We start from the raw sequence: 61,590 nt of genomic DNA, 5'->3' as shown, positions 1-61,590 counted from the left end.
TATATCTTGAGATATTTCATTTGATAGAGAATAAATAGTAGTACAGCTCTTAAATGGATGTCTTAGTTTAAAATGAATTATTCAAATCTGTATCTTCTTTAAGATTTCCTGGTGTAGGGGCGCCTGGGTGGCACAGTCGGTTAAGCGTCTGACTTCAGCCAGGTCACGATCTCGCGGTCCGTGAGTTCGAGCCCCGCGTCGGGCTCTGGGCTGATGGCTCAGAGCCTGGAGCCTGTTTCCGATTCTGTGTCTCCCTCTCTCTCTGCCCCTCGCCCGTTCATCCTGTCTCTCTCTGTCCCAAAAATAAATAAATGTTGAAAAAAAAAAAAAGATTTCCTGGTGTAACTGATTTTTTAATTTTTTATTTTATGTTTAATGTTTATTTTTGAGGGGGGCAGACACCAAGAGAGAGCACGCACAAGCAGAGGAGGGGCAGAGAGAGAGGATCTGAAGCGGGCTCCACACTGATAGCAGAGAGTCCAATGAGGGGCTTGAACCTGCAAACTGCAAGGTCATGTCCTGAGCCGAAGTCAGATGCTTAACTAAGCCAACCCAGGCCCTCCACACCTGATTTTTTGATTAGTGAACCAAATCCTGATGATGTAAGCGGGCTTTTGTCAAAGTCTACTCCTTAATTCTCCATTGCAATGCCTCATCCCATCTCATAGATACGTACACACAGTCATACCCTCACTCAGAGTAAATTACTGGTCTAGACTCACATGCTGACTGTTTCCACATTTGGGAGTAACTGTTCTTCCTACTGCACTATGAACTTCCTCCTAAACTGTCCAACTGAGTCTGTGCCTGCCTCAGCCCAGTTATGCCAGTCTAGTTGCCTATGGCAGCCTTTCCAAGTCTGCCCCTTTTTACTTTAAGATATGACACGAGTTCTGACCTCTGGAGTATCACAGAATATGCCTACCAGTCTTTCAAGCTCTTAAACACAGTAAAGCTTTGAAGGGGTTCAGAACAACTCTCCCCCAAATGTGCTACTTTATGGCATGTGGACTATTTTGAGCTGAAGGTAATTAAGACCCAGCAGATCCAAGAAAAACTTCTGCCTTTGCCTAAACTACCTAAAAGAATTCAGATAAAGGGCCTAGTCCAGGAAGAAAGCTTATTACCACGAGATAACTTTTGTATCTGAATGACCTATCTGGAGGGCAGGACAAACATCTAATTACCAAACATCTGCTCTTCTTATCTGCTTGTGGATCAATCTCCCACTCTTTGAAGCCACAAGCCTCTGTCCCATTCCTTAGCTCAAGATGGCACATAAGCCTCAATTACCTGGCTTGTCCTTGGGTCTATCTTTCTGAGGTCCTTCTATATACATAAGTTAATTTGTTTGTCTCTTATTAACATGTCATATGTTAATTTGATTATTACACCAGCCAAAAAACCAAGAAGGGTAGGAGAAAAATATTTCCTCCCCAACAGCTCCTATCCACAGATGTTTTTCAACTCTTTTTCATATATGAATTCATCATAGCAAAGCTGCATCTAACTTGGCTTTCTTTCAAGGAATGTAGTTACTGGATTCATTGTAGCCAAATATCTCTAATTGCAGTGGTTTTTAGACTTTAGTGTGCATAAGAATCTCCAAAGGGGTGACTAAATTGCATTTTCCTGGGCCTCATCCCCTGTGCAAAAGATTAGGAGTCAGGGGGTCTAGGATGGAGTCTAGGAGTCTGCAGTATATATAAGTACTCGGGACATCCTGCTATCAGGGGTGCTACGGTCCACACTTTAAAATACTTTACTTGTTAACTTGTCCATAAAGCTCATATGGATCCACTCAAGTAATAGGAACACAAATTCTCCTTTCGCTACTTTGAAGAATATGCATCTAGAAGTCTGCTTTTCTCCTCTGATGGCATTAAATGTGAAAAGAAGGAAATCAAGAGTGAAACTGCTGGCAGTGTCCCTTTAAAGATCATCATTATTCTGAAAATGAAATGTTTGCTTGCTTCCTTCGCAAGGAAAAAGTTCTGCTTGCCGTGGGAGTAAAAGGTGTTATGATTACAAAATTTTTGTTCACCAGACAAATTCCAGTCCTTTCATATGGCTTTAGACAATGCTCTCTCTGTTTGTACAGTACTTCAAAATCCTGAGGAGGTGGTTTCAGTGTGGGCTAATGCCAGTGTTATTTAGAGAACATGCAAACAGAATCAAGACTTAGAGCTGCTCAAGGAGACAGAACAGTGGCCTCCCAAACAATAGGACTTGTACTTGCTGGAGCTACTGAGTCATCCTGAAACACAGATTGCCCATCTCTCTTAAAGGTGTGGTAAGTGAATACTCGTCAGGTTTAAAGGCCAGAATCTGGCTCAAACATTCCTTGGGATGCTCTCCCTACTCGTGATTCCAGGCTCTCATAAGATCAAAGGAAATGACAGAAATTTGAGAATTCAGTTGCAGCTCTGACACTTTATTGATTAAAAGACCTTGAGCAAGTCATTCTACTGGTCTAATAGAATTAGGATGACAATATTTACCTCAAAGGGTGGTTTTGAAAATTAAGTTTAGTTTCTGATAATATATAGCACAGTATCTGGCAGTAAACCACTGCAACATTCATTTTTGATTCCCACCTCATAATTTGGTCTGGAGCCATTGCTCCACCAATCCCTCAATGGCAGTGCGTATCTCCAGCCACCATTTAGCTCAGGGCAACACCCTTTCCAATGGACACTGTATGCCATTTAACATGGCTGATTTTATGGGCTGGCAGTTAAGAAGCGCTACAGTGTAATCATCAGTTCACCAGACTGATAGAGTAGCAAGCAGGTTATGAGTTTTAATGCTAATTAAGGATACTTGTCTTTCTCTTAAAAAAATCCCCATTTTAACCCACTTATTTTCACATTTGTTAAATGAAGTTCGAAAACCAGATACAACATGGACACCTGTGTGGCCCAGTAGGTTAAGCATCTGGTTAACCAAGCATCTTGGTTTCGGCTCAGGTCCTGAACTCACAGTTCGTGGGTTTGAGCCCCATGTCAGGCTCCGTGCAGACAGCACAGAGCCTGCTTGGGATTCTTTCTCTCCCTCTCTCTCTGCCCCTCCCCCACTCATGCTCTCTCTTCTCTCTCTGTCTCTCTCAAAATAAAAAGTAAATTTTTAAAAACTTTAAAAAAAGTTATTTTTAAAAAATTAGATACAACAAAACCTGGATTTACCTAACAGACCAGTTAAGGCAAGAACTCTCAATGGTACAAAGAAGGCTGTGTAATTTTCTGAAAACCTAATAAATGCTATGAATCCTCTCCCTTTCCTCTGGAGAAAAGTATACATACACACTAAATTTTGCATTCAGTTGATGGAGGTTTACAGACTCCCCACAGACCATCAATGAAACCCAGGCTAAGAAGCCCTGGGAGTGTACCATCCACTCACTTACCACCCTTTCCCTAGTAAACTAGGAGCCTAAGCCCCTCCAACCATGAGAAGAACCTGGAACTTCTCTTAAACGCTGTTAAAACCCCACAGAAGACTTGTGTGGGCTCCTTGAACAGACACTTGGGTTCTCACAAGGACTACATACAGCATATGTCTAGGCAATGACGGGGTTGTCATAGTGAGGTGATTAGGAACTCAGTTTTATAGTTTGGTCAATATGTTTTACAGCTTCTGTAAATCAGGCAAAAATTGAAGGCAAGGTGGGGAGAAAAGTCTGAAGAAAACTCAGTTTTCTTGAAGGGTCTCATTCAAAGTTTAGGGGTCATATTACCCACATTGCTTGCCATATTGCAAGTATGCTGGAAAATGCTCCTACTTCATTGTCAGGGACTGCTTCCCACCTTCATAGTTCTGCTTTTTCTAATGGGAATTTCAGAATATCAACTTGTCAATGTTCCAATTCTCATATATCAAGAGTCAAACAGTGAGAGATCAGTTTTCCAGGTGACAAACTGATGGAGGAGACAAAGATAAAACAGGCTGCATATAGCAAATAACAGGAATCAGACAACAGGCAAAAAGCAAGTGGTAAACTATGTTCAATTAACTTCTATTATTACATATTTTTTAAACTTTAAGTGTAGGCATGCCATGGTTATTCTTAACCCATCTCCCTCCTACAGAGAGCTATGTTTTAAGGGTCGGAATGCAGTATCATTCAGATATAAAGATAAAATCCTGGCCTTCCCCAACAAAATGTGAATGCAGAGTTTCTCCTCCATAAGAATCATCCCTAGTCCTTCAACCCTTAGGATTAAAGATTCGCTTTTGAGGGGCACCTGCCTGGCTAGATGGTGGAGCATGAAACTCTTGATCTCGGGGTTGGTTAGAAATTCAAGCCTCATGTTGAGTATAGAGATTAGTTAAGAAAAAATTAACATCTTAAAGAAAAAAAGATATGCTTTGGAGACAACGCTGGTCAAGTCAAGTCAGGAGTGCAAGCTGTGGCCAATAACAAGACATATGTGGTTCTAGACAGAGATGATATCCAAAGAAAAACTTAAGAAGGTCAATGTAGCTCTGAACACAAAATGAATTTGAATGATTCTGAATGATTTTCCAATGGGTAAATAATAAATTGAGATATGACAGGAAAAGGAGAAGTTGAAAGAGAACATTAGAACTGCAAAAGTAGGATTCACCTTGTTCTAACACTCAGCTAATACAGTAAAACAGGTCTTGTCTTAATGTGTTCAGAAATGAGACCCACTGAGCTATACAAATGACAGTTATGCTACCTATTCATGGGACTTAAAAGATAGATACAAACGTATCCACCAATAGGGAGGATAGAATTTCAAGTTCTCAGAGGTTGAACCTGAATTTTCTGCTCTACTCTGCTATATTCTCTTCCTAAAAGACCTCATCTAGTCCCAGGCTTTAAATACCATCTATATACCAATTATCCTCAAGTTTATTTCTCCAGCCCTGACTTCCTCCATAGTTTTATACTCAACTGTCTACTTTGCAAATCCCAGGATAACCAATAAAAAAATAACTTAAATACATATAAAAAATGAAACAAGAAGGGAATCAAATGGTACAAAAAAAAAACACAAAAGAAAGCAGTACTGGGGCACCTGGGTGGCTCAGTCAGTTAAGCACCCATCTCTTGATTTCGGCTCAGGTCATGATCTCACAGTTGTGAGATCAAGGCCCATATTGGGCTCTGCACTGGGTGTGGAATGGGTTTAAGATTCTACCTCTCCCTTTCCCTCTGCTCCTTCCCCGTTCACACATGCATGCAAACACTCTCACTCACTCTCTCTCTCTGTCTCTCTTTCTCTTTTTCTCTCTCTCTCAGAAAAAAAAGGCGGGGGGTGCCTGGGTGGCTCAGTTGGGTAAGCATCCAACTTTGGCTCAGGTCATGATCTCAGGGTTTGTGGGTTTGAGCCCCACATTGGGCTCTGTGCTGACAGCTCACAGCCTGGAGCCTGCTTCAGTTTCTGTGTCTCCCTCTCTCTCTGCTCCTCCCCCACTTATGCTCACTCTCTAAAATAAATAAACATTTTTTTAAATGTTTTTAATGTTTGTTTGTTTGTTTATGAGAGACAGACAGACAGAGACACACACAGAGTGCGAGTGGGGAAAGGGCAGAGAAAGGGAGACACAGAATCCAAAGCAGGCTCCAGGCTCTGAACTGTCAGCACAGAGCCTGATGCGGGGCTTGAACCCACAACCTGTGAGATCATGATCTGAACTGAAGTTGGACACTTAAACAACTGAGCCACCCAGGCACCCCAATAAATAAATATTTTTTAAAAGGTGACTACTGAAGAAACTGAGGAACAAAAATGATATAAGCGATATAGAAAATAGCAAAATGGCAGAATTAAGTCTTTTATTTAAAAAAAATTTAAAAACACTTTTTTTAGAATTAAGTTTTTCCTTATCAATAATCAGTTTAAATATAAATGAGTTAAATTCACTTCTTAGATGATTGGCGGTATGGATTCAAAAAATTATTCACCTAGGGGCACGTGGGTGCCTGTCAGTTGAGCATCTGACTCTTGATTTCTGCTCAGATCATGATCTCACATTTCGTGGGATCTAGCTTCACGTTGGGCTCTGTGCTGACAGTTTGGAATAATCTCTCTCCCTCTTTCTCTGGCACTCCCCTGCTCACTCAAGCTCACTCTTGCTCTCTCTCTCAAAATAAATAAATAAAATTAAAAAAAAAGATTCATTTATAAGCTATCTACAACAGGCTCACTTTAGATCTAAAGACAGAAATATGTTTAAAATAAAAGAATGGGGGCGCCTGGGTGGCGCAGTCGGTTAAGCGTCCAACTTCAGCCAGGTCACGATCTCGCGGTCCGTGAGTTCGAGCCCTGCATCAGGCTCTGGGCTGATGGCTCAGAGCCTGGAGCCTGTCTCCGATTCTGTGTCTCCCTCTCTCTCTGCCCCTCCCCCGTTCATGCTCTGTCTCTCTCTGTCCCAAAAATAAATAAACGTTGAAAAAAAAATTTTTTTTAATAAAAGAATGGATGGGGCACCTGGGTGGCTCAGTCAGTTAAGCATCCAGCTTCAGCTCAGGTCATGATCTCACAGTTTGTGAGTTTGAGCCCAGCGTCTGAGTTGACAGCTCAGAGCCTGGAGACTGAGTCAAAGTCTGTGTTTCCCTCTCTGCCCCTCCCCTGCTCGTACTCTGTCTCTCTCTCAAAAATAAATAAACATTTAAAAAAATAATAAAAGAATGGAAAAAATATATTCCATGCAAACAGTAAACAAAAGAGAGCTTGAGTAGCTAATCTAATAGCAGACAAAATAGACTTTAAGTCAAAAGTTGTTATGAGACCAAAAAGAATATCATATATTGATAAAAGGGTCAATTCATCAAGAAGATATAACAATCATAGACATACATACAAACAAAAGAGACTCAAAACATGTGAAATAATCATTGACAGAACTGAAGAGAAAAATAGATAGTTCTACAATAATAGTTGTAGACTTCAATACTCTACTTCTACTAATGGATAGACATCTAGATCCAATATCAATAATGAAATAGAAGATTTAAACAACAATATAAACCACATACACCTAATAAACATACAGAACACTCTACCCATCAATAGCAGAATACACATCCTTCTAAATTGCACATGGAATGTTCTTCAGGACAGACCATATTTTAGGTTACAAAACAAGTCTCAATAAATTTAAAAAGATAGAAGTCACACAAACTATCTTCTCTGATATAAATAACTCTAGAAATCAATAACAAGGAAAACTAGAAAATTCACAAATGTGGAATGTGGAAATTAAACAACACACTCTTAAACAATCAATGAGTAAAAGAAAAAGATTATAAAAGAAATCAGAAAATACTTTGATACAAATGAAAATGGTAACACAGCATACCCAAACTTATAGGAGGCTGTGATAGCAGTCTTCAGAGAAAAATGCATTCCTCTAAACGTATCCATTAAAACAGGAGATATCTCTCAAACCAATAACCTAACTTTATGCATTAAGGAATTAGAAAAAGAAAAATAAACTGAATTCAAAGCTAGCAGAAGAAATAATAAGGAACACAGATTAATGAAATACAGAACAGAAAATCAGAGGATCATAAAACCAAAAGTTGGTTTAACAGATCAACAAAACTGACAAAACTTTACCTAGACTGAGAAAATCTAAATAATGAAAATCAGAAATACTAGAGGCAATATTATTCCAAACCTTAGAGAAATAAAATAAATTATAAATGAATACTATGAGCGATTTTACATCAATAAATCACCAAACTACCAGACTGACTTAATATGAAATAGAACATCTGAATAGACCTGTGATAAGATCAAACCAACAATCAAAAACCTCTCAATAAAGAAAGTCCAGGACCAGATGTCTTCACTAGTAAAGTCTACCAAACATTTAAAGAAGAATTAACATTATCAGTATCCTCTTTACTCAAGTATTATTGATATCTCCATTGTAAGAATATACAAAATTCCTTCCTGCCATGCATTTCAATTCCTAGAACCCCTTTCTCTCAAATCATTAAATAACTGGCTTATTCTTATCCTCAAATCTCAGTTTAATAGTTTCTCTTTCATGGAGGCCTTCCCAAATCCTACTAACAGGTCCCCCCTATTTATTCTTTATCACAGCATACTGTTTATTTCGGAACACTTATCCTGGAATTAACCTTCCTCATTTATTTGTTTGCCTTTTAATCTTGTTTGTCTTCTCACTAAATTGAAGTGCTATGAGGACAGAAGCCTCGTCCATCTTATTTTCAATTTACAGCCAGAGCATAGCAAAATACCTGACACATCGTAGGCATTCAGTAAATTTTAGTGAATTAATAACTAAAAGGAAACACTTTATACAATCTTTAGATGTTAATCAGTGACTAACAATTCGGCATAAGAGGGACACCTGGGTGGCTCAGTCAGTTGAGCGTCTGACTCTTGATTTTCACTCAGGTCATGATCCTAGAGTTATAGGATTGAGCCCTGCATCGGACTCCATGCTTGGGATTCTCTCTCTCCCTCTCTCCCTCTCTCTCTCTCTCTCTCTCTCTCTCTCTCTCTCTCTCTCTCTGCCCCTCCCCCACTCATGCTCGCTCTCTGTCTCTCTCTCTAAAATTAAATATATATATATATTTTTTTTTTTAATTTGGCATGAGAAATAACTAGGTTTCAAGTTAAAATTTAGCAAACTACAACATATTTTTCTCTGATCTGTTCCATCTCTCCCCACTCCAACTTTTTAAACATATAGATTATTATGTATTCTCCTAGAAATTTAAGATAAATGATTTTTTCTAACTGTAGCTAAATACTATCTTTTGGCATTATTCTTCAGATAACCAAATATCATAATCCCTTAAGAGGCTAAAAAAGGTCAAACTACTAATACTTTATTTGGACATAAACTTAAAAAGATAAAAAGTCACTCTAGATACTATTTATTAATAGTAACTTATTGGTAACAGTAAACACATATCCGTATTCCCTGAAGGGAGATCCTGAATAGTAAGACATTGCCTGACTGTTTTTTGTTTTGTTTTGTTTTTCTTTTCAAATTTTTATTTAAATGCCTGAGTGTTAAGTATAGGCATATTAGCCTAAGATATGAGAGTTTGTTCTCAGTCTATGTTCTCACAAGAGTCCCAGACCACAGTGAAATGAGAGGGGGAATGACCACTTCACTTCAGCCACATTTTCAAAAGTTAATTTGTCACTTGTTGGGATGAGCACTGGGTGTTGTATATAAGCAATGAACCATGGGAATCTACCCCAAAAACCAAGAGCATACTTTACACACTGTATGCTAGCCAATTTGACAGTAAATTATATTTTTAAAAAATGAAACAAGTTACTGGGGTGCCTGGGTGGCTCACTTGGGTGAGCATCCAACTTTGGCTCAGGTCATGATCTCCTGGTCCGTGAGTTCAAGCCCCGCATCGGGCTCTGTGCTGACAGCTCAGAGCCTGGAGCCTGTTTCAGATTCTGTGTCTCCCTCTCTCTCTGACCCTCTTCCATTCATGCTCTATCTCTCTCTGTCTCAAAAATAAATAAATGTTTTTAAAAAATGAAATGTTAACTAATAAAAAAAGTTAATTTGTCTGATTTTTTTTAAGTGCTGGTTTAGATTTCTAAAACTACCCACAATTGTCAAATGATCAGAACTTCTGGATAAATATCTTATAATCCCATGAGTTCTCACAATAAAAACGACCCAAAAATTTACTTGAGGCACTTGTACTACTATGAAGTCCCTGAAAGCTCAAGGACTACCCAACTCCACACTTTACTTAGAAGTCAGAAAGGGAAAAAAAAAAAAAAAGAAGAAGAAGAAACTAAATATTGTCAGCAGTTAGGACCGATCCACACAACCAGAAATATTCGCCTCAAAAGTGATTATTATTTTAGCTAATATGTGTTGAATGTTTACAATGGACTAGGTTTTCTAAGTGTTAACAGTTCTTATTGTATCTAAATCTCAGAGTAACTCTAAAAGGCAGGTGCTACAATGTTTACTTTACCACTGAAGAAACCAGGACTCTGAAAGGTTAGATAACTTGCCAAAGGCTCACAGGTAGTAAACAGAGAAGCTAGCAGTTGAAGTCATATAGTCTGATTCCTTTGACAGTATTATCCAAAAGGGTTATAGACTGGGGCAACTGGCTGGGGCAATTGGTAGAGTAAGCGACTCTTGATCTTGGGGTTGTGAGTTTGATCCCACATCGGGTGTAGAGTTTACTTTAAAAAGTTAAAAAAATAGGGGCGCCTGGGTGGCGCAGTCAGTTAAGCGTCCGACTTTAGCCAGGTCACGATCTCGCGTTCCGTGAGTTCGAGCCCCGCGTCGGGCTCTGGGCTGATGGCTCAGAGCCTGGAGCCTATTTCGATTCTGTGTCTCCCTCTCTCTCTCTGCCCCTCCCCCGTTCATGCTCTGTCTCTCTCTGTCCCAAAAATAAATAAACGTTGAAAAAAAATTAAAAAAAAAAGTTAAAAAAATAAAGGGGATATGGATTCTATGTCTTAATGTATCAATATTTACTCAATAGGCTCAGTTAATATGTACAATTGTAGGTAGTCCCATCCTTACTTTTCTGTCCCTTTTGCAACAGAGAATCCTGAGCAACAGGAGTTAAGATGCTCATGGAAAAAGCCATCATTTCATGTTGAAAAAGAAGGGGAGAAAATTCTATGAACAATAAAAAAAAGTGATTGCATTTCCAGGAAAGTAGCAAACCATATACCCCTAGGTTACCTTGCTGTGGTCATAAAGTCTGCAAGTTACATTTCAGTAACTTTTGTAGCCTTGGACTACAGTTTACTATTATTGACCTCAAAGCTAATCACTGTATCTATTTCCACTCTAACAAAAACTACTTTAGGATAAAGTACAAGAGCTAAGTCTTCATTTGTTGCAAGGATAACTCAGATGCTATAGGCTTCTAATTTCTGTTTCTATTTCACGTTGGTATAAAGTGCCATATCTTTTCTCCAGAGGTAATCATAAAATCCATTAATGGGTACGACCTCAGGAGGAGTCAGGGGTTGAGATCCAACACAAAGCCTCTTCTGCAACCTCCTACCAGCATTAGAGAGTCCATTAATCCTAGGAAGTTCCGCTTTCCTTCAAAGAGATAAAGGAGCTCCCACTTCCAAGGAGGTCAGGGATAGATGAAGTGAGAGGCAGGAATGACTATTACCTAGTAACAAGAATATTTATTACCTAGCAATAAAAGTATTCTTGTGTTTTAACATGATTGTTCTAATGTTATATCAAAATAGCTGCATCAAACTATCGCCAGTACCTAAAATGGCTATATCTAAGTATTCCCTGGACTTCTGGTTCTACGATAAGATGGAAGAGGAAATGTACTTCTCCATATTCCTTTCACTAAGTATAATTAACAACCCTGAATATTATATATAAACACATAAGGTGACTCTGAAAGGTGGAGAGAAGAAAGACCAGGTAAGGACCTTGAGACTCAAGGTATGGCATAGTGTTAAATTCCCTGGGTTTCCCTTTTGCCTAATATCCTGGATGGGGTACATTAGAAGCTTGTAACCAGGACACACCCATGAATGCAGTCTAAACATGCTTTAAGTAAAACTTGTTCTCTCTAGCCAAAGGACCAGGATAAAGGCAGTCCAGTAAGACAGAAAACTTTTAGACAATAACCACCTTACTCCAGCCAAACACTATGGGATAAAAATTGTGGTTGCACCTCAACCCATGACAGAATAAGACAGGTAGGAAACCTAGACTTCTACCTTTACAAAGCCATAACTAGTCATCTCTTCCCCTGTATCAGGGTGGTGCAAAAAAGGCAGAGTAGATAGCCAGAACTTTCATTTTGACCCAGTGGTAAGGAGGTCCCCCATTCCATGGTGATAGTGGAGGCCATGTCAGGTGCAGTAATGAGGCATTCTTTCTCCTCCCAACCAAGATGATATCAGCAGAGGCCTAGTAAAGACTTGAAATTTTGTCTCTGCCCCAAAATAACAAGAGGCTCTTCCCCATGGAATGTCAAAGGTGGCCTAGTAGAAAACATGGACTTGCATCCCTAATTGGCAGTAATGAAGCAATATACCACTTCCAATTCTTGTGTGGTGACTACAGAGTCCTATGAATGTTTAATAAGATCCACAGTCTCGTAACATAATAGCCCCAATTGCCAGGACACACTAAAAATAATCATTCATCATACTAAGAATCAGGAAAATCTCAATATGAATGAGGAAAATAAAATCATCAGATGAAAACAAGAAGTTACAAATATCAGAATTATGTGACAAGGATTTTAGTCATCATGGTGCTTCTATGAAAAATTATGTAAAAGCTTGAAGAAAATGAAAATATAGAAAGTCCCAGAGTTCCCATCAAATAAATATAATGTCCAAGCAAAGAAATAAAAGACATAAAGAAAAACCAAATTTCAGAACTGAAAATATAAACCAAAATGAAAAATTGCTAGAAGGGGCCAACCGCAGAACAGAGTTGATAAGGGAAAGAATGAGTAGATGTAAATATAGGACAGTAGAAATTGCCCACTCTGAGAAGTATGAGCAGGAACTCAGGAAGACTCAGCTTATCAAAGCTGCCCCAGCGATGAAAACAAGCTCTGTGTTTGAAGACCCAGTGATCAGCAAATCCTCCAACATGATGATGAAAGCCAGAAACAAAGTACTGGCCACATCCTTCATGATGCAGACTCTGGAAGCTGTGAAAGGAAGCATTTTGAGAAGTACCATGCTTCTGCAGAACAGGCAGCCATGAAACGCAACCCCTACACCATCTTCCACCAAGCACTGGAGAACTGTGAGCCTGTGATTGGGCTGGTACCCATCCTCAGAGGTGGCCATTTCTACCAGGTCCCTGTGCTACTGGCTGACTGGTGTCGCCACTTCCTGGCCATGAAGTGGATGATTACTGAGTGCAGGGAGAAGCCCTGGAGGATGCTGATGCCAGAGAGGTCATCACATGAGCTGCTGGAGGCTTTTCACAACCAGGGCACTATGATCAAGAAGTATGACATGAACAAGATGACTGAGGCCACCCATGCCCTAGCTCACTACTGCTGGTGTTAGAGAGAGGGTAGAGGCTCAAGGAGCAGCCCAGGGCTCTCTGCTGCAAGAAACAATAGGAGCCACTGTCATGATGAAAAACACTTGTGTGTTAAGGGTATAGTTCCTTTTTAAGCTCAGGCAGGCCTCATAAGGATGGAGCAACATATTTATTGCTTCTTAGTCCTTTCTTTGGGGGCTAGAACTTGTTCTTCCTGTTTTATCACCTTACAAAGAGAGAACATGTCAATGTGGATTTCCCCCAGGAAACTTAGGGCCCATCCAGCTACTCTTCCTTCAATTTGGGTAGAACTTAGAATGATATGAAAGGAAGCAGTTTTAATATTAGAAAAGGTTTATTAAAAAATTCTCACCCTGAACTGGTGTAGTATGTGATACGGTACTGCCATTTATTAAAACCAACTAGAAATGAAGAGGAAGAGGAAGAGGAAGAGGAAGAAGAAGAAGAAAGGAAAGAAGGAAAGAAATAAAGAAGAGAAAGAAAGAAATAAAAAGAAGGAAGAAAGAAGAGAAATTACTCTTTCTGAAAAACAGAAAAAAATAGATGGAAAAAAGGTACTTAGGGACCTGACGTTCTGTAACAAAAGATCTAACATCCATGCCATCAGATTCCTATCAGGTTATAAGAAAGAATGACACTAAAGTAGTACTCAAAGAAATAATGGCTGAGGGGTCCCTGGCTGGCTGAGTCGGTAGAGTATGCGACTCTTGATCTTGGGGTCATGAGTTCAAGCCACATGTTAGGTATAAAGCTAACTATAAAACAAACAAACAAATAAGTAAAAATAAATAATGGCTGAAAATCCCCCAAATTTGCCAAAATACATAAACCTACAAATGCAAGAAGGTGAGCAAACCTTAAACAGGATAGACCCAAAGAAATTCATGTCACAATACATTATAATCAAACTGCTGAAAATTAGAAGCAAAGAAAATCTAGAAAGTAGCAAGAGATAAATGACACTTTATTTCCAGGGGAAACTAATGCAAATTACAGCAGATTTCCAATACAAGTTCAGGAGAAGTACAACCTTCTCTCCACAACTCCTACTTGTGACTCTACCTTGAGGCCAGAAGGAAGTGGCACACTATTTTTAAATGCTAAGCAAAGAAATATCAACCCAGAATTCCATATGCAGTGAAAATATTCTTTATGGAAAAAGGAGAAATCAAGACTATCTTAGATGAAGGGAAATTAAGAGAATTTGTCACCAGAAGACCTACCCTAAAAGAATGGCTAAAGGCAATTAATGAAACAGGAAGTAAATAATAAGAGAAGAAATCTTGAAACATTAGGAAGAAATAAAGTATAATGGGAAGAGTAAAAACTTTGGTAATACAATAGACCTTCCTTTTCCTCAAGTTTCTCTACACTAATAATGAACTGTCTGAAAAAGAAATTTTAAAAAATCACATTTATATTATCAAAAGAACAAGAAACTTAGGAATAAATTTAACCAAAGAAGTGAAGATTTACACTGTGAAAACAGTAAGACATTGATTTAAGAAATTGAAGAAAGTGTAAATAATTGGAAAGATATCCCATGTTCATAGTTGGAAGGATATTATTTTTTTAATTTTTTTATGTTTATTTATTTTTGACAGAGAGAGAGAGAGACAGAGCATGAGCAGGGGAGGGGCAGAGAGAGGAAGACACAGAATCCGAAGCAGGCTCCAGGCTCTGAGCTGTCAGCACAGAGCCTGACACAGGGCTTGAACTCACAGACCGCGAGATCATGACCTGAGCCGAAGTCAGACGCTCAACCAGTTGACTGAGCCACCCAAGTGCCCCTTGGAAGGATATTATTAAAATTTCCATACTACCCAAAGTCATTTGTAGATTCAATGCAATCTCTACCAATATTCCAATGCCATTTTTCACAGAAGTAGAACAAACAGTCCTAAAACTCATATGGAACCACAAAATACCCTGAATAGCCAAAGTAATCTTGAGAAAGAACAAAGCTGGAGACATCACATTCCTGATTCCAAACTATATTACAAAGCTATAGTAATCAAAATAGTATGGTACTGGCATAAAAACAGGCACATACACCAATGGAACACAGTTAAAAGCCCCAAAATAAACCCACTCATATATGGTTAACAAATATGTGACAAGGGAGCCAAGTATAGACAAGGGGAAAATGATAGTCTCTTTAACAAATGGTGTTTGGAAAACTGGATAATCACATGCAAAAGAATGAGCTCCAGTCTTATACCATACAAAAATTAACTCAAAATATTTTTTTTAGTTTATTTATTTTGAGAGAGAGGTAGCATGAGTGGGGGAGGGGCAGAGAGGGAGGGAGAGAGAGATGTGGGGCTCCATCTCATGAACTGCAAGATCATGACCTGAGCCAAAACCAAGAACTGGATACTCAACTAACTGATCAATTCGGGCACCCCAAACTCAAAATATTTTAAGGACATAAATATAACACCTGAAACATTATAACCCCTAGAAAAAGACATAGGAAGGAAGCTCCTTAACATTGGTCTTGGCAATGATTTTTTGGATGTGATGCCAAAAGCACAGGCAACAAAAGCAAAAAAATCATCAAGCAGGATTTAAACTAAAAAGTCCTGCACTGCAAAAATAAATAAATAATAATAATAATCAATCAGTAAAATGAAAAGGCAACCTATGAAATAGTTGAAAATATCTATCTATCTAACCATCTATCTGACAAGGCATTAATATACAAAACATATAAGGAACTCCTATAAGGAACTCATATAAGGAACTCCTCCATATAAGGACCCAATAGCAAAAAGGAACTTAAAAATCCAATTAAAAATGACCAGAGGAACTGAATAGACATTTTGCCAAAGAAGATATACAAATGACCAATAGGCACATGAAAAGGGGCTCAACATCACTAGTCATCAGGGAAATGCAAATGAAAACCACCTATTAGAATGGCTATTATCAAAAAGACAGGAGATAATAAGTGTTAGTGAGAATGTGGAGAAAATAGAACCTTCATGCACTGTTGGTAGGAATGTAAATAAATTGGTACAGACACTATGGAATAAATGCAGAGGTTGTTCAAAAAATTAAAAATAGAACTACTACATGACACAGCAATCTCACTTCTGGGTGCATATCCAAAGGAAATGAAATTAGGATCTCAGATATCTGGACTCCCATGTTCATTGCACCATTATTCACAATAATCACAACATTGAAACTGCCTACATGTCTAAGGATGAACGGAATAAGATGTGACACACAGACACACACGATGGAATATTATTCAGCTATCAGAAAGGAGAAAGGCCTGCCATTTGCAACAACATTTGGACCTTGAAAGCATTATGCAAATTGAAGTAAGTCAGAGAAAGACAAATACTGAATGATATCACTTATATGTGAAATCTAAAAAGCCAAACTTATACAACAGAGTAGAATGGTTCTTGCCAGGGTCCTAGCAGTGGGAGAAATGGGAATGTGTTGGTTGAAGGGTACAAACTTCCAATTTTAAGATGAATAAGTTCTGGAGATCTAATGTACAGCATGATGACTATAGTGAACAATACTACATTATATATTTGAAAGTTGCTAAGCGAATAAATCTTAAATGTTCTCACCACACCAAAATATGATAATTTGAAGTGATAGAAGTGTTAACGAACCCTGCTGTAGTTACAATTTTCTAATAAATACACATGTATCAATTCATCATGTTGTACACCTTAAACTCACACACTGTTATATGTCAATTATATCTCAGTAAAGCTGGAGGAAAAAATTAGAAGAAGGAAGGGAGGCAAAAACAGAGGGAAGAAGGGAGGAAGGAAAGAGAAAAAGGTTGAAGGGACAAGACTAGAAAAAAGAGTTAAAAAAAAAACAAAAAAGTGTCCTCACAAAGGATCTGATTTTAATTGAATCAGTCTGTGTGGCAATTTATTTTCCAGGACATTGTTGAAAATAATAGAACAATCAGCCAGCAATTAGTGGCGCTTAATAGGTGGGCGTGCTCAGGGAAAGAGACAAAGAGAGCCCTGCCAAACAACTATCATTCTAAGGTGACTGTGCACATGCCCAATGCTGTGTCCTCCAAGAAGTGCCTATCAGAAGTGCATACAATAGAGAGGAAATACATTTCATTAAAAATGATCCAGTTAAAATAAATGATCCAGTTACCAGAAACAAACAAAGAAGTATAACAAACACCCCCACATACACACAGGTGGGATGGAATGTGGACCTATAACCAGAGTTGCTACAACATGTTACCTAAAATGTCCCATTTCCAACAAAAAATTACAAGACATGCAAAGAAACAGCAAAGTCTGACCCATATATGGGGGGCAACAGAAATTGGCTGAGAGTGGACAGACATCATATTTAATGGACAAAGATTTCAAAGTGGCCAAGAGAAACATATTCAAAGCAGTATAAAAATATCATGCTTAAATAAGTAAAGGTATGGTGACAATGTCTCATTAAGTAGGGACCATCAACAAGAGGACAGAAACTATAGAGTCGCCTGGGTAGCTCACTCGGTTAAATTAACTTCAGACTCTTAATTTCGGCTCAGGTCATGATCTCACGGTTGGTGAGTTTAAGCCCCACGTGGGGCTCTGTGCTGACAGTGTGGAGTCTGCTTGGGATTCTCTCTCTCTCCTTCTCTCTCTGCCCCTCCCCAGCTCATGCTGTCTGTCCCTCAAAATAAATAAATAAAAACTTTTTTTAAAAAAAGGTTAAAACTATAAAAAAAGAACCAAATGGAAATTCGGAAGCCTAAAGTATCATAACTTAAAAGAAAAATTTACTAGAGGGGCTCCACAGTTAATTTGAATTGCCAAAAGAATTAGGAAAGAAAGAAAGAAAGAAAGAAGAAAGAAAGAAAGAAAGAAAGAAAGAAAGAAAGAAAGAAAAGAAAAGAAAAGAAAAGAAAAGAAAAGAAAGAAATAGCAAGTATGAAAATAGATATTATGTAATCAAAAATCAAAATAACACAGAGGAAAAAAGAAAATAAAAGCTGCAGTGTCGGGGTGCCTGGCTAGCTTGGTAGAGCATGTGATTCAATCCCAGGATTGTGAGTTTGAGCCCCACATTGGGTATAAAGATTACATTAAAAAAATAGCTTCAGAGAAATATGGGACCTGCAAAGTACACAATGTGCATGTAACAGAAGTGCCAGAAGGGAAGAGATTAAGGTGCAGAAAAAATATTCAAAGATATAATTGCTGAATATTTTCAAATGTGATGAAAAACTTTATACATCTAAACAGCTCAATGAATTTCAAATACAATAAAAGCAACCAGATCCACAGAAAGATACATTATAATAAAAATGCTGAAAGCCAAAAGACATGGAGAAAATCATGAAAGCAACAACAGAGTCATTTATAAAGAAATCCCAATAAAATGAATAGCTGACTTGTCATCAGAAACAATGGAGGACAGAAGGCAGGAGAGAAACATATTCGAAGTGCCAAAATAATAACAAAAAACTATCAACCAAGAATCCTATATCCCTCAAAGCTATCTCTGAATAATAAATGTAAAATAAAGACATTCCTTGATCAACACAATATGAGAGAATTTGTTGCTTAGCGGACCTACCTTATAAGAAATACTAGGCTGAAAGCAAGTGACCCAGACAGTATTTCAAATAAAAAAGCAAAAACTACTTGTAAAGTTAATTATATGTCATTATAAAAGACAGTATAAATGCATATTTCTTTCCTTTTGTCGCTTGACCAACTTAAAAAAACAATTAAAAATATATGTATAATTGCACTGAAGGGCCTACAATATATAGAAATGTAATAGGTTTGCCAATAACGCAGAGGAGGTGGTAGGGATCAGAGCTGTACTACATGGTAATGTGGATCAACAGAAATAAATGAAGAAACCAGAAATGGGAAATAAGGTCAATATAACAAAAGCTAAACATATATATACATGTTCCTCTTGCTCCTGTTTCTTTAAAATATATAAAATTGTATGAAGTAGTAATTATAGCACTATGTTATTGTGCCTTTAACATATATAATACATGCATCAATAACATCACAAAAAGAGGAAAAAGGGAACAGAGGTACACAGGAGTAACCTTTCTGTGTCTCACTGGAACTAAATTAGCATAAATTTGAAGCAAATTTTGATAAGATGTATATGGTAAGCCTAAGGGACCATGAAGGAACAACAAAGGAAATAATTCAAAACTATAATGGAAAAGTTAAAGAAATTAAAATTGTACATTAGAAAATATTCACTTAAAGCAAAAGAAAGCAGTACATGAGAAAGAGTAACAAAAAGGCATGGGACATATAGAAAACAAAAAAGGAAAAATAATATAAACAAAATTATATTAGTGACAACGTAATTAAAAGGCAGAGTTTATCAAAATGGATAAAAATCAAGCTCTACCTGTATGCCATCTACAGGACACACACTTACTATTCAAATATATAAACAGACGGGGTGCCTGGGTGGCAGCTAAGCAACCGACTTTGGCTCAGGTCATGATCTCGCTGCTTATGAGTTCGAGGCCCGCATCGGGCTCTGTGCTGACAGCTCCGAGCCTGCAGTCTGCTTCAGATTCTGTCTCTGTCTTTATGCCCCTCCCCTGCTCACACTCTGTGCCTGTCTCTCTCTCTCTCTCAAATATAAAAAAATAAAACATAAAAATTTTTTTACTTAAAAATAGATATAAATAGATTGAAAGTAAAAGGATGGGGAAAAATCTATCCTGCAGACAGCAATAGTAAGAAAACTGGAATGGCTATACTAATATCAAACAAAATGCACTTTAAAACAAAAAAGTGCTTTTAGAGATAAAGAGGGATATTTTACAATGATAAAAGGGACAATCCATCAGGATTATATAACAAGTATAAACCTACACATTCAATTATAGAGCACCAAATTACATGAAGCAAAATCTGACAGAAATTAATAAACAATCGATTCTACAATAATACTTAGAGAGCAAAAAATCCATATTCAATAATGGATACAACAAGACAAAATATTAACAAGGAAATAGAAGAACTGAATAACACTATAAAATATCTATACCTAATGGACATATATAGAACATGCCTCCCAAGAACAGCAAGATACACATTCTTCTCAAGTGCACATGGAATGCTCTCCACAGTAAACCATTTGGTAGGCCATAAAACAAGTCTCAGTACCTTTAGGAGGACAGAAATCATACAAAGTATGTTCTTCAACCACAATAGAACAAAACTGTAAATCAGTAACAGAAGGAAATTTGGTATGTTCACAAACACGTACCATTAAACACCACAATCCTAAATAATCAATAGGTTAAATAAGAAATCATAAGGGAAATTTGAAAGTACTTTGAGATAAATGAAAATGATAACACAAATACCAAACCTTACAGGATCCAGTAAAAACAGTGCTTAACAGGATTTTATAGCTATAAATGCCTTTTTAAAAAAAAAAAAGAAAGAAAGAAAGAAAGAAAGAAAGAAAGAAAGAAAGAAAGAAAGATCTCAGATCAATAAGCTAACCTTCCACCTCAAGGCACTGGGAAAAGAAGAGCAAACTAAACCTAAAGCAAACAGAGGTTAAAAAAATAATAAAGATTAGATCAAAGGTAAAATAGAAAATAGAAAAACAATAAAGAAAAATCAATGAAACCAAGATTTGGTTCTCTGACAAGATCAACAAAATTGACAAACCTTTAGCTAGACTGATCAAGAAAAAAAAGACATAAGACTCAAATTACTAGAATCAGAAATAAAAAAGGTAGCTGCTAGAGACTAAATGTTTGTGTTCCCCTCCAAATTCCTATTCAGAAACCTAATCCCCAACATGATGATATTTGGAGGTGGGGTCATTGGGAGCTCTCATGAGTGGAATTAGTGTCCCTATAAAAGAGACCTCAGAGAGCTTCCCTGCCCACTTCTGCCATGTGAGATCACCATGAGAAGACAGCAGTCTACAACCAAGAAGAGGGCCTCTCCAGAATTCAACTATGTTTGGCCTCCTTATCTCAGACTTCTAGCCTCAAGAACTGTGAGAAATAAATGTCTGTTGTGTATACGCCACCCAGTCTATGGTACTTTGCTATAACAGCCCAAGCTAAGAGACATTGCGGAGATAAAAACAATTATGAAGCTAATAGACATTATAGAAATAAAAACAATTATAAACAATTATTAAAAAAAATTGCATGCCAATAAATTAGATAACGAATGAAATGGATACATTGCTAGGGAACACAAATGAGCAAAACTGATTCAACAACAAACAAAAATATGAGTAGACTTTTAACAAGAAACTGAATCAGTAATCAAACACTTCCCAACAAAGAAAAAGCCCAGGACCAGGTGACTTTACAGGTAAATTTTGCCAAATACTTAAAGAATTAATGTTGATTCTTGAAAAAATTTCCCCCCAAAAAGAAGAGGGAACATTTCCAACTCATTCTATGAGTCCCTTGTTACACTGGTGCTAAAATCAGACAACGACATGATGTGAAAAAAAAGCTACATACCAGTATCTCTTAAGAATACAGACTCAAAAATCTTCAACAAAATACTAGCAAACCAAATACATCAACATATAGAAAGAATTATACACCATGACTAGCTGGGATTTATCCCATGAACACGAGGGTATATTAACTTGGAAAAAAAATCAATAAATATAATATACCATGTGAACAGAATTAAAAAACAAAAAACACACGGATCATCTCAATAGATGCAGATAAAACATCTGAGAAACTCCAGCACCTTTTCATATCAGTAATACTCAAACTAGGAATAGAAGGGAACCATCAGTCTGATAAAAAGCATCTACAAAACACCTATAGCTAACATCCTACTTAATGGTAAGAGATGGGTGTTTTCCCTCTAAGACTAGTACCAAGACAAGAATGTCTGCTCTCACCACTTCTATTCAAAATTTTTACTGGAGTTTCTAACCAGGACACCTAGTCGAGAAAATGAAATAAAAGATATCTAGATTGGGAAGGATGAGGTAAAACTATCTCTATTCACACAAGACATCATCTGGTATGTAGAAAATCCTAAAGAATCCATTTTTTTGAGTAGGCTCCACACCCAACATGGGTGGGGCTTAAACTCACAACCCTGTGATCAAGAGTCACATGCTCTACTGAGTGAGTGAGCCAGACGCCCCAAAAGAACCCATTTTTTAAATTAATTTTATTTTTTAATTTACATCCAAATTAGTTAGCATATACAAGAACCAATTTTTTTAAGTAGACCTGAGCTGAGATCAAGAGTCCAACACGTCACCAACTGAGCCACCCAGGTACCTCCCAAAAGTATCCATTTTTGAAAAACTGTAAAAATTAATAAATGAGTTAAGCAAGGCTGCAAAATAGAAGACAAATATATAAGAATCAATTGTCTTTCTATACATTTTCAATGACCAATATGAAAATGAAATTCAGAAAACAATTCCATTTAAAATACCATCAAAAAGAACACAACATTTAGGAATAATTTTAATAAAAGAAATGCAAAACTAGCTGGGCACCCAGGGAAGAAGGGATGCTTGAGTTTGAAGGCAGTCAGCAGACAGAATCCTTTCTTGTGCGGAGGTCAGTCTTTTTTCTCTTAAACCTTCCAACTGATTAGATGAAGTCCATCCACATTATGGAGAGCATCTAAAAAATATCTTCCCAGCAACATCCACACTGATATTTGACCAAATATCTGGGTACTGTGGTCTAGCCAAATTGATGCATAAAATTAGCCATCACAGATTGGAAGACATAATATTGTTAAGATAGTAGTACTCCCCAAATTGACCTAAAGATTCCATTTAATCTATATCAAAATACCAACTGGCTACGTTCTAGAAATTAACAAACTGATCCTAAAATTCCTATGGAAACTCAAGGAACTCACAATAGCCAAAATAATCTTAGAAAAGAACAAAAGTTGGACTTAAAATTTCCTGAGTTAAAAATGTACTACAAAACAACAGTAATCTAGACAGCATGGTACTGGCATAAGAATAGACATGTAGATGAGTGGAATATAATTGAGAGTCTAGAAAAAAGCCCATGTATATGGTCAGTTGATTTTCAATAGACACACCAATACAATTCGGTGGGAAAGAACAGTTTTTTCAATAAATGGTGCTTGGACAACTTGATAGCCACATATAAAAGAATGAGGTTGGATCTGTATATCACACAACATACAAAAATTCAAAATGAATAAAAACCCAAATATAAGAGTCAAAACCATAGGGCCGCCTGGGTAGCTCAGGTGGTTAAGTGGCTGACTCTTAATTTCAGCTCAGGTCATGATCTCAGGGTCGTGAGACTGAGCCCCACATCAGGCTCTGTGCTGACAATGAGGAGCCTGCTTGGGATTCTCTCCTTCCCTTTCTCTCTGCCCCCCAACTCCTGCTCACACACACTCTCTCTCATTCTCTCTCTCTCAAAATAAATTAACTTATAAACATTTTTTTAAAGAGTCTAAACTATAAAACTCTCAGAAAATAGAATATGGATTTGTCAGTGGAATCTTAGATATGACGCCAAAAATGCAAGCAACATAAGAAAAACAAGTAACTTAAATGTCATAAAAAATTTTAAGAAACTTTTGTTTCTTAGGATTCTATCAAGAAAGTGGAGACAACTCACAGAAATGGAGAAAATTTTTGTAAATCATATACCTAATAAGGGACTCATACCTAGAATATATAAAGAATGATTAAAACACAATAATAAAATGACAACCCAATTTTTAAAACCAGCAAATTATCTAAACAGACATTTCCCCAAAGATATGGACAATAAACACATGAAGCAATGTTCAATGTCATTCATTATCAGGGAAATATAAATAAAAATCACAATGAGATACCACTTCATACCTACCAGGATGGTTATACAAAAAGGAAAAGGATAATTAGAGTTAGTTTGGTGAGGATATAAAGCCATAACCCTTATACACTGCTGGTGGGAATATCAAACTGTGTAGCCACTTTGGAAAACAATCTGGAAATTCCTCAAAAAGTTAAGCATAAAGTTACCATTTGACCAAGCAATTCTACTCCTCCTAGATATATGCCCAAGAGAAGTGAAAACACATCCACACAAAAACTTGTGCACAAAAGTTCATAGCAGCATTATTTGTAATAGCCAAATGGCAGAATCTACTCAAATGTCCATCAAATGACGAAGGGATAAACAAATATTGTATCTCTGTCTAATGGAATGTTAGTCAACCATAAGAAGAATGAAGTACCGATACATGTTACAACAGAGATGACCCTTGAAAACATGCTAAGTAAAGGCAGTCACAAAAGACCACATAATATAATGTTCCATTCACAAAATTGAGAGACAGAGAGAGAGAGAGAGAGAGAGAGAGAGAGAGAGAAAGGTAGATTTGTGGTTGCTTAGAGGGTTGCAGGGTTTCTTTTTGGGTGATAAAGATTGTGGTGATGATTACACAATTCAATATATTAAAACCATCGAATTGTGTACTTTAAGTGGCCAAATTGTTTGGTATGTGAATTATGTCTCAATAAAGTTGTAAAAAAATATAGATAAATCAAAATGGAATTCTAAAGAAGGTATGAGGAAATCAAAAGAATGAAGGAAAAATAAACACAAAAGTGAAGAACAGAGAGAACAGAAAACAATGTTACACTTAAGCCCTAACATATCAATAATTACATTAAATGTATACAGTCTAAATACACAAATTAAAAGACAAAGTAGCAGAATAGTTTCCAAATATGACACAATGATATGCTTATAAAAGAAACTTCAAATATCAGAATATACACATGTTGGAAGTAAAAGGATAGAAAAAGTTATATCATACATATATTAAACAAAGAAAAGCAAGTGTGGCTATATTAATATCAAAGTAGACCAGAGCAATGAAAATTATCAGAGATAAAGAGGGAGAGGGCATTATATAATGAAAGTGTCAGTCTATTAAGATGACATAACACATTCCCATTGTTTATGCCCCGAACAACAGAGCTGCACAATATATGAAGCAAATACTGATAGAATGAAAGGAGAAACAGACAAAAAATTATAATTGAAGACTTCAAAACTCTTGTTTCAAAAACTGACAGAACTAGGCAGAAAATCAACAAGCATATAGCATTCAACAACACCATCAACTGACAGGGTCTAAACGGCATTTATAGAACACACCACTCAACGACAGCAGAGTACACATTCTTTTCACATGCACATGGAACATATACCAATAAAAAAAATCAATAACAGATAACAGGAAAATCTCCAAACCCTTGGAAACAAATCAAAATCTAAATAATCCTTAAGGCAAAGAATAAGTCTTAAAGAAATTAAAATAATACACTGAATTGATTGAAAATAAAAATAAACATATCAGACATTGAAGGATATAGCTAAAGAAGTGCTAAAAAGAAATTTATAGGATTAAATGCTTACATTAGAAAAGAGAAGGGAGACCTGGGTGGTTTAGTGGGTTAAGCTGTCTGACTCTTGATTTTGGCTCAGGTCATGATCTCAGGGTCAGTCGTGAGACTGGGCTCTGCTCTGGGCATGGAGCCTGCTTAACAGTCTCTATCCCTCTGCCCTTCCCCTGCTCATGCTGTCTTGCTCTCACTCTCTGTCAAAAATTTAAAAAATAATAATAAATAAATTAAAATTTAGAAAAAAAAACAAAAAGAAAAGAGAAAAAGTCTCAATAACCTAAAAGGCCTGACTTAAACTAAAAACAGGGGCACCCAGGGGCGCCTGGGTGGCGCAGTCGGTTAAGCGTCCGACTTCAGCCAGGTCACGATCTCGCGGTCCGTGAGTTCGAGCCCCGCGTCGGACTCTGGGCTGATGGCTCAGAGCCTGGAGCCTGTTTCCGATTCTGTGTCTCCCTCTCTCTCTGCCCCTCCCCCGTTCATGCTCTGTCTCTCTCTGTCCCAAAAATAAATAAACGTTGAAAAAAAAATTTTAAAAACAGGGGCACCTGGATGGCTCAGTCAATTAAGTGTCCGACTTCAGCCCAGGTCATGATGTCACAGTTTGTGAGTTTGAGCCCAGCATGAATGGGGCGCTCTGCTGACAGCACAAAACACACCTCAGATCCTTTATTTCCCTCTCTCTCTCTCTCTCTGCCCCTCCTCGGCTCACACACTCTCTCTCAAAACAAATAATAAAACATTAAAAAAAGAAACTAAAAACAAACTCAAAGCAAGCAAAGAGAAGGAAATAAATAGTGGAAGTCAATGACATTGAAAACAGAAATAATAAAAGTTGAGCTTATCAGTCTTGGGGCACCTGGCTGGCTCAGTGGGTAGAGCATGTGACTCTTGATCTCAGGGTTGTGAGTTCAAGCCCCATGTTAGGTGTCGAGTTCACTTATTAAAAAATAAAGTTGAGTTTATGAGTCTATATAGTTCACAGACTCTACCTTCTTCCATTTTGAAAATCAGAACAGTATCTGTTCCTCTCCCAGTTTCCTTACTGGGAAGTAAGTCCATTTTCGTGATTCCTTAAAGATTCCTAAACAGCAGTGCTATAATCCCATCTGTGATCAGTCCCCTAGAATATAAACTGTGCCAAAAGATTTGAGGTCACAAGCTCAACTTTTATCTTGACATTGGATTCATTCTTACCATGCAGAGTTCTACCCTTTGGGACGAAGGCAGAAGCCAAATGGAATTTGAATACTTCTCTGTTTCTTACAACAATATCAGCCCTAACCACCAGACCCTAGCTCTCAGTGGCCATCAGAGTAACTCTGTAGAACCCTAAGACTCTGGAAAACAGTTTGAAACTCAATATACTAAACAATAAAAATAGAAAAAACAAGGCTCCATAATCTTAATTTTCAGCAAGATTACAATCTCACTGCCTGACCATGGCTTTTTCTTTTCTTTTCTTTTGTTTAATGTTTATTTACTTATTTTGAGGGGGGAAGGGGCAGAGAGAGAGGGAGAGAGAGAATCCCATGCAGGCTCCATGCTGTAGCACAGAGCCTGACGCAGGACTCAATCTCACAAACCATGAGATCATGACCAAAACCAAGAGTCAGAGGCTTAACTGACTGAGCCACCCAGATGCCCCATCTGACCATGTCTTATTAACCTGTGCCTGTTTGCCCTCCTTTAAAAAATGTAGACATTATACTCATTCTTGTGTGAACACGTTAATGGGAGAGTGACTCTGGAACCATCCTCTTGTCTTAAACCTTGATAAGTATAATGTCATAATCATTAGTAAACCTCAATGCAACCTCTAGATATACTTTGGTGATAGAGTTTCTTTTCCAATAACCTAGAAGTACACAGTTTCAGCATGCAGATAAACTCCTTCAAGAGCAACAAAACATGAAATACAACAACCTTGGATAAAAATTTAAAAATCACAGCACAGAATAAATTGATTCCTGAAATATTTACTAAAATAGCAGCCAGTATCCAGTAGTATATCACTGAATACCTTCCTGCGACAGGAGAATCTGAGCCAAAGAGGTTTTATCTTCAATGTATTTTTGGAACCTGTATTTATGAACCAAATCTGCGTTGTTCATTGAAAAGTAGTTGTTTGGGAATTTGTTATGCTCTACTAAATGAGAATATAAAGGACAAGAAATATGCTCCATTGTGAGCATAAACACTCTTCCCTGCCTCCTCCTTTTGTTTTTCTGCCTGCTCAGTACTGGGAAAGGCCCTTGGGAGATACAAAAAGGTAAAGGAATGGACCCTACATTGAGGGAATTTATGGCCTAGTTGAGCTAACAGACCTAAGAAGTATAATAATGCAATAAACATGACAAGGTTTCTGGTGAGTACTCTGGGAGTGTGAAGGCTATGGGCTGTTGGGTCAGAGAAGGCACCAAGAAAGAGACTAAACCTGAATTAGGACTTAAGAAATGGCTAATATTTGGAGAGGCAGTAAGGAAAGAAAGGGCATTTCAGCCAGGTGGAGCAAAGTGATCAAAGATTCTAAAGAGTCAGAAATGTGTCAAGCATGCTTGAGAAACAATGGCTAGAATGGATGGTCTATGTTGAAGAATAAGAAGGATACAAGTAGGTCAAGACTATGGATGATATCCCATATTAAGGAGCTTTGGCCTCAGCACATTAGCTACTACTAAAGTGTAGCCACCCACATCAGAATCACCTGGAGAGAGTGTTTAAAATGAATTACAGGCCCGGAGTCCAATGACTCTGATTCAGCAGTTTTAGGGCTGGGGCCAGGGAACCTGTATTTTGAACAAGCATTCCCCCCCCCCACACACACACAGACCTCATCAAGTGATTCTGATGCCTGATAGAATATGAGAACTGCTTCAAGCAATGGAAAGTCAATGAGAGGCTTTTAGAAGAGGAGTACCATAGTGATACAGCAGTGATTTAGGAAAATAAATCTTCAGTTGTATGCTGGGTTGATTGAAGAAAAGGAGATATGGAAAGTCAGAGAGAAGGCTTTCCAATAGTCCAGGTGTTCAATTTAATCACTGTGATTTATCCATCCCTCTGCTCCCAGGGCCTAGCATACAGTCGGATACACAGTAATTCACTCAGAGGCAGACATACTTGTGAAGTTAATGAAGCTTAATGCTTTAGAGTCCCTTACTTGCATAGACCCTTTCCCAGTCCCTTCTTTTTTTTAATGTTTATTTTTATTTTGAAATAGACAGAGAGAGTACAACCAGGGGAGGGGCAGTGAGAGAGGGAGAAAGAGAATCCCAATCAGGCTCTGCACCGTCACTGTCAATGCAGAGCCCAATTCAGGGCTCAATCTCACAAACCAAGAGACCTGAGCTGAAATCAAGAGTCAGATGCTCAACCGAATGAGCCACCCAGATGCCCCTCTTCCTTTTTTTTAATTTAAAAAATGTGGGGTGCCTGGGTGGCTTAGTCAGTTGAGTGTCCAATTCTTGATTTTGGCTCAGGTCATGATCCCAGGATCATGGGATCAAGCCCCACATCAGGCTCCGCACTGAGCATGGAACCTGCTTAAGATTTCTCTCTCTCCCTCTGCCCCTCTCACTCGCTCACGCACTCACTCTCTCTAAAAAATTTTTTAATTTAATTTTAAAAATAAATAACTCACATATATACCTATTTTTGAATTCTTTAAGATGGCCCCCCAAATTGTATAAAGCCTCAGACTCCACAAATACTAGATCCAGCCCTTTATTCAGTGTTTAATTTTTTTTAATTTATTTTTTTAAGTTTCTTAACTTATTTGGGGGTGGGGGGTAGGGCAGGGAGGGTTAGAGAGAGAATCCCAAGCAGCCTTGTGCTGCCAGCACAAAGCCTAATGCGGGACTCTATCTCACAAACTGTGAGATCATGACCTGAGCTGAAATCAAGAGTCAGACGCTTAACCGACTGAGCCACCCAGGCACCAAAAGTTTATTTATTTTGAAGGAGAGAGAAAGAGTGCGCCTGTGCATGCATGAGTCAGGGAGGAGCAGAGAGAGAGGGAGAGAGAGAATCTCAACCATGCTCTGCACTGTCAGTGCAGAACTCGACATGGGGCTCAATCTCACAAACCGTGAGATCATGACCTGAGCTGAAATCAAGAGTCAGACACTTAACCAACTGAGCCACGCAGATGCTCCTTAATTTTTTTAGTAATACCTACACCCAACATGGGGCTTGAACTCACAACTGCAAGATCAAGAGGCACATGCTCTTCTGACTGAGTTACTCAGGCACTCCTGTATTCAGTGTTTATTGAGTTGAACTCAAAGATTTAATTTTTTGTGGGGCGCCTAGGTGACTCAGTTGGTTAAGCATCTGACTCTTGATTTTGGTTCAGATTATGATCTCAGTTTGTGGGTTTGAGCCCCACATATGGCTCTGTGCTGACAGCTCAGAGCCTGGAGCCCACTTTGGATTCTGTGTCTACCTCTCTCTCTGCCTCTCCCCTGCTCACTCACGCTCTGTCTCTCTTAAAAATAAACATTAAAATTTTTTAAATAAAAAGTGTTCATTTAAAAAAAGATTAATCTTTTGACAAATCACTTAATGTATTCTTCCTCCTTGCTATACCTGTTTAACCCCAGTTTATTCTCAATATAATAGATGGATCCTATTAAAAGAAAAGTCTATATATATATCACTCTTGTGCCCAAACTCTCTAGTCTCAGAGTAAAAGTCAAATCTTTACAATGGCTATAAGGTCCTATACAACCTGGATCCTTGTTACTTCTCTTATCTCATCTCCTACTATCCCTTCTGCTCACTGTGTTCCAGTCCTATTAACCTCTTTGTTGTTACTACACCATGCCAGGAATATTCCTGCATCAAGGCCTTTGACACTTCTGTTCCCTTTGCCTGGAATTCTCCTCCTTGCAGATATTCTCATGGCTCACTCTCTCACGTCCCTCACAGCTCTGCTCGAATGTCACCTTGTCAGTGACATCTTTTCTGACCACTTTCTCTAAACTGCAATCATGGGGCACCTGGGTGGCTCAGTCGGTAAGCATCCGACTTCAGCTTGGGTCACGATCTCCCGGTTCATGAGTTTGAGCCCCGCATCGGGCTATGTGCTGACAGCTCAAAGCCTGAGCCTGCTTCAGATTCTGTGTCTCCCTCTCTCTCTGCTCCTCCCTCACTCACATTCTCTCTCTCAAAAATAAATAAACATTAAAAAAATTTTTTAATAAAAAAATAATAAACTGCAATCTTATATACATACTCCCTATACCCTTCTCTGTTTTAGATATCTTCTTAGCACTTATCACCATATAACATACATTTCAATTTTTGTGTTTTTTTTTTTAATTTTTTTTCAACGTTTATTTATTTTTGGGACAGAGAGAGACAGAGCATGAACGGGGGAGGGGCAGAGAGAGAGGGAGACACAGAATCGGAAACAGGCTCCAGGCTCCGAGCCATCAGCCCAGAGCCCGACGCGGGGCTCGAACTCACGGACCGCGAGATCGTGACCTGGCTGAAGTCGGACGCTTAACCGACTGCGCCACCCAGGCGCCCCTCAATTTTTGTTTTTTACCATTAGAAATATAAGATCCATGAGGTCAGGGGTATTTGTCTCTCTTGTTTTCTGGTATATCCCTACCACTTAGAACAGTACTCAATGCATAGAGGTTGCTCAAAAAAATCCTCATTGAATGAATGAACGCCACTTTTTAGCTGTGTAACTTTGGATAAATCACTTAAGCCTCAGTTTTCTCATCTATAAAATTAGATAATAATAGCACCTACTTCATAGTCTTCTGAGGTTGGGAAGGAGATAATTTATTAACATTTAGTACAGAATCTTCCACAAAGTACGCAATAAATGTTAACATGGGTCCTTGATAACTTAATCCAAAGAATACCACTTACTCTACTTCCATAGAAGACCAGCCTGAGCCAGGCATAACCTACTTAGCCAGGCCTGGCCAAACTCAACAACAGATCTGCAACTGCAAAAGCTATTTCCCTCCACTGATGAATGTCACTGACAAGTACAGAGGCAAATAGACACACAGAGAGGCAGATGTGACACACCAGAAGCTCCTCCGGGACATGGTCTCAGGCTAGAAGAACTGGAATCTGTCTTGTTTTACAGAGACATGAAAAGGGAACCAAGCTACATGCACATTTTATTTGTAAGGAGTCAATCACAGTAGGAGTCCACTAAAAGACACTCAGCACCACCCAACACATGCATACATCCTGGTGTGCATATCAAATAAGCCTTCTCTTTATTCCTTAGGCATCATGGGAAGCTAAATCAAGACAAAACCTACTTACAGCAGGGGTCCTAACTATTGGTATAATATGATTGTTACCTAATTTGGAGTCACCATTCTTTAAGCGAGAGCCAGCCCCTCTCACTCGCACCTAAGCATGCTAAGCTCAGTCAGGACCTAACGGGACCAATGTTGCTTCCAACATCTGCTCCTGGACTTCATCCTGGTTCTTCACTGTCTACTTATAGACTACAGGTATGCGTCTTCCTGAAAGAAAAGGGAGCTAGGGAGACAAAGAGTCTTTCATACCTTTATGTTACAATCTGCTCCTAACATACATGTGGGTCCAGCTTTAAGATCATAACTCTTGTTTCCTCTACATCTACTTGAAGAATAATTTCCTGTACACACTAATAATAGCAAAAATTACTAGCTGAAATTTAGCAATTACTATGTATGAAGCACCATATGGCCTTTACACTCATTGGTTTAATGTTTATCTTTGAGACAGAGAGAGCATAAGTGGGTGTGCAGCAGAGAGAGAGAGAGACAAGCGTGAACAGGGGAGGGACAGAGAGAGAGGGAGACACAGAATCTGAAGCAGGCTCCAGGCTCCGAGCTGTCAGCACAGAGCCCAAGGCGGGGAATGAGCCCATGAACTGTGAGATCATAACCTGAGCCAAAATCAAGAGTTGGACACTTAACCAACTGAGCCACCCAGGTGCCCCTACACTCATTGGTATTAAACCTCCAGTAACAGGCAGGAGCTATTGAGGACAATCAGCCACAGCTGTGAGCTGCCTTGTGGCCATGGGCCTCAACAAGGGCCACAAGGTGACCAAGAACATGACCAAGTGCCTCACAAGGCACACCAAGTTCATGTGGGACATGATCAGAGAGGTGTGCGGCTTCACCCCATACCAGCAGTGAGCCATGGAGCTGCCCAAGGTCTCCAAGGACAAGTGCACTCTTGACTTCATCAAGAAAAGGGTAGGGACACACATCCGTGCCAAAGGAAGAAAGAGGAGCTAAGCAACATCCTGGCAGCTATGAGGAAAAGGGTATCCAAGAAGGACTGAACCCCTCCCCTCTGTATGTAACAAAGTTTTTTTGGAACTTGAAAAAAATAAAAATAGAGAAACCATAAGTAACACATTAGGTAGGTACCATTTCCCCCATTTTACAAAGGGGAAATCTGAACTGACTCAGAAAGACTAATTTATTTACATAAGTTCATATAGCGAGTCAGTGATAAAGTCAGGATTCAAACAGATCTGCCTTGCTCCAAATCTATACTTGCCACTACAGAACACCGCCATTCTAGAAAAAGATAATTTAACCATATGCATGAAACTAACTTGAAGACATAAAGTCCATATCAAATAGGCAATGTAAAATTGAGAGAGACCAAGAGCAGTTTCATCCAACTCAGAAAATAAGAGCAACAGCATTTGGTTTTAGATAATAAATCTGCTCCTGATTCAGTCCTTCGGTAACTGTCAGAAAGGTCAATATTCACTTTCCCAATTTAGTTGGCTCCCTCTTGGTTGATTAAGAAGACTCTGTCTGCTTGGTCCTCAGATATCCTAAGCAGCCAGGTTCAGTGTGCTGGTGTATCAGTCTGGGTCCAATCAGGTGAAATAAATGACATGGTAATTTTAACAGGGAAAGTTTAATATAAAAACTATTAATTATATGGGGTGCCTGGGTGGCTCGGTTGAACATCTGACTCTTGATTTTGGTTTAGATCATGATCCCAGGACTGTAGGATCAAGCCCCGTGCAGCGTTCTGCACTGAGCACGGAGCCTGGTTAAGATTCTCTCTCCCTCTGTCCCTCCCCCCAGCCTTGCACACACTCTCTCTCTCTAAAATTAAAGAAAAAAATTTAGTTACAACAGAAAATTATAGTAAGAAGGGATTGGCTAGGAAGAAGTAGAGACCATTCTAAATACAGAAATAGCAGGGGCACCTGAGTGGTTCAAATCAGTTAAGCATCTGATTCTTGATTTCAGCTCAGGTCATCTCACAGTGCATAAGTTCAAGCTCTGTGCTGACAGAGTGGGGCCTGCTTGGGATTCTCTCTCTCCCTCTCTCTTCCCCTCCACTGCTTGCACACATGCATGCTCTTGCTCGCTCTCAAAATAAATAAACATTAAAAATAATAATAATAGTGGTGCATGGGTGGCTCAGTCAGTTGAGTGTCCAACTTTGGCTTAGGTCATGATCTCAGGGCTTGTGAGTTTGAACCCCACATCAGGCTCTGTACTGACAGTGAAGAACCTGCTTTAGATTCTCCCTCCCTCTCTGCCCCTCCCCCACTCAGACTCTCTCTTTCAAAAATAAACATTAAAAAAAATAAAAGAAACAAAAGAAATAATAAATACAGTAAAACTTTGGTCTGTGAACATAATTCATTCCAGAAACAGGCTTGTAATCCAAAGTACTTGTATACCATTGACTCAGTTGTGATCCCGTGACATTCAGCATCATATACTACTCATATTGCAAGACACTGCTCGTTTATCAAGTTAAAATTTATTAGAAATCGTTGTTCATCTTGCTAAAAACTTGCAGAACAAGTTACTTGCAATCCAAGGTTTCACTGTACAGAAATAACATATATAACGAGCAATCACTACCCCCAATGCAGAGATTGAATTCCCAAGGAAGAGTTCCTCCTCAGTCCCACAACCCTCCTCCAATAGGGCTGGGATATAAACATTGGGGAAGAGGACATAGCCATGGCTGACTGGATGGCAAAGAGGTTGCTGTGATGCCACACCAGTAAAACTTGCCAGAAATTTGTTCTTTGGAACTTGTCAGAAATTCATTGTCATGGGAGTTCATGGGAAGTGTTTTAGCAGAAGCACTCCACTGCAAAATCACCTAAGAGAGCATTACCAGGAAGACCTTAGGGCAGCTGGGAGCTGCTGGATCCCTTGTACCATAGAAGCTAGGCCCTGGAGAAGCCACCCATACTACAGGAGTTAGACAATGGGGAAGCCATTTGTCCTGCGTAAGTTCATTGTGTAAGCACATTGGAATTTGAAATCAATTTTTTTCTCCTTCTAATGTATCTTTAATGCTTTCTCACAAATTTTAATATCATAACTAGAAAAGGTAATCCATTTAAAAAGTCCAGATTCATTTTCACAGATCAGTCAGTAAGAATATTTATGGCAGGGGGCACCTGGATGGTTCACTCTGTTAAGCCTCCGACTTTGGCTCAGGTCATGATCTCACACTTGTGAGTTCAAGCCCTACATCAGGCTCTATGCTGACAGCTCAGAGACTGGAGCCTACTTCAGATTCTGTGTGTCTCTCTCTCTCTCTGCCCCTCCCCTGCTCGTGCTTTCTCTCTCAAAAATAAATATTAAAAAATAAGAATACTTATGGAGCTGAAAAATAAAAAAACTCATATTGTCAGATCTGTTAAACCTTGGTATGTGCCTGAGCAGCCTCTTTTTCCTGGTTTTAGCTTCTACCCAATGCTATGTCTTTTCTCCATTTCTGTGCCTCCCACGTGGAAAATATCCCAATAAATATGTTTTTATAATTTTAATTTGCTCTGATTCCAGTCAGTAATAAATATGCATTACATAAAAATTAGAAAAGTCATCACTTTTACAAAAGAAAATTCAAAATATTCCCTAACTCAAGAAATAACCACAATGAACATTTTAATATGTATGTGTATATATATACACACACATATATAATATATATTATGTATATATTACATATAATATATATATTATGTATATATAATATATATACATATATAATATATATAATATATATATACATATATATATAATATAGGGAGGTGTGTGTATATATATCCCAAACACATGCACACATACCCCTGTGTGTACCTGCATGTCTATGTTCATGTATACCTGCACATCTAAATATGTACATTTATATACATAAATGTATATGTAGATATAAATATGGAAATACTTTAAATTTTTTTAAGTTTATTCATTTATTTTGAGAGAGAGAACGCAAGCAGGGGAGGGGCAGGGAGAGAGGGAGAGAGAGAATCCCAAGTAAGCTCTGCACTGTCAGTGCGGAGCTGATGTGGGGCTCAAACCCATGAACTGCAAGATCATGACCTGAGCCAAAACCGAGTCACACTTAACTAACTGGGCCACCTATATGGAAATATTTTATAAACAAAAGGTTACAAATATTAAGTATCCTTTTGACTTTTCATTCTATAAGACTAAGAGCATTGTCTATCTCCCATAGAAGAATAAGGAAAACACCTTGGTTATTCATGAATCATTAATCCTTAACATTGTGACAATATTTCATAGTGGTTAAGAGCAGAGTTCAACAAATGAATAGCCCACAGTCTACATCCCTCCATTTGTTTTTGTAAATAAAGCTTTATTGGACACAGCCTTTTCCATTAATTTATATATTGTTTATGACTGCTTTTATTCTACAACAGCAGAGGTAAGTACTTGCAAAAGACACTATATGGCCTACGAAACCTAAATAGATTTATTATCTATCGCCTTACGGAAAAATTTGCCAATTCCTCGCTAAGAGCATGGAATCTATAGTCTGCCTGCCTGAGCTAAAATTCCAGCTCCAACACTGACTGACTGTGTGCCTTGGGCAAGCCACTTCAACTCTCTGAGGCTCAGTTTCCTCATCTTTATAAAATGGAAATAATAACACCTTCTTCATAGGCTATCAGAATGATTAAAAATGAAATGTAAGGTACTTGCAACTGTTACAACATTAAAACCTAATAAATGCTTGCTATTGTTATTTTTTATAAGCACACCAAATATCAACGAAAGCAATCACATACAGTATATCTTTGGCCCAGTACAATACCCTTGGGGAATGGACTTAATCAGCTGCATCTTTCTTTTGTTTTTCTTTCAGTACACAAAATGGAGTCTTAGAGAAACAGGAAATCAGCCTGTTTATATAAAAAATGAAGTATACCAGCTCTTTCCCTTAGGAAAAGCCCTAGCACAGGAGGCTGAATCCCTTACCCATTCAGTTGGCAGAGCCAAAGAGAGAGCAACAAAGGAGGTTTGAAACAAATTCAGATCTGGACATAAATGTTTAATGTGCTGCAGGAATATATACAAGCTGTAGGAATTTCCCTAATCTCATATCATAGTTCCATTTCAGCATCAGTAAGGAGGCTTTGTGTACATCAAGATGACACCTTCCCAGCAATATCATTACACCAAATGTGTGGCGACCCACTCTCTTCACTTACCAAATAATTTAAAAGCATAAAAAAATGTGGAAATAGGAGTACCTGGATGGCTTAGTTGGTTGAGTATTCGACTCGAACTCAGATCAGGTCTTGATCTCAAGGTCATGAGTTCAAGCCCTGTGTTGGGCTCCATGCTGGGTGTGAAGCCTACTTAAACACATACACACACAACAACAACAACAACAAAAATGAAGTGGTAATAATGTTAGGTGATAAAGTAGTTTGATTTGGGTTTAAACAAGAAATTATTACACTATAATTTATTTTCTTAAGCTTATTTCTTAGAAGATTTAAAATATTATTTTCTTAAAACTTAGCATCTTAGTCGGTTAGGCGTCCGACTTCAGCCAGGTCACGATCTCGCGGTCCGTGAGTTCGAGCCCCGCGTCGGGCTCTGGGCTGATGGCTCAGAGCCTGGAGCCTGTTTCCGATTCTGTGTCTCCCTCTCTCTCTGCCCCTCCCCCATTCATGCTCTGTCTCTCTCTGTCCCAAAAATAAATAAACGTTGAAAAAAAAATTAAAAAAAAAAAAACTTAACATCTTTTCTGACAGTATTATCAAGCACTACAGAAGTAAGAGGAAAGTTTATTCGGATAAATTGCTTCAGACAAACAAAGTAAATCCAGGGAACCTACAGACTGATTTATTTCTATCCTCTGAAGTTGGGCTTTTGTGAGCCGCTAAGGAGAACTGAACTGGAGTTTTCTTCTAACTTCAGTATTCATCCCTCTCCAATTTTTGACTGTTCCTACCAACAGAATAGATAGGCATATGGGTGGATGTGGCATGGAAAAGAATGGGACACAATATGATACGGTAGTAATTAGTCTCTCCACAAATTGATGCTCATCATTTTTCTCGATTTTTGGTTTCAAGTCCAGATAAAAATGCGTGCAACATTTTACACTATAACAAAGCAGTTAGGACAATGGCTTATTATTTTTATTCTGGAATTATTCCTTTCTAGAATATGGGGATATTCCTTTGGGCCACTTGTAGGTAAAAATGTGAGGAAACATGATATGATATAATAAGCTCATATCGCCAAACACTACACTTAGATAACAAGTATGGTCTGTTTCACCAGCATGGGATAAAAATATGACCTCAAGTCTCACCATAGTTCCATTTCTGCATCAGTGAGTTTTGAGGGCACCTAGATGATACCCTCAAACATCATTATACTGCTAGAGGGAAACACCATACCTCTTCCAATGTTGACTATCTTTTATTATTAGTCATGGCTCTTTCTGGAATTCCTCGTCCAACCATTTCTGCCTATGGAATTTTTTTTTAAAGTAAGCTGTATGCCCAACATGGGGCTTAAACTCCCAACTTAGAGATCAAGAGTTGATGTTCTAGGGGTACCTGGGTGGCTCAGTCAGTTGAGCATCCAACTTCAGCTCAGGTCCTGATCTCACCGTTTGTGAGTTCGAGCCCTGCTGAGCATGGAGCGTGCTTAAGATTCTCTCTATGAAGAGGCACCTGGGTGGCTCAGTTGGTTGAGCGTCCAACTTTGGCTCAGGTCATGATCTCGTAACTCGTGAGTTCGAGCACCGCATCGGGCTCTATGCTGACAGCTCAGAGCCTGGGGCCTGCTTCAGATTCTGTGTCTCCCTCTCTCTTTGCCCCTCCCCCACTCACACTCTGTCTCTCTCTCCTTCAAAAATAAATAAACATTAAAAAATATTTTTGGGGCGCCTGGGTGGCGCAGTCGGTTGAGCGTCCGACTTCAGCCAGGTCATGATCTCGCGGTCTGTGAGTTCGAGCCCCGCGTCAGGCTCTGGGCTGCATGCTCTGTCTCTCTCTCTCTCTGTCAAAAATAAATAAACATTAAAAAAATTTTTTTTAAATAAGAGACTCCTGAAAAACCAATGGGTCAAAGATGAAATCAAAAGAAAAACCAAAGAATATCTTGAAACAAATGAAAATGGAAACACAATAAACCTCAAAATTTATAAAATAATTATTTAATAATTGACAGGACTAAAAGGAGAAATAGAAAATACAATAAGAGCACAGACAGATTTCAACATATTTCTCTCAACAACTTACCAGACAAAAATTCAATAAAGCTATAGAAGATATAAATAACACAATTGACAAAGTGGGCTTAACATATAAAAAACACTGCACTGAATTTTGCAGAATATATATATTTCAAGTGCTCATTGAACATTTACTAAAATTGACTACATGCATTACAAAGCAACAAGTTTTTTTAAGTTTATTTATTTTGAAAGAAAGAGAGAAAGAGCAATTAGGGGAGGGGCAGAGAGAGAGAGGGAGAGAATCCCAAGCAGGCTCCATACTGTGCAGAGCCCAATGGAGGGCCTGAACTCACGAACCATGAGATCCTGACCGAACCACAGCTGGAAGCTTAACCGACTGAGCCACCCAGGCGTCCCCAAAGCAACAAGTTTGAAAGGAATAAAATCACAGAATATGTGATCTCAACAGACTGAGGATAATCTAGAAATAATAAGACAATAACTAGAAAGTCTCCACATGTTTGAGAGATAAGAAATTCATTTTGTAAATATTCCATGGATAAAAGGAAGAAAACTCTCAGTGAAATTTTAAAAATATTTTGAACTGAATTATAGTGAAAATATGCTCTGTCAAACTTTTGGGATGCTGTGCTTGGAAAGACATTTAAGCAGGGCTGTCTACATAATTTGCCAGGCCCAGTGCAAAATGAAATTGCACGGCCCTTTGTCCAAAAAGCTGGGCTGTAAGGGGAAGTCCCATTAAAGATACTATATAAAGCTTTGTCCTTTTCATCACATTCTTGCTCTCAACTTGTTGTGGTATTTTCTTTTTTTTTTTTTTTTTTTTTTTTTTATTTTTTTTTTCAACGTTTATTTATTTTTGGGACAGAGAGAGACAGAGCATGAACGGGGGAGGGGCAGAGAGAGAGGGAGACACAGAATCGGAAACAGGCTCCAGGCTCTGAGCCATCAGCCCAGAGCCTGACGCGGGGCTCGAACTCACGGGCCGCGAGATCGTGACCTGGCTGAAGTCGGACGCTTAACCGACTGCGCCACCCAGGCGCCCCTTGTTGTGGTATTTTCTATTTGCTATTTAAATATAATCTTAAGAATCTTTAAGAAAGAAAATTTTTAATTTTAAACTCTTAGCATGAATTTTTACTGTTCATCTTTATGTTCTGCATAAACATATGACATATTTACATGTGAGAATCCTGTAAACATGGAGCATCACAAACACCATCTACAAACAGGGTAGCAAGGAATTTCAGACATGTGTATGGCACATATTACCAAGTTCATGTGCATGCTCTATTGCCCCATAAGATTCCATTTTAGAAGCAGTACTAAGATAAAATAAAAAATTTTAAGATGGCAACAGCATAAACCAAGTTGGGGGTGGGGAGGGCTTCTGAGTGTGGTACCCTGTGTGACTGCATAGGTAACAATCCATGAAAGTGGCCTTCTCCTTAAGTGTATATCTTACAAAAGATAAAAGGCTGATAAATCAAGGCAGATCTAGTATCTATGTCAAGAAGTTAGAAAAAGGACACAAAACTAAACTCAAAGAATGTAGAAGGAAGGAAATAAGAAAGAGCAGGAATGAAGTAGAAATCAAATATAAACATCAACAAAGACAGACGTTGGTTCTTTGAAGAGAGAAAATTGAAACACCCCTAGCAATGTAATTCCCACATTAAAAGAACAATCTAATTATTATCTTAATACATGTAGAAAAAGCACTTAATAAACCTCAAAGAAAACTTTCCTTAATCTGATGAAGAGAATCTCACCTTGTGGGCCCAAGACGCTCCTGCCCTGCTCAGAGACACCTTTATAAACCGTAAACAAATAAGTAAAGTATAGAGTAGGTTAGCAAGTGATATGATCAGGTAAGAAAAAAAAAAAAAGAGCAGGAAAAGTAAGTAAGAGTACTGAAGGAGGGTTTCAAGTTAAAGTCAAACAATCAGGGAAGGCCCCGGTAAGAAGATGACCTTTTTTATATATATTAAATATAATTTATTGTCAGATTGGTTTCCATACAATGCCCAGTGCTCATCCCAACAGGTGCCCTCCTCAATGCCCATCACCCACTTTCCCCTCTCCCCGACCCCAGATGAGTGAGGGAACGAGGCATACAGATTACTGAGGGAAGAGGACCGGAGGCAGAGGAAACAAGTGCAAAAATCCTAAGGAAGACAATGCCCAGTGTGTCACAGGCACAGCCAGTGTGGCTGGAACAGAGTATTGGGAGAGAAGGAGGATATGACACCAGAGAAGTAATGAGAGTCTGGATCACAAAGGGCTCCAGAAGGCTATTGGCATCACTTGGGTTTCACCTAACATGATATGGGAGGTATTGGAAAGAGGGATTTGAACATGACTGGATTTATGAATAGGATTGCTCTGACTGCTGTATTAAGAATAGACTGAAAGCTAGCAATAATGGAAGCGGGGGAGACCAGTTATGAGGATATTGCAATAATCAAGGTGACAGATTGTTAAAGTTTGAACTAAGGAGGAAGTAGTAGAGTTGAGAAGAAGATAAGGTTTTCTTCTCTACCTCATCACCAAATTGTGTACCATTTCTGAAAGGCCCTGTGGCATAACCAAGGAAAACAATTTTACAATAACCTTCATCTTCCAAAACAAGTCACACTGCTGCTTCAATGCATGATCTTTTAATTCTCCCCATTATAAAATTTCTCAGTCCTCCCTCAGGTAGCGCTTCCCTAATTAAACAGTGCATCAGTGGCCCAGTGTCTAAATTATCAATAGCACATTTGTCAGTCAACAGTAATTCAGGCAAGATGTCAAAATATGGGAAATATTTTTTATAAAACTGCTACAGGTAAGGATGAAGATTGCAAGCTCTCCCGGGGCGATTTGTGAGTTAAGGTAAAAGGTAAATGAAAGGAAGAGGCACTAGTATGCAATTACTACCCTGGTTTCCCTTCAAATGCAGCACACTTGAATCTCTTTTTATCTTGTTAAATTGATTACAGGCCTTGAAGTTTCATCACTCCAGGAACCATAATGAAGGGTAACCTGCCATGTATTAGTCTAACCCTAGATTACAATTCAAGTCAATAAAATCAGGAAACTACCAAAAATGGTCATTAATGCCATAAATGAATTCAGATAATCTAATTCAACTGGTCTCTTACAAGAACAGGAATACAAACTGCTGTGCTGGGTTATTTGGGGAAGAAGAAAGGGAATGAAAAAAATAAGGAAATGCTTCTCTGTTGACATTAGCTAGATGATCTGTGTTTGGGATGGTTAGAACAGAAGTCAGGCTAGGGGCGCCTGGGTGGCGCAGTCGGTTAAGCGTCCGACTTCAGCCAGGTCACGATCTCGCAGTCTGTGAGTTCGAGCCCTGCGTCGGGCTCTGGGCTGATGGCTCAGAGCCTGGAGCCTGTTTCCGATTCTGTGTCTCCCTCTCTCTCTGCCCCTCCCCTGTTCATGCTCTGTCTCTCTCTGTCCCAAAAATAAATAAACATTGAAAAAAAAAAAAAAAGAAGTCAGGCTACAAGTCCCATGCCAATGCTAAAAATACTTTTTGAAAAAGTTAAAAATTTACCAACCCATGGTCACATGTGGGCTGAGAGCATATTGTGTTTGGCCCAAGTAGTAATTTATTTTTTTAATTAATTATTGAGAGAAAGCACGTGCAAGTGAGTAGGGGAGGGGCAGAGAGAGAGGGAGAGAGAGAATCCCATTCAGCATGGAGTCTGACTCAGGGCTCCATCCCACAACATGCGAGATCATGACCTGAGCCAAAACCAAGAGCTGGACACTTAACTGATTGAGCCACCTAGGCACCCCTGGCCCAACTAGGGGCCAGAAAATAAAGAAACATTATTAGTCAATTTCCACCACTAAATTTGGATACACAAAATGAAGACCTACCTCAAATTCAGATTAGATCTCAGCAACCTTGGGTTTAGTCATGGTTTCTCCATTAACTAGCACAACATTAAGAAAACCTGTTAACTTTTCTGGGCCTCAACTTCCCCAATTTTTTAAAGTTTATTTATTTTGAGAGAGAGAGGAAGAGAGCGCACAAGTGGGGAAGGGAGAGAGACAGAGAGGGAGAGAGATTCCCAAGCAGGCTCTGCACCACCAGTGCAGAGCTCGAAGCAGAACTCAAACACACAAATCGTGCCTCAACTTCCCCATTAAAAAAAATGGGCTTCAGGGACCTGACTGGCTCAGTTGGAAGAGCATGATCTTGGGGTTGTGAGTTCGAGCCCCACATTGGGTGTAGAGATTACTTAAATAAATAAAACTTAAAAAAATAAAAATAACAAAAATGGGCCTAGATACAAATCTGTCTCCCACCTATTCTACATTCCTAGAAAGTACTAAAGAATTCACAGACACACGTCAAAGGAGAGGAAAGGGATTACTCAACAAAAGATGCCAGAGGTTAGCTGCTTAGGGACAAAAAAAAAACAAAAAACAAACCAATCATGATCCAAACTTCATATCATGTGCCAAAATAACTCAGATGGATAAAAGTATAGGTGGTAAAAAAAAATTGCAGCACAAAAATGAGAAGAAAATGTTTGCTTAAATGGTCATGTCATCAGATGGTACAGAATTTTATAGATTTAAAGATGGAAGAAATACAAAAGGAAAATATTGGAAACCTTCTACACAAAAAAAGGAAACTAAAATACTTATAAATATTAACAAGCATAAGAGGCAAATGCAAAATGAGAAAATACATTGAGGTATGTCCAACCTCAATTTGACAGCATCTGCCTCTCTAAGTCCTAGACAAAAGGGAAGGAGGGGTGTAAACTGTTAGTAGCTAGGGGGGATATGTTTAAGTTCATAGACCTAATAACCACATGACTGCTCCACAACCAAATTAGAGGGCTGTAACTAAATGCCTGAATAACTACTCAACAGCAACCACCCTGTAAATTAGACAACTCCACGGGTAGGCATCACAGGGGTTGTTACCCTAATTTTGTAGATGAGAAAACAGGCACAGAAAAGCTAAATGAGATTGCCAAGTCATAACAACGGATAAGTATTAAAACCAACTTTGGAACCCAGCTGGGATTCTGCCTCCGTTGACCCATCTGTGAAATGAGGAAGTTGGTTAGAACCCTGGTTCTCAAAGTGCATGTTTTGGCCAGCACCAGCAGCCTCCCATGGGAACTTATTGGAAATGCAAATTCTCAGGTCACCCCAGACCCTGGAAGCCTGACCTTGGCAGTGGGGCCCAGCAATCTGTGGTCCAATAAGCCCTTCAGGTGATTCCCATGCACACTCAAGTTTGGAGAACCACTGGATTGCATGATTTCTAAGGTCTCTTACAACCTAAAATATTTACATTAATATTTGAGCATTAATCTCTAGGGCATTTTGCATAAAACCATGAAGTCTTCCTGATCTGGAACCAAAAGGTTAAAAAAAAAACCGAAGTATCATTGGAGTTTGTTAGTGGGAGAAAACACTCCTTTCCCTTGGTGGAATCTATACCTATTATGTTTGTTAAAGCTACCTATCTTATTTGGGGAGCCTGGCTGGCTCAGTTGGTAGTGCATGTGACTCTTGATCTCGGGGTCATGAGCTTGAGCCTCATATTGGGAAAAGAGTTAATGTTATTAATTTTATTTAATAGATTTTTTAACGTTTTTTTTTTAATTTTTTTAATGTTTATTTATTCTTGAGAGAGAGACAGAGCACTAGCTGGAGATGGCAGAGAGGGAGGGAGACACAGAACCTGAAGCAGGCTCCAGGCTCTGAGCTGTCAGCACAGAGCCCGATACAGGGCTCAAACCCAAGAACTGAGAGATCATAACCTGAGCCGAAGAGACACTTAACTGACTGAGCCACCCTGGTGCCCCAATGTTTATTTGTTTTTGAGAGAGAGAACAAGCATGCATGGGCAGGAGTGGGCAGAAAAAGAGAGGGATGCAGAGGATTCTAAGTGGGCTCTGTACTGACAGCAGAGAGTCCGATGTAGGGCTCCAACCCACGAACTATGAGATCATGACCTGAGCTGAAAGACACTTAACCAACTGAGCCACCCAGGTGCCCTGGAGAAAGAGTCCATTTTGCTTTACTTTAAAGTTCATTTATTTTTGAAAGAGAGAGAGAGAGAGAGTGGAGGAGGGGCAGAGAGAGAGGGAGAGAGAGAGAGAATCCCAAGCAGGCTTGGCACTGTCAGCACAGAGCCTGACATGGGGCTAGAACTCACAAACCATGAGATCATGACCTGAACTGAAATCAAGAGTCAGAGGCTTAACCGACTGAGCCATCCAGGCACCCCAAAAAGAGTTCATTTTAAAATAAAACTGCAGCTGCACAGACCTCATTTACTCAGACTGATTAGCTGGACAGACTCTCTTAGGACAGTAAAAACAGCACTACTAAAAATCAGCAGCTCTGCTCAGTTTCTTAATCCTTCTGAGCCTCATTTTACTCATCTGTGAAGTACAATGAATTCAAACATAAGCATCTACAACCCTGGTTCTTAAACTTTGGGTACATTAGAGACTTGGGAGTTAAGACAGCAGAGCAGCATGGAGACCCTGAGCTTGTCTCAAAAACAAAGCTAGATCAGCATCAAACCATTTTGAACACCTAGGAAATTGATCTGAGGATTGACACAACAATCTGCATCACTTGAGCCACAGAACTCGGCAGGTACATGGTATGGAGAGGTGAAGTGGGGGAGAGAAAAGCTGCAGGGGGTAGGAAGCCATTTTCGCAGAGAGAGCACAGAGAGAGAAAGAGAAAGGGGGAGAGCGCGACACACCAGGATCATGTAAGGAGAGCACTCTGCCCAAAAGTACCTGGAGAGAAAGAGTAAAAACACTCACAGGGGACTGAACAAGAAACCCGTTCCCCAAAAGCACTGATGGGGAGAAAAGAGAGAGTTTCAATACTACCAGGATTCTATAAGCAATGGAGCACAGAGTCTGAAGTTTTGGAGCTCAATACCTGGCAGTTCTCTGGTAAGGAGTCAGGGCAAATCCCCAGGAGCAGGCAGCATGGTCTGAGGGTCCATGTGCTACAAGGGTAGAAGCAGTTCCCCTGCTTGGAGTACATTTGGTAGAGACCATATGGCCTCCCCACATGCAAGGTCCCAGTGGACCCTGGAGAGCAGTCACATTTGCTGGTATTGGGACAAAGACACCAGAGTGCGATGAAACCTGGCACTGGCTGTGTGTTGTGATTTGTCATAATCTCTGAACCTCTGCCACTGCACAATCACACAAATGTTTTCTGGGGCAAGCTGGCACCCAGCCACTGATGAGTGAGACCCTCCCCCCACAGAGTTGGCATGTATCCAAGCTGTGGGGGGGGGGTCTCTGAAGTGTGGGGGTTTTTCAAATTTTATTTACTTATTTTGAAAGAGGGAGAGAAAGAGCATGGGGGAGGGGCAGAAAGAGAGGGAGAGAGACAGTCCCAAGCAGGCTCTGCGCTGTCAGCAAAGAGCCCAATGTGAGAGGCTTGAACTCACGAACTGCGAGATCATGACCTGAGCCAAAACCAAGTGTTGGACACTTAACCGACTGAGCCACCCAGGCACCCCTGAATTGTGGGGTTTTGAAACACAACCCCATCTGAGATAAAACTCTGGAGAGAGGTGCCCCCTGACAAGCGGACAGGTTGGACACGGACAGGGTAGAGGTGAGGAGTGGATGGAGGACTGAAACAAAGGATGGGTGCTTGGTCACAGGTTGGTGAGAGTGCAAAGTTCCTGCACCAGAGACAAGGGGTCTGGGTGAAGCCATTTCCACATCTCCCACACACGCACATGTGCACACACACACACACTGATCCACCCCACTAAGCTAAGCAGTGCCACCTAGTGGAGAATGGAGTCATTACACCAAGCCCCACCCAACTGCACCCTCCAAGCACATCCCTCAGAAAGCAAGCACAAATCTGTCCACCCGCTTAGTGTATAGACTATAGTGTGCATCAAAGTTTCAGTTCCAGGGGAAATTGTATCTAACTTCATTAAGGTTCATTCTGTTTGCTGGTTCATTTATTTGTTCATTTTCTTGGCTTCTGTTTTTGCTTAAATTGATTTCTTTTTTCATAGTTTCTATTTCTTGGATGCAGAAAGAGAAAGTTTTGTTTTTATTTTCTTACTTTTTTATTTTTAAATTTTTTTATTCTATTTCATTTTATTTTGTTCTATTCAATTATATAAATATTTTTTAATTTTTAATTTTTTTCTTACTTTTCTTTTCTTTCCTTTCCTTTTTTCTCATTTCTATCAAGGTTCCTTCAACAAGCAGAACAAAACACACCTATTATCTTTCAACAAGCAGAACAAAACACACCTAGGATCTAGCTTCCTTTATTTGATTCTTTGTTGTGATTCTAATAATTTTAATTTTTTATTTCATAATTTTTTTTCTTCCAAAATGACAAAAGGAAGGAACTCACCCCAAAAGAAAGAACAGGAAGAAATGACAGCCAGGGAATTAACCAACACAGATATAAGTAAGATATCTGAACTAGAGTTTAGAACCATGATAAGAATACTAGCTGGGGATGGGGCACCTGGGTGGCTCAGTCGGTTGAGCATCCGACTTCAGCTCAGGTCATGATATCATGGTTCATGAGTTCGAGCCCTGCATCAGGCTCTGTGCTGATGGCTCAGAGCCTGAAGCCTACTTCAGATTCTGTGTCTCCCTCTTTCTCTGCCCTCTCTTACTCACACTCTGTCCCTTTCTCTCAAAAATAAACATTAAAAAATTGAAAAAAAAGAATAGCAGGGGTTGAAAAAATCATAGAAGACACCACAGAATCTCTTTCTATGGAAATAAAAGAAAATCTAGTCAGGCCAAAATTAAAAATGCTATAAACAAGATGCAATGTCAAATAAATGCCACAATGGCAAGGATGGATGAAGAAGAGCAGCAAATCAGTGATATAGACGATAAAATTATAGAGAATAATGAAGCAGAAAAAGAGGAAAACAAAGGCAAAAGAGCATGATACAACACTTAGAGAACTCAGTGACTTATTAAAAAGGAGTAACAACCCAATCATAGGAATCCCAGAATATGAAGAGGGAGAAAAAAGGACAGAAGGTTTATGTAAGCAAATTATAGCAGAAAACATTCCTAATCCAGGAAACTCCCATTAGATTCAACCATCACCAGGGCATATCATAGTCAAATTCACAAAATACACAGATAAGGAAAGAATTATGAAAGTATCAAGGGAAAAAAGTCTTTAACCTATAAGAGAAAACAGATCAGGTTCACAGCAGACCTATCCACAGAATCTTGGCAGGCCAGAAAGAAGTGGCAGGAAATATTCAATGTGCTGAATTAGAAAAATATGCAGTCAAGAATTCTTTTTCCAGCAAGGTTGTCATACAAAATACAAGGAGAGATAAAGACTTTCCCAGATAAACAAAAACTAAAGGAGTTCATGACCGCTAAACCAGCCCTACAAGAAATTTTAAGCCAGATTCTTTGACTGGAGAAAAGGCAAAACAAATCAAAAAAGACCAAAAGCAAGAAAGACTAGAAAGGACCAGAGAATATCACCAGAAACACCACCTCTACAGGCAATGCAATGGCACTAAATTCATATCTTTCAGTACTCACTCTAAATGTCAACAGATTAATGCTACAATCAAAAGACACAGGGTAGCAGAATAGATAAGAAAACAAGACTCATCTATAGACTGTTCACAAGAAACTCATTTTAGACCTAAAGACACCTGCATATTGAAAGTAAAGATATGGAGAAACATCTATCATGCCAATGGTTGTCAAAAGAAAGCTGGATTAGCCATAGTTATATCAGACAAACTAGATTTTAAAAGACTGTAAAAAGAGATAAAGAAGGGCATTATATCATAATTAAGGGATCTTTCCACCAAGAAGACCTAAAAATTATAAATATTTATGCCCCCAACATAAAACACCCAAATATATGAATCAATCACAAATATAAAGAAACTCTTTGATAATAATACCGTAATAGTAGGGGACTTCAACACTCCACTTACAGCAAGGGACAGATCATATAAGCAGAAAGTCAAGAAGGAAACATGGCTATGAATGACACACTGGAATGGATGGACTTAACAGAACAAAAGAGATGAACATAGGAGAAGGGAAACAAAAATAAGATAAAAACAGAGAGGGAGACAAACCATAAGAGACTCTTAAATACAGAGAACAAACTGAGGGTTGCTGGAAGAGTGTTGGGTGGGGGGATGGGCTAAATGGGTGATGAGCATTAAGGAGAGCACTTGTTGGGATGAGCACTGTGTGTTACACATAAGTGATGAATCACTAAATTCTATTCTAGAATTTATCATTACACTATATGTTAACTAACTTGAATTTAAATGTTTTTTTTTATGAAATTTATTGACAAATTGGTTTCCATACAACACCCAGTGCTCATCCCAAAAGGTGCCCTCCTCAATACCCATCACCCACCCTCTCCTCCCTCCCACCGCCCATCAACCCTCAGTTTGTTCTCAGTTTTTAAGTCTCTTATGCTTTGGCTCTCTCCCATTCTAACCTCTTTTTTTTTTTTTTCCTTCCCCTCCCCCATGGGTTCCTGTTAAGTTTCTCAGGATCCACATAAGAGTGAAACCATATGGTATCTGTCTTTCTCTGTATGGCTTATTTCACTTAGCATCACACTCTCCAGTTCCATCCACGTTGCTACAAAAGGCCATATTTCATTTTTTCTCATTGCCACGTAATATTCCATTGTGTATATAAACCACAATTTCTTTATCCATTCATCAGTTGATGGACATTTAGGCTCTTTCCATAATTTGGCTATTGTTGAGAGTGCTGCTATGAACATTGGGGTACAAGTGGCCCTATGCATCAGTGCTCCTGTATCCCTTGGATAAATTCCTAGCAGTGCTATTGCTGGGTCATAGGGTAGGTCTATTTTTAATTTTCTGAGGAACCTCCACACTGCTTTCCAGAGCGGCTGCACCAATTTGCATTCCCACCAACAGTGCAAGAGGGTTCCCGTTTCTCCACATCCTCTCCAGCATCTATAGTCTCCTGATTTGTTCATTTTGGCCACTCTGACTGGCGTGAGGTGATACCTGAGTGTGGTTTTGATTTGTATTTCCCTGATAAGGAGCGACGCTGAACATCTTTTCATGTGCCTGTTGGCCATCCGGATGTCTTCTTTAGAGAAGTGTCTATTCATGTTTTCTGCCCATTTCTTCACTGGGTTATTTGTTTTTCGGGTGTGGAGTTTGGTGAGCTCTTTATAGATTTTGGATACTAGCCCTTTGTCCGATATGTCATTTGCGAATATCTTTTCCCATTCCGTTGGTTGCCTTTTAGTTTTGTTGGTTGTTTCCTTTGCTGTGCAGAAGCTTTTTATCTTCATAAGGTCCCAGTAATTCACTTTTGCTTTTAATTCCCTTGCCTTTGGGGATGTGTCGAGTAAGAGATTGCTACGGCTGAGGTCAGAGAGGTCTTTTCCTGCTTTCTCCTCTAAGGTTTTGATGGTTTCCTGTCTCACATTTAGGTCCTTTATCCATTTTGAGTTTATTTTTGTGAATGGTGTGAGAAAGTGGTCTAGTTTCAACCTTCTGCATGTTGCTGTCCAGTTCTCCCAGCACCATTTGTTAAAGAGGCTGTCTTTTTTCCATTGGATGTTCTTTCCTGCTTTGTCAAAGATGAGTTGGCCATACGTTTGTGGGTCTAGTTCTGGGGTTTCTATTCTATTCCATTGGTCTATGTGTCTGTTTTTGTGCCAATACCATGCTGTCTTGATGATGACAGCTTTGTAGTAGAGGCTAAAGTCTGGGATTGTGATGCCTCCTGCTTTGGTCTTCTTCTTCAAAATTCCTTTGGCTATTCGGGGCCTTTTGTGGTTCCATATGAATTTTAGGATTGCTTGTTCTAGTTTCGAGAAGAATGCTGGTGCAATTTTGATTGGGATTGCATTGAATGTGTAGATAGCTTTGGGTAGTATTGACATTTTGACAATATTTATTTTTCCAATCCATGAGCAGGGAATGTCTTTCCATTTCTTTAAATCTTCTTCAATTTCCTTCAGAAGCTTTCTATAGTTTTCAGCATACAGATCCTTTACATCTTTGGTTAGATTTATTCCTAGGTATTTTATGCTTCTTGGTGCAATTGTGAATGGGATCAGTTTCTTTATTTGTCTTTCTGTTGCTTCATTGTTAGTGTATAAGAATGCAACTGATTTCTGTACATTGATTTTGTATCCTGCAACTTTGCTGAATTCCTGTATCAGTTCTAGCAGACTTTTGGTGGAGTCTATCGGATTTTCCATGTATAATATCATGTCATCTGCAAAAAGCGAAAGCTTGACTTCATCTTTGCCAATTTTGATGCCTTTGATTTCCTTTTGTTGTCTGATTGCTGATGCTAGAACTTCCAGCACTATGTTAAACAGCAGCGGTGAGAGTGGGCATCCTTGTCGTGTTCCTGATCTCAGGGAAAAAGCTCTCAGTTTTTCCCCGTTGAGGATGATGTTAGCTGTGGGCTTTTCATAAATGGCTTTTATGATCTTTAAGTATGTTCCTTCTATCCCGACTTTCTCAAGGGTTTTTATTAAGAAAGGGTGCTGGATTTTGTCAAAGGCCTTTTCTGCATCGATTGACAGGATCATATGGTTCTTCTCTTTTTTTTTTGTTAATGTGATGTATCACGTTGATTGATTTGCGAATGTTGAACCAGCCCTGCATCCCAGGAATGAATCCCACTTGATCATGGTGAATAATTCTTTTTATATGCCGTTGAATTCGATTTGCTAGTACCTTATTGAGAATTTTTGCATCCATATTCATCAGGGATATTGGCCTGTAGTTCTCTTTTTTTACTGGGTCTCTGTCTGGTTTAGGAATCAAAGTAATACTGGCTTCATAGAATGAGTCTGGAAGTTTTCCTTCCCTTTCTATTTCTTGGAATAGCTTGAGAAGGATAGGTATTATCTCTGCTTTAAACGTCTGGTAGAACTCCCCTGGGAAGCCATCTGGTCCTGGACTCTTATTTGTTGGGAGATTTTTGATAACCGATTCAATTTCTTCGCTGGTTATGGGTCTGTTCAAGCTTTCTATTTCCTCCTGATTGAGTTTTGGAAGAGTGTGGGTGTTCAGGAATTTGTCCATTTCTTCCAGGTTGTCCAATTTGTTGGCATATAATTTTTCATAGTATTCCCTGATAATTGTTTGTATCTCTGAGGGATTGGTTGTAATAATTCCATTTTCATTCATGATTTTATCTATTTGGGTCATCTCCCTTTTCTTTTTGAGAAGCCTGGCTAGAGGTTTGTCAATTTTGTTTATTTTTTCAAAAAACCAACTCTTGGTTTCGTTGATCTGCTCTACAGTTTTTTTAGTTTCTATATTGTTTATTTCTGCTCTGATCTTTATTATTTCTCTTCTTCTGCTGGGCTTAGGCTGCCTTTGCTGTTCTGCTTCTAGTTCCTTTAGGTGTGCTGTTAGATTTTGTATTTGGGATTTTTCTTGTTTCTTGAGATAGGCCTGGATTGCAATGTATTTTCCTCTCAGGACTGCCTTTGCTGCGTCCCAAAGCGTTTGGATTGTTGTATTTTCATTTTCGTTTGTTTCCATATATTTTTTAATTTCTTCTCTAATTGCCTGGTTGACCCACTCATTCGTTAGTAGGGTGTTCTTTAACCTCCATGCTTTTGGAGGTTTTCCAGACTTTTTCCTGTGGTTGATTTCAAGCTTCATAGCATTGTGGTCTGAAAGTAAGCATGGTATAATTTCAATTCTTGTAAACTTATGAAGGGCTGTTTTGTGACCCAGTATATGATCTATCTTGGAGAATGTTCCATGTGCACTCGAGAAGAAAGTATATTCTGTTGCTTTGGGATGCAGAGTTCTAAATATATCTGTCAAGTCCATCTGATCCAATGTCTCATTCAGGGCCCTTGTTTCTTTATTGACCGTGTGTCTAGATGATCTATCCATTTCTGTAAGTGGTGTATTAAAGTCCCCTGCAATTACCACATTCTTATCAATAAGGTTGCTTATGTTTATGAGTAATTGTTTTATATATTTGGGGGCTCCGGTATTCGGCGCATAGACATTTATAATTGTTAGCTCTTCCTGATGGATAGACCCTGTAACTATTATATAATGTCCTTCTTCATCTCTTGTTACAGCCTTTAATTTAAAGTCTAGTTTGTCTGATATAAGTATGGCTACTCCAGCTTTCTTTTGGCTTCCAGTCGCATGATAAATAGTTCTCCATCCCCTCACTCTCAATCTAAAGGTGTCCTCAGGTCTAAAATGAGTCTCTTGTAGACAGCAAATAGATGGGTCTTGTTTTTTTATCCATTCTGATACCCTATGTCTTTTGGTTGGCGCATTTAATCCATTTACATTCAGTGTTATTATAGAAAGATACGGGTTTAGAGTCATTGTGATGTCTGTATGTTTTATGCTTATAGTGATGTCTCTGGGACTTTGTCTCACAGGGTCCCCCTTAGGATCTCTTGTAGGGCTGGTTTAGTGGTGACAAATTCCTTCAGTTTTTGTTTGTTTGGGAAGACCTTTATCTCTCCTTCTATTCTAAATGACAGACTTGCTGGATAAAGGATTCTTGGCTGCATATTTTTTCTGTCTAGCACCCTGAAAATCTCGTGCCAATTCTTTCTGGCCTGCCAAGTTTCAAAAGAGAGATCAGTCACGAGTCTTATAGGTCTCCCTTTATATGTGAGGGCACGTTTACCCCTTGCTGCTTTCAGAATTTTCTCTTTATCCTTGTATTTTGCCAGTTTCACTATGATATGTCGTGCAGAAGATCGATTCAAGTTACGTCTGAAGGGAGTTCTCTGTGCCTCTTGGATTTCAATGCCTTTTTCCTTCCCCAGTTCAGGGAAGTTCTCAGCTATGATTTCTTCAAGTACCCCTTCAGCACCTTTCCCTCTCTCTTCCTCCTCTGGGATACCAATTATGCGTATATTATTTCTTTTTAGTGTATCACTTAGTTCTCTAATTTTCCCCTCATACTCCTGGATTTTTTTTAACTCTCTTTTTCTCAGCTTCCTCTTTTTCCATAACTTTATCTTCTAGTTCACCTATTCTCTCCTCTGCCTCTTCAAGCCGAGCTGTGGTGGTTTCCATTTTGTTATGCATTTCGTTTAAAGCGTTTTTCAGCTCCTCGTGACTGTTCCTTAGTCCCTTGATCTCTGTAGCAAGAGATTCTCTGCTGTCCTGTATACTGTTTTCAAGCCCAGCGATTAATTTTATGACTATTATTCTAAATTCACTTTCTGTTATGTTATTTAAGTCCTTTTTGATCAGCTCATTAGCTGTTGTTATTTCCTGGAGATTCTTCTGAGGGGAATTCTTCCGCTTGGTCATTTTGGATAGTCCCTGGCGTGGTGAGGACCTGCAGGGCACTTCCCCTGTGCTGTGGTGTATACCTGGAGTTGGTGGGCGGGGCCGCAGTCAGACCTGATGTCTGCCCCCAGCCCACCGCTGGGGCCACAGTCAGACTGGTGTGTGCCTTCTCTTCCCCTGTCCTAGGGGCGGGATTCACTGTGGGGTGGTGTGGCTCGTCTGGGCTACTTGCACCCTGCCAGGCTTGTGATGCTGGGGATCTGGCGTATTAGCTGGGGTGGGTAGGCAAGGTGCTCGGGGGCAGGAGGGGCAGGCTTAGATCGCTTCTCCTTAGGTGATCCACTTCAGGAGGGGCCCTGTGGCAGCGGGAGGGAGTCAGATCCACTGCTGGAGGTTTGGCTCCGCCGAAGCACAGAGTTGGGTGTTTGTGCGGAGCGAGCAAGTTCCCTGGCAGGAACCAGTTCCCTTTGGGATTTCGGCTGGGGGATGGGCGGGGGAGATGGCGCTGGCGAGCGCCTTTGTTCCCCACCAAACTGAGGTCTGTTGTCAGGGGGCTCAGCAGCTCTCCCTCCCTTTGTCCTCCAGCCTTCCCGCTTTCCGAGCAGAGCTGTTAACTTATGACCTCCCAGACGCTAAGTCGCGCTTGTTGTGGGAACACAGTCTGTCAGGCCCCTCCGCTTTTGCAAGCCAGACTCGGGGGCTCTGCTTGGCCGGCGAGCTGCCCCTCCGCCCCGGCTCCCTCCCGCCAGTCCGTGGAGCGCGCACCGCCTCGCCGCCCTTCCTACCCTCTTCCGTGGGCCTCTCGTCTGCGTTTGGCTCCGGCGACTCCGTTCTGCTAATCCTCTGGCGGTTTTCTGGATTTTTTAGGCAGGTGTAGATGGAATCTAAGTGATCAGCAGGACGTGCGGTGAGCCCAGCGTCCTCCTAAGCCGCCATCTTGCCGCAACTCTCCGAATTTAAATGTTTTTAATTGCATTTTAAAAAAAGCTACTTGGGGGGCGCCTGGGTGGCACAGTCGGTTAAGCGTCCGACTTCAGCCAGGTCACGATCTCGCGGTCTGCGAGTTCGAGCCCCGCGTCAGGCTCTGGGCTGATGGCTCAGAGCCTGGAGCCTGTTTCCGATTCTGTGTCTCCCTCTCTCTCTGCCCCTCCCCCGTTCATGCTCTGTCTCTCTCTGTCCCAAAAATAAATAAACGTTGAAAAAAAAAAAATTTTAAAAAAAAGCTACTTGGGGCGCCTGAGTGGCGCAGTCGGTTAAGCATCCGACTTCAGTCAGGTCACGATCTCGCGGTCCGTGAGTTCGAGCCCCGCGTCGGGCTCTGGGCTGATGGCTCAGAGCCTGGAGCCTGTTTCCAATTCTGTGTCTCCCTCTCTCTCTGCCCCTCCCCCGTTCATGCTGTGTCTCTCTCTGTCTCAAAAATAAATAAATGCAGGGGCGCCTGGGTGGCGCAGTCGGTTGAGCGTCCGACTTCAGCCAGGTCACGATCTCGCGGTCCGTGAGTTCGAGCCCCGCGTCGGGCTCTGGGCTGATGGCTCGGAGCCTGAAGCCTGTTTCCGATTCTGGGTCTCCCTCTCTCTCTGCCCCTCCCCCGTTCATGCTCTGTCTCTCTCTGTCCCAAAAATAAATAAACGTTGAAAAAAAAATTAAAAAAAAAATAATAATAAATAAATAAATAAATAAATAAATGTTAAAAAAAAAAAAGCTACTTATCTTAAATCATTTGCATATGACATATTGGTAATCGTAAACTAGTCTTTCTTCCTGAGGTCTGCATGGAGAGGGAAGCAATGAGCCCTCCTCACAAAAGCAAACTGAAGGCAATGTGGCAGGTGGGGTGACAAAGAGACCACCTGTCAATTACCACTTCATAGAAAATGAGTTTAGACCTAGAGGCCTCCAGGGTCAGCAGGAGAAACTTGCTGGAGGGAACAGCACTTTGACCTTTCCTGAGCTCTTCCTCAACTTGCCCTGACCTTGACCATATATTTTTTTTAATTGAAATCCAAGTTAGTTAACATATAGTGTAATGATGATTTCAGGAGTAGAATTTAGTGATTCATCACTTACATATAACACCCAGTGCTCATCCCAACGAGTGCCCTCCTTAATGCCCATCACCCATTTAGCCCATCCCCCCACCACCTTCCCTCCAGCAACCCTTAGTTTGTTCTCTTTATTTAAGAGTCTCTTATGGTTTGCTTCCCTCTCTGTTTTTATCTTATTTTTCCTTCCCTTCCCCTATATTCATCTGTTGTGTTTCTTAAATTCCACATATGAGTGGAATCATATGGCATTTGTCTTTCTCTGATTTATTACGCTTACTATATAGCACATTCTATTTCCATCCAGGTTGTTGTAAATGGCATGATTTCATTCTTTTTTTTAAGTTTATTTATTTATTTTGAAAGAGAAAGAGGGAGAGAACACGAGAGGGGCAGAGAGAGAGGGAGAGAGAGAATCCCAAGCAGGCTCTGCACGACCAGTGCAGAGCTCAACACGGGGCTCAAATACATGAACCTTGAGATCATCACCCAAGCTGAAATCAAGCACCCTGAGACACCTAGGCACCCCCAAAATTTCATTCTTTTTGATTGCCAAATAATATTCCATTGTGTATACACATCACATCTTCTTTATTCATCAGTTTATGGACATTTGGGCTCTTTCCATAATTTGGCTATTGTTGATAATGCTTCTATAAACATTGGGGTGCATGTGCCCCTTCAAATCAGCATTTTTGTATCCTTTGGACAAATTCCTAGTAGTGCAATTGCTGGGTTTCAGGGTAGTTCTATTTTTAATTTTTTCAGGAAATTCCATACTGTTTTCCAGAGTGGCTGCACCAGTTTGCATTCCCATCAGCAGTGCAAAAGGGTTCCCCCTTTCTCCACATCCTTGACAACATCTGTTGTTTCTTGAGTTGTTAATTTTAGCCATTCGGACAGGTGTGAGGTTGTATCTCACGGTGGTTTTGATTTGTATTTCCCTGATGATGAACGATGTTGAGCAACTTTTCATGTGTCTATTACTGGTCAGATTTAAATACCAGCTCAAGGCTGACAGGGAATCTACTAGGCAAGGTTCTCCAGCAGTGGTGGCCACCATGCCAACCACAGCCCATCGTCCTCACCCCAGAAGCACTGCCACCACCACATCCTCGTTTGTTCTCACCTGTGTCCCCGCTTCCCAGTCATAACTAGTGAGGAGGCACCTGGCTGCCCCCAACATGTCTGATGAAAGCGACATAAAACCAGCTCCATTTGCCCAACCAGGAGGAGTAGGCCACATGACACCAGAACGATATAATATGGTGCTGAGGGACTGCCCATCATCTTTCCCCACTGACACCCTCCTGAGCCTCCCGTCTTAATTAGGGGATGGAGAACACTTGAGCCTCACAGACAATGAGGAGGAGAATAAAGGCATTGACACGGGCAAGCAAAAGACCCTCAAGCTATGCTCAGGAGGCTCTTTTCTGCCAGGGAGGCTGTGACACTGGCATCACAAGGTGCAACAAACGTGGATGGCCACCTTGTTGTTGAAGACTGCACGGAAGAAAATAACTGTGGAGAGGAGGCAAATTCCTCAGGCTGAGGTAGCTTCCCAAGAAAAATGTGATAGATTCAGTTTGAGCATGTGTAAACTTCTTTTAAGACTTGCTTAATGTCATTAAGCAGTGACTTACTGCTTTCAGAATACTCCAGATAGAACAGACAAAAATAAAATCTAAATGTCATAAAGCAATTCATGGTACTGAGAGAAAATACACCTGTCCCTATCAACCTCTGTTTGATAAGAGATACAAATCACCTTATGAGCCTACAGAAGATGAAAATAAGTGGAACTGGAGGTTAAGGAGACAGTTAAGGAAATTAAAAAAGAAGACAAAACTTTAGAAAACGTCTAAAGGTAAAGTCTACCCTAAAAAATTCTTTATTTTGGCATGAAAGCTTTGAAGAATGCAGAGTTGCTCAGAAATGTGGTCAGAAACCCAACGATCCTATTTTATAGCACCTGAAAGATATTTTGCTCAAGCTCTTCAATGCTGGTGAGCCTATGACTTTGATAGAATTTCTCTGAGTCCAGTGAATATTTCTCAAAAGAGGTGTTGACTAAAACATATATAATGAGGTCATACCCAGATAATTCTGATCCCTTCTTTTCTTATGGACCATAGGTTACAGGCTGCATTGGATGACAAATACTTTGCAGGAAGAGGAATGTCACTCAGAATGCATTATACAACAGGATAGCACAAAAAAAGGAGCTTCTAGGATCATGTACAAAACAATTTCTAAGGACTCATTCTTCAATTACTTTTAGAGTCCTGAAATGCCCAGTTAGGAATGCTGAGTAGGTTTATTACAGCTAAAATTCCTGAAGACCTTCAGTTGGGGTTCTTTTTCCATGAGCATCCAGTCCAAAGATCAGCCTGATACTTCGTAGGACACAGAATGATGATGACTATGACACAGGAGAAGAACCCAGGCAAGAAGAAGAAAAAAAATGAAGAGGAAGAAAAAGATTAACCAAAAGTAGAAGGAGAACCCTAAACCAAACTCAACTTTGCAGACTGCAAGTAGCAGTGAGCCAGGTATGTTATATATCATTTAAAGAATAGCTTACACATACTCTGAATTGCTTAGAGCTTCATTTAAAAAAATTTTCTGGGTAGCTAAATAAGTAGCTTTATAAAGGTTTTAAAACTAGTGTTTTCTTCTTAGAATTTCACTTGTCCCCCACTTTTGTGACAGATAAAGAATTCACCGTACTCTATGTACTTGCAGCGTTTGATTCTTGGGAAGTACTTTTGTCATATCTGTAAGACTACAGCTGTAAAATATGAGAATACTTAGAGACCAAGAGTGGTTTACAAAACCTTCCTGAGAAACCTACTGAAGCAGTTTCCAAGACAGCTTGCATACTTGTGCCTTCCTACCTGTGTAGTAGAATGTAGACTCTTATACTAACTAGTTGACGCCCTTTTAACCCAACCAAGTGTGTGGTTAAGGGTCCAGTCAGACCATATTCGATAACTATTAGCTTGAGGATTTTTGTATTGACTGTTAAATTAAAAGAAACTTTGTCATAGTCAGGTGATTAGTCACTAGGGTGTTAATAAAGTCTTGTTTTCATTTTATACTTTGTCATTAAGTACATTTAAACTGTTAACAAAGCAGTTTTTGCACCACTCTACCTTCTAGGAATGCTATCCTTTCATCTTTTGGTAAGCTTGTATCAGAGGCTTTTTGTTGAATGGAGGCTAAAATATCAAGGGGGAAAAGATGCTCTATAGCACTGGTTTTCAAAGTGTGGCTCTCAATGTGATAATCTAGGACTGTCAGGATGCCATATGGTTCAGCTGAGCCGAGGTCTGTATTTTGGCATAAAACAACAGGAGAAGCTGACCCTCACCTAAGGTAAAACCAACTTTAATTCACTGGCTTGAAAATGTTGTAGGTAAACTGAATAGATCAGCAAGGACTGGGCTGGGGAGGAGGAGACCAGAGATCACTGGATCCTGAACCACATACGTCTCTGAAGGTAATGATTAGGTGGTGGTGGTGCAGAAAGGACTAAGGCACAAAGCTAGTTTCAGAAGAATAAAAATACTGTGATGTTACTTACGTAAAGTTTGAAAATATGAAAAAAATACTACATACTTTGGCATAAAAGTGTGTATTTAACAACACATGTTTCATTCAAGAAAATGAAGACAAAGGAAAAATGCACATGGGAGTGAAACACCAAATTCATAATACTGGTTACTACTTGAGAAAAAGATACGCAGATCTTCAACTCCATTTCTACTGCTTTATTTCTTAAGCTAGAGAGGGGTTACATGGGCCCTTCGGAAGTTCATATTAGTATGGCTATAGCTTTTTTTAAATTACTTTAGAGAGAGAGAGCGTGAGAGTAGGGATGAGAGGCAGAGGGGGAGAGAGAGAGAATTCTACGCAGGCTCCATGCTCAGTGCAGAGCCCGGTGCGGGGCTCAATGCAAGGTTCAATGCAGGGCTCAATCCTACAACCGTGGGATCATGACCTGAGCGGAAAGCAAGAGTCGGATGCTCAAAACCGAGACCCATGTGCCCAAGTATTGCTGTAGTTTTAAAGTGGGTGAAAGGGCAGTTGATCACAGAAAGAAAGGTGGCCCATGAGTTTGGCAAGAAGGTCTTGTTTCCACATTCAGTTAAGGTTACTTAGCTACCTTATCTGGATGGCATTAATGACTTCCTCTCCCATATGTCACAATAACATACTTCATAATCTGCTTTACATGAGCCTTCCTAAATTGTGAGCTCCTCACTGGTTGGAACCTCAAAGCATCTTATTCATTTTCTGTCTTAAAGTACCAAGTACCTCCAGAGACAAGTTAGCCTCAGGCAAAACTATAAAAATGAGACAGTTGCTTCTCTAGTTCCTTTGTCTCTTTTTCAAATGCCCTTCATTTCCAGGCAGTGACATCTGTCCTCCTCTCCATCTCAAACATTATCTCCAGGCACCTAAAATCAGGATTACCCACTGTCATTCTGCATACAGACCTCCCTTCTCTGGGCGCACCTGATGCTCCAGATGTCATCCTCATTCCTCTACTCCTTGCCTCTTCTCAGAATTTCTGTTCTATTTCTTCAAGACCCTGCCTTGAATAATATTTGGTTAATGATAGGTTCAGATAGGTTATGATACCATTCTAACTTACAATGAACTTATCTCTGAAAGGGCCTATGAAATGATGCCAAGATGGGGAATTTCAAACACTGTGACAAGGCAGTGGAAGAAAGTTTTGGAAGATTTTAACTTACACTATATAAAGAGGCAGCAAGTTGGCTTACATGTAACCTCTAACCTCCACAAGTTGTAATTTAGTGTTAGCTGACCACAAAGCAAACAAAACTTATTTATTTATATATTTGTATTTTTTAGAGATAGAATCCTAAACAGGCTTCATGCCCAGCATGGAGCCTGACGTGGGGCTTGATCTCTCGACCATGCAATCATTACTCAAGCCAAAATCGAGAGTCAGAGGCCCAACAGACTGAGCCTCCCAGGCACCCCTAAAGCGAACAAACTTTAACACTGATGTAATCCCTTGCAATCTTATATACGCTTTTAACTGTTAAATTAAGACATTTTTCTTATAAAGCTGCCCCCTCAATCTAAGGATAGTTATACCCTCTAGCAATATGAGATATACTGGTATCTGGGGAAATTACCAACACTTCACAGAAATTCCAGGCTCAACTTTAAATTTTTTTTAATGTTTATTTATTTTTGACAGAGAGAGAGAGAGAGAGAGAGAGAGACAAAGCATGAGTGGGGAAGGGGCAGAGAGAGAGGGAG

General features: G+C 39.6%; 2 pseudogenes; both read left to right on the top strand.

Moving 5' to 3' along the window:
* The first annotated feature begins 12,346 nt into the window (after positions 1 to 12,346).
* On the top strand, positions 12,347 to 13,453 carry LOC122477530 (annotated as a pseudogene).
* Positions 13,454 to 28,019: 14,566 nt separating this feature from the next.
* LOC122477135 lies at positions 28,020 to 32,872 on the top strand (annotated as a pseudogene).
* Positions 32,873 to 61,590: the final 28,718 nt, after the last annotated feature.

Source organism: Prionailurus bengalensis, chromosome X (assembly GCF_016509475.1).
Source record: "Prionailurus bengalensis isolate Pbe53 chromosome X, Fcat_Pben_1.1_paternal_pri, whole genome shotgun sequence".
NCBI lineage: Eukaryota > Metazoa > Chordata > Mammalia > Carnivora > Felidae > Prionailurus > Prionailurus bengalensis.
Note: the sequence above shows the minus strand (reverse complement) of the source record. Positions and strands in the feature narration are given on the sequence as shown.